Below are 67,652 nucleotides of genomic sequence, written 5' to 3'. Positions count from 1 at the left end.
TTTGAGCTCACATTTTTTGAAATAAAAGTATAGAAAAAAATGTTGTTACAGGATTTTTTTAAATTGTATTACCTTTACGTGAAATAAAATTTCACTATTTAGTATTAACGTATTTGGAATTAGTTAACTTTAATCGGAAGAGATAAGATACCTTTGCCTGAAACTATGGATTCCACAGAGGGATTTTGACAAGCAAAGACTTGAAATATTTTTTTTCGAGATTTTTTTTGTATTATTTGCTGCAAGTCCTAATGTCAATCGCTCACTACGTTTTTTTTTTTCAGAAAAATATCTTTGCACCAATGACTTTTTTTACAAAGATAGGGCAGTTAAGATGTTCCGGTGTTCAACTACAAACCGTGGCATTGGTTTATCATTTCCTTTCTGACTTGACATAAGAATATTGTCAATTTCCTTTGTAGCTAAAGTGTTTAAACGAGGAGCGATAGCTTGTTGCCGAATTATTGTAAAACAAACACTTTTAGTTAAATGCAGTTTATTAGTCACAAATGTTTTTTTTCTGCATCTATTATATAAACAGTTGCTTTGAATATTTTTCTTCCTCTTGTGTATTTGGTTGTCGTAATGAAGATCTTTTATGTTTTTTATTTAAATAATTGCAGCAATTAAGTCTATTAGCACGATTTAAAATTAAGCAATGATGACAAGGGATGTAAAGGGGGGAATGATGGGTAAGAAACAAGGAGAGAGAAGTAACAGATACTGTGTAAAGTTAGAGGATAATATATAAACAATGAGAAAAGTGTAAGTAACCGGACAGGGTAAGTAAACGAGAAATAATATAAATACGTAACGAGAACAAGTAAAATCGAAGTTCAGGTCAAGTTACAGGATTTATATGAAATTGCAAGTAACGAAGATAGTATTAGTGCGATTATTAGTGTAAGGAAGGGGATGTTATAAGTAGCTAGGACAAAGTAAGGAAGTAGGATAGTGTAAGTAAGTACATAGAATAAGGGGAAAATAATATTGTAAGTAATCGAGCACATGGTCGAATTATTAAGATAACATTAGTAACAATGAACAGGCTAAGTAACTAAGGACAGGGTAACATAAGAAGGATAGGGAGGATAGTGAAAATTAACAAGGAACAGGGTAACGTCTGAGGATAGTGTATGTAACAAGGAAAGGTAACATAAAGGATAGTGTAAGCAACACTGACAGTGTAACCTAAGAGGATAGTGTAAGTAACAAGGTCCAGGCTAACGTAAAAGGATTATGTAAGCAACGAGGATAGGGTAACGTTAGAGAATAGTTTTAAGTAACAAGGACAGGGTAACGTAAGAGGATAGTGGTAAGCAACAAGGACAGTATAACGTCTGAGAATAGAGTAAGTAACAAGGGTCCAGGGTAACGTGAGTGGATAGTGTAAGCAACAAGGACAGGGTAAGTGTAATAGGATAACTTAAGTAAGGAGATAGGGTAAACGTTGAAGTATAATGTAAGCAACAAGGGCAGGGTAACGTAAGAGGATAATTTAAAGTAAGGAGGATAGGGGTAACGTTAAAGTATAGTGTAAGCATCAGGAACAGGGTAATGTAAGAGGATTTGTGAAAGTAAAAAGGACAGGCCTAGCGTCTGAGGATAGTGTAAGTAAAAGGAAGGCTAACGTAAGAGGATATTGTAAAGTAAGGAGGACATGGTCGTTTTAGAAAGATAGTGTAAATAACAAGGACAGGTAATTAAGAGGATAGTGTAAGAAAGAAAGGGTTAGTGATGATTTGTAAGTAAAGAAAATGGTAAGATAGATGATATGTATAAAAGGCAGGGTTAGGAATAGTTAAGTATTAGGAATATTAGGAAGTGTAAGGAAAGAATATAAATACAAACTGACTATCCACTGCAATGAAACGAGGAAAGTGTATGAACTTGGAAATGATCATGTAATAGTTAAGCGTGAGCAACGACGACATAATAGTTTATACCGAGTACAAGGTAAAGTATGAATATTGTATAAGTGACGAGGACAGAATAATGTAACGGAATAGTTAGTACCGAGTACATGAAAAATTATGGTATTGTATAAGTTACTAGGAAAGGGTAAGAAACGAGAAAAAATGATACCAAATAAAGGGTAAAGTATGAATGTTGTATAAGTAACGAGGACAGAATAAGGTACAACAATAGTGTTAAAAGCGAGGCCAGGGTATGGAACGAGAATAGTTATTACCGAGTACAAGGCTATACATGTATATGAATATTACAAGAGTAACAAGGACACGGTAAAAAACGAGAATAGTTTTTACAGACTACAAGGTAAAGTATGAAAAGTGTATAAGTAAGGAGAACAAGGAAAGGTATAAGAATAGTGTTAGTAACGAGGACAGGGAAAGGTATAAGAATAGTGTTAGTAACGAGGACAGGGAAAGGTATAAGAATAGTGTTAGTAACGAGGACAGGGAAAGGTATAAGAATAGAACTAGTAACGAGGACAGGGTATAGTATACGGATAGTGTTAGTAACGTGGACAGGGTAAAGTATACTTGATAGCGTAAGTAAGAAGGACAGGGTAAAGAATACTGATAGTGGAAGTAACGAGGACAGGGTAAAGTATACTGATAGTGTAAGTAACGAGGACAGGATAAAGTGAATGAGATGCCCAGCATTAATTGCTTAGGCCTAATGTTATTGGTTGATTATAATGTTACGTTAAATTGGCAACATGTACTTGAAAGATTCATTTTATTCCGACTATTGCTCAACCTTAGCTATTTTGTAAGACAAAAACTGCTGTACTCCGAATGTTGTACACTTATTGAGAAAATTGCTTTTTTTGGGGGCTTTTTGGGGCCTTATAAACAGATTGTTTTCTAATGATTAAAGAATATCATTTTAATGCTAACATGTTTAAATTATTCATTTTGAAATATACCATGTATATGATTTTTCCCTAAATTCCCTTGGGTTAAAATCTTTAAAACCCCTCATAAAAAAATCAGCGAAACTGTGGGCTTGTTAATTGTTCAAGCTCAACTTTTGACATTGTGCGAAAAAAAAGAAAACCAGTGTTGCGAGGTCGGGGCTTTTTAAAACGCTACCCAAGATTGAAACAACCCGGGGCGCCAGTATCTGATGTTTGTAACGGAGGACGGGGTAAGGTTTACGGATAGTGTTAGTTACAAAGAGGGTAAAAATATTGATTGTTAAGTAAGAGGACAGATAGGTATACGGGCAGTTTAGTAAGTGGCAGGATAAGGGTTCGGTTCGTTAAAAAGAGGAAGGGGGAAGGTATAAATAGTGTTTAGTAATGAGACAGGAAAAAGGTCGGATATTGTTAGGAACGAGGGAAAAGATAAGGAAAACGGATCAGGGTAAAAATTACGGATAGCGTTCTTATAAGGGTATGGGAAGGTATGCAATGTGTTTTAAAGGAAAGGGTAATTTTAAAAGTGTTAGTAAAGAGGACAAGAAAAGGAAGGGTAGTGTAAAAAAGAAAGGAAAAGGGTAAAAGAACGTTTAACAAGGTTTGGTAAATTACAGATAGTGTTAGAACGAGGACAGGATAATTTACGGAATAGTTATACCGAGTAAGGGAAAATTATTGATTTGGGTAAAGTAAAAATGGAAAAAAACGAAAAAAGGATAAAATCGGAAAAGAATAAATTTTGTATAATAAAAGGACAGGAAAAGGGTCCAATAGGTTGTAAAGAGGCAAGGTAAAACCCAAAAATTTTTTATTACTGTTTTAAAAGGGTAATATATAATTAAAAAAAGTAAGAGGAAAACATTTAAAAAAACGAAAAAAATAATACAGAATACAAGGTAAAGTATGAAAAGTGTATGAGTAACGAGGACAGGGAAATGTATAAGAAAAGTGTTAGTAACGATGACTGGGAAAAGTATAAGAATAGTGTTAGTAACGAGGACAGGATAAAGTATATGGATAGTGCTAGTAACATGGACAAGATAAGGTATATGGGTAGTGTAAGTAACGAGGACAGGATAAGGTAAACGGATAGCGTTACTAACGAGGATAGGGTAATGTATACGGGAAGTGTTAATAACGTGGACAGGGTAAATAATACTGATAGTGTAAGTTACGAGGGCAGGGTTAAGTATACTGATAGTATTAGTAACGAGAACAGGAAAAGCTTTAAGGATAGTAACGTGGCCAGGAAAACGTATACGGAAAGTGTAAGTAACGTCGCCAGTGTAAAGTATACGGATAATGTTAGTAACGTGGACAGGGTAAAGTATACTGATAATGTAAGTAACGAGGACAGGATAAGGTATACAGATAGTGTTAGTAGCGAGGCCAGTGTAAAGTATACGGATGATGTTAGTAACGAGGACAAGGTAAAGTATACGGATAGTATCAGTAACGTGGGTAGGATAAAGTTTACTGATAGTGTTAGTAACGTGGGCAGAGTAGGGGTAACGGATAGTGTTAAGAAAAGGGCAGGTGAAAGGTATAGGGCATAGTGTTTAGTAACGGAAATGATAAGGTATAAGATAGTGTTAGTAACGTGGACAGGGTAAGTATACAGATATAGTTAGTAACAAGGACAGGGTAAAGTATACTGATAGTGTTACTAATGAGGTAAGGGTTAAAGTATACTGAAAGTTTTTGAGTAACGTGGACAAGATAAAGTATATGGATAGTCTTAGTAACGAGGACAGGATTTGGTATAGGATAGTGTTAAGTTACGTGGACAGGGTAAAAGCATACTGATCGTGTTAGTAACGAGGACACGATAAGATATATGGATAGTGTTAGTAAAAGTGGACAGGGTAGGGGTATACGTATAGTGTTAGAACGAAGACATGACAGGATGTAACGGATAGTGTTAGTTAAGAGGACAGGATAAGGTATACGGAACTGTTAATAACGAGGACAGGGTAAGGGTACTAAGAATAGTGTTTTAAGTAACGAGGACAGGATAAGGGTAAAACGGTATTGTTAGTAAAAAGGAAAGGATAAAGTTAGGAAAGTGTTAGAACGAGGACAGGTAATGTTATACGGATGGTGTTAGTCAGAGGACAGGATAAGGTATAACGGATAGTGTTAGTAAGAGGACAGGTAAAGTATACTAATAAGTGTTAGTAAGTTAGGGACAGGGTTAAGTATACTGAGAGTTTTAGTAACGGTGGAAAAGGGTAAGGTTTACGGATAGTGTTAGTAACGAGGATAGGATTTGGTAATAGGATAGTGTTAGTTACGTGGAAAGGGTAAGGTATCTGATCGTAGTTAGTAACGAGGACATGATTAGGTATATGGATAGTGTTAGTAACGTGGACAGGATAAGGTAAAACGTAATAGTGTTTAGTAACGACAAGACATGATAAGTGTACGGATAGTGTTAGTTTAAAGGACAGGATAAGGTATACGGATACTGTTAAAATAACGAGGACAGGGTAAGGTACTAGAATAGTGTTTAAGTAACTGAGGACAGATAAGGTATACGGATATTGTTTGTTAACCAAGGAAAGGATAAAGTTTTAAGGATAGTGTTAGTAACGAGGACAGGGTAAATGTAATACGGAGGGTGTTAGTACGAGGACAGGATAAGGTATACGGATAATTTTAGTAACGAGGACATGATAAGGAATACGGGTAGTGTAAGAAATTGAGGATGGAATAAGGTAAACGGATAGTGTTACTAACTGAGGATAGGGTAAGGTATACGGATAGTGTTAGTACGAGGACAGGATAAGGAATACGGAGTGTTAGTAACGAGGACAGGATAAGGTTTTAAAATAGTGTTTTAGTACAAGGACAGGATGAGGTATACGGAGAGTGTTAGTAACGAGGCCAGTAAAAGGTGTACGGATAGCGTTAGTAAGAGGACAGGATAAGAAAATACGGATAGTGTTAGTAGCGAGGAACAGTAGCAGGTGTACGGATAGTGTTGTAACGAGGACAGGGTAAGGTATATGGATAGTGTTAGTAACGAGGTCGGGTAAGGTATGAAGTAGTGCGTCATTTATTGAAGAGGGTATGATATGAAGGTATTGTAAGTAGTGAGGACATGGTAATGGACAAGGACAGTGTATGTAATGAGGACAGAGTAAAATACGAGGATATGGAATAAAACAAGGACAGGGGAAGGTATTATTTTTTTGTAAAAAGTGTTGAGAACGTAGATATTTTAAGTAATGAAGACTGGGTAAGATATGAAAATTATGCAAGCTATAGGCCAGTGATGATTATTCTTTGTTTAGAACATGTTTTTGATTGTTTTTTTTTTTGTTTTTTTTTGTTGTTTTTTTTTTTTTTTTTTTTTTTTTTGTTCCGTTGCATAATTCTGACTAGAATTCATAGTTCTATCTACAACTCCTTTGCATAATGCGCATCAAAACTTTATTTTCTTTTTCAATTCCAGATTTAAAGTAACAGAATGGCAGGCATTGGTGATTTTAGTCGGACTGGTGATCACATCTCCCAGATATTAAAAGCGCGGACTTATGATGGACCCAGGTATATATATCAAAGGGCTGCAATCTAAATCGTACTGTATAATCTGTATGTATTTTCCTGTATAGTTTTTTTATTAATTTTTATTATCCAAGTTCGTACAAACAATACATTTCATACATTATACAAACTTACAAAATATTACAAATTTTTTTCATTTGCAAGAATAAACAATGGTTATATCAGAAAAAAAAACTTTAATAAAGACTAAGTAAATTTAAACTGATTTACATGATTGTAAAAAATGGAAAAGTAATCTAGAGCATGATATATGTAATTTTAATTACTTATCGTTATGTTTTCATTAATAAAAAAGAAGCGTTTCATAGTAAGCGTGTAAATATATTAGTAGATCAGTTCAATGCCTATCTAGACCCTCTCTAGTCTAACGTAATTGTTGTGCTATATGTTTTAGTGATGTCCGCAATATGCTGATGTAATACTCATTGTTGTTATGGACATCGACCTTATTTTTTCATTTCAACAATGAGTCTTTCTAAACTAAAGTTTATATATAGAGATAATTTAAAAAAATTCACTGAAGTTTGGTACGGTTTTTTCTGGTATTTTTTTTTAAAATTAAAAATATTTACCTATGAGTAAAATATAGTTAATGCAATTTGATTTCATATTATTTTGAATATTCACATTACACAAACTGACAGTTTCGTATGAATACAAATTTTGGGGTCTGTAGAATATTTTGTTTTTAAAAAAATCCTGATTTAACGACAAAACTGGTTGATTTTTTGAGCATTCCAATATAAATGTACATTAGATTCTGGTGCAGGAGTTTGCAAAAATCGCATAACATTGACTCACCATATTATATTTAAAGAGTTTTTCAATTGATGTGGCAAATAATGCATAAGATATTTATACTGAAAACTTCGAAAGTCTGGTATCAATCGTTATGTTTATTATTTTGATGGAATATATTTTTTCAATTCAAAGATTACCTGAGAGTTCAGCTTCCCTTTGTTTTCTTGATGATTGTTTTTGTTTTGTTGTTATTTCTTTTGAATAATGCTAGTATAAATAAATCGGAAGGTTTTAATTTGCGGTTTTAATTTATCAATTAAGTAGTTTATTAGCTTTGTATTGTATCTTCAGATTTTAGTTTTTTTTTTTTTCATTCTGTTGGTATGCATTTTTGAGTTGATGATAGTTTAAAAAGTTGATTTGGCTATGAACATAAAGGTTTTGGATTTTCGTTAAAGCTATAATAATTGTTTTTTCTATAATCGTGTATTATATGTTCGATAAACATTACGCCCTTTCCATCCATTCACAGAAAACAAATGGTTTGTTACTTAGTTTTATATTCGTATAGGTTTTTTTTATATACTAATAAGTCATCTTACAGGGCACGAGATGAAGTGATGCGTTTTAGATTTTTTAGCTATAAAGTTTGAGTGTGATATATAACGGAGTTTGCATGACTGGAGATGCATCAAAAATCATTTATGTTCATTTTTTTATAGAATAGCTCACTTATCCTTGCATATCGTGGCTACTTTCTTTTAAAAGACACTTAAAAATAGATAGTCCTCGACTGGGATTTGAAACGCCAGCCTCTCACACCCCTAAACGAGCATTACCGCTGCACCACGGGTAAGTTATATTGAAGAAAGCTGAATAAATCAAATAATTCCTAATTTGAATTTCCATTTCGGGTTTTGTAATCTTTATTATTTTCACGATAAACCTGTTTGTTTAACACTGAATTTAAATAATATTAGCAAAAATCTTTCTCGCCAAAACAGTCCGACATGTATATATTTCCACTACTCGACAGTCAGATTTATTTGTTTATTACGCTCTAAAGTATTCGGTAATTGACATTGGCTAAAGGGCATTTTTATATGATTAAAACCCGCGTAATTTGTGATTGTGCATTTATTGACAATTCTATAAGCAACGTACTTTTAAATTTTGGGAATGCAATGTAAATTGTTGGATATTGTAGAAAAATAAAAACATTTTCCTTTCTTTTACATCGCTAGTTTTAAGCTGCTTGAGAACTACTTGTTGTTAGGACTTGTTGTGAAATTTTATGAAGATTGAATTATTTTTTATTCACTGCAGTGGTTTTTAATCAATACTTAATATAATATAAAATTACTATATTTAATTTCTGTTGATATCATGTGCAAAGTCAAATATCTTTATGAATTAATATATGATCTTGTTTCTCATTTAAGGCAGTGGGCCACTATACTTGATGAACTATGACTGGTGGTCAAATGTCACGGGTCCACCTATGAAAAACTTCACTACTCGAGCAGAAACTGGGAACAGTGGCGGAGTCACCTTCCCTAGAGAAGGGGAGGGGGATTTACATTTGAAAACCGTAGTAACAGGAATGATTACAGATCCAGTTGTTTTTGGCCGTCGTGACCGCAATGATACAGGTATATAATATCTCTGCGATATGTCTTTTTACAGCATATTTTTAATTATGTTTTCCTCATTTTTGAGGAGAACATATTGGCTTTGCCTTCGCCATCTGTCGTCTGTCTGTCTGTCTGTCCGTCCGTCCGTCGGTCGTCCCGCATTCAGCGTGTTCGGCTTTCACAGGTCAGAGTGCTGGCCGGATTCCAATGGAACTTCACAGGAGTGATCAGTACCATCCCTATTTTGTGCATATCGCCAAGCATGTTTGGGTGCACAAGATGGTCACCAGAGCTATGAATAGAAAAATCTTGTCCGGATTTCACAGGTCTAACAGTTACTGCTGGCGGGATTTCAATGAAACTTCATAGGAGTGATCATGACCATTTCGCTTTGCTGCAAAAAATGGCTACCAGAGCTTTAATTATAAAAATCTTGTCCGGCTTTCACAGGTCAAACTGCTTGCTGGATTTCAATGACACTTCACAGGAGTGATCAGTGCCATCCCTATTTATGCATATCGCCGTCATGTTCCGCTTTGCTGCACAAATTGGCCACCAGAGCTTTAAATATAAAAATATTGTCCGGCTTTCACAGGTCAAACTGCTGTCCGGATTTCAATGAAATTTTACAGAGTTATATACCATCCTTGTGTGCATGTTGCGGGTCAGTTTCCGTTGGCTGCCATTGCACAGAGCAAATAGAAAAAATTGTATGGTTCGTGGGGTCACTGCTGTGGGATTCTATGAAACTTCATAAAAGTGATTGTTACCATCCTTAGTTGGGCACATCGCTCAAACGTTCCGTTCCGCTGCACAAAAGGCCACCAGAGCTATAAATAGAAAAGTCGTGTCCGGCTTTCACAGGTCAAACTGCTGGTGGCATTTCAATGAAACTTCACAGGAGTGATCAGTTGATGTTGTTGTTTTAGTTTTATTTATACTGGGCGCCGGTTTCCTATATGTCTCAGATTATCGGCCTCTGTTACGATTGCTGATCGTAGAGCCTGCAACGGAGGACTTAATTCGCTTGCAACGTCGTCGATCGTAGAGCCGCGACGGAGGTCTTCTCATGCTGTCGTTCGTCGTAGACCCTTCGCCGTTGGTAATGTCACACCAGCTAAGTGACCTAACTAGGTCACCCATCTGGTGTGACCTATGCCTTCCGAGCGACGTGCACGCCGCGAACGGAAGTCGGAAGGGAGTGATCAGTATCATCCCTAAGTTGTGTATATAGACGGCATGTTCCACTTCGCTTCACAAAATGGCCGTAAGAGCTATACATAGGCTGTCAAATGTCAAACTGTTGGCGGGATTTTGACCAAAATTCACAGAGTGATCAGTGCAGTACCATTCCTTTTTTATGAGATGTAAGTTTTTGTGACCAAAAAAAAAACCTTCAAGTTTCTCTTGATTCCATGTGCAAAGTGAAATTATCTACATGAATGATCTTGAAAATGCCTATCATTTCCTTCTTTATTATGCTCCCCGAAAAATTTCGGGGGAGCATATAGTCGTCGGGTTGTCCGTCCGTCCGTCAGTCCGTCCGTACGTACGTCCCGAATTCGTGTCCGGCCCATAACTTTGTTATTTGAAGTCGGATTTTAAAACTATTTCACAGAAATGATAACCATATTGAGACGACGTGTCGCGTGCAACATTTGGCTCGCTACCTTGACCGGTCTATAACTTCATTATTTGAAGTCGGATTTTAAAAATATTTCACAGAAATGATCACCATATTAAGACGACGTATCGCGCGCAACATTTGGGTCGCTACCTTGAAGGTCAAGGTCACAGCATGACCTTGCAGCGAAATCGTGTCCGGCCCATAACTTTGTTATTTGAAGTCGGATTTTAAAACTTTTTCACAGAAATGATCACCTTATTGATACGACGTGTCGTGCGCAACATTTGCCTCGCTACCTTGAAGGTCAAGGTCACAGCATGACCTTGCATCAAAATTGTGTCCGGTCCATAATTTCATTATTTGAAGTCGGATTTTAAAAATATTTCACAGAAATGATCACCATATTAAGACGACATGTCGCGCGTAGCATTTGGGTTGCTACCTTGAAGGTCAAGGTCACAGCATGACCTTGCAGCAAAAGTGTGTCCGGCCCATAACTTTGTTATTTGAAGTCGGATTATAAAACTTTTTCACAGAAATGATCACCATATTGAGACGAAGTGTCGAGCGCACCATTTGGGTTGCTACCTTGAAGGTCAAGGTCACAGCATGACCTTGCAGCAAAATCATGTCCGGCCCTTAACTTTGTTATTTGAAGTTGGATTTTACAACAATTTCACAAAAACGATCACCATATTGAGACAATGTGTCGTGCACAACATTTGGGTTATTTTTACACTTTGAACTTTGTCTGTGACATAACTCTGACAACACTACAAGAGGTATACCTTCCTGTGTCCAAAACCTGTTCGGGGAGCATCACCCGGTTCAACCGGCTCTTGTTTGTCCAAAATATGTTCATCTACGTCTCAATCTACTAAACACTCTTTCCATTTTTTGCACTCCAACATTGCATGTTATTCTTTATGAAGACCATACTTTACCTGCGGATTCCAACACTTCTATTCTCGCCGCTAAAAGATACTATAAGATTCTAAATGTAAGATACTAGTTACAACATAGTGTTCACAGATACAATGTATGAAACTTCCATTTTTCTTACATGAAGTTCTTACAAAAACAATTGTAAATGAATTAATTTATTTTATATAGATACATCCACAAATTCCTTTCTACATTGTATTTATAATTTTCTATCAGTTGCATACATACTTGTATTTTTTTTCTCTCTCTTTATAGGGTATAATTCATAATAAGCTATGCATTATTTGTACGTATTGCTTTTGTTAAAGGAGAGGACTACCATGAGTTATTGTAGCTCTCGGTCCAATTCCTTTCTGCTTAAATTGTAAATTATTAACATGTATATATTACCTTGAATTAAAATATGTTTAAACCAATATATGATCTTTGATCTGATTTTAGGCAGTATACTTGATGCAATAATGACTGGTGGGTCAAATGTCACGAGTCCACCTTCTATGACAAACTTCACTTTTCAAGCAATGACAAACTTCACTACTCAAGCAATGACAAACTTCACTACTCAAGCAATGACAAACTTCACTACTCGAGCAGAAACTGGAAGAGTGACCGGAGACACCTTCCCTAAAAAATGGGACAGGGGATTTAGATTTGAAGACCGTGGTACCGGAATGGTTGACCGTGGAACAGGAAAAATTGACCGCGGTACAGGAATGGTTGACCGTGGTACAGGAATGGTTGACCGTGGTACAGGAAAAATTGACCGCGGTACAGGAATGGTTGACCGTGGTACAGGAAAAATTGACCGCGGTACAGGAATTGTTGACCGTGGTACAGGAAAAATTGACCGCGGTACGGGAATGGTTGACCGTGCTATGGGGACAGGTCCAGTTGGTTTCGGCCGACGTGACCGCAATGGTACAGGTACATTATCCCTACAATACATGTATTTACTGAATAGTTCGATTTCGACATTATCCAAGTATCAAAGATTTTACGTAAAAAAACGTTCATTTTTTAAACATTTTGGATCAATTAAAATCATTTTAAATTCGTAAATGCCACTCCTTGCATTTTAATTGTCTTATTGTTGATATATTAAAAATCGTATAGCAGACGATAACATTTTGATAGATATGACTATTTATATATCTCTGTAATTACCAACAATTATGATATATTTTATATTATATTTTGTTAATAGGATAAAGTTAAAACAAGTTTTAATGTTTACTCTTTTACAGTTCTGTCTCCAGGCCTAGCGTCTATAGAGCAAAGACGTTTGAATCGACGTAAGTGTCACAACAATAAAACTTTATTTTTGGTTATGGTTAGAATATTCATTAAACATAAATACTTATATACTGTGCAACCTCCCCTTACGGTCACCTCTCGACAACAGCCAACTCCTTACAACAGCCAGTTTTAATTCCCCATCATAACTTTCATCAACGGCCAACTCTCAACTCCCACCAATAACGACTTATTTTTCCTGACAAAATATATAAATACCATTCGAACGACCTCCAAACTTTTTGACTGGTTTAACCGTATCGGATTCTCCCCCACATGTATGTTATGTAATAGAAAGAGCATCGTAACACGAGGTTATCTGATTTGTACGAGGGGGCGTAGCCCCCTAGTATTAATCAGATTGCCGAGTGTTTTGATATTCTTTCTCTTTTGTATCATAGTCAAACATAAAACACGTTCCCTGTTGTCATAATATGAAACCCCAGAAAAAAGTAACCAATGAAATAACATCTGAATATGATATTTCTGTCGCTTTCCCTTTCTCTGCCGTCACAATAAGTAAACGCCAGCAAAAATGAGCCAATCAATGGGCATGCTCTGGAGTGCGGGTGCCTATATATGCATTCCGGTAAACGCACTGTGCATGTATATGTATTCGATTTAACTCTTACACATTTTCAACAGAAAGTTCCCCAAACTATGATACAACTTTGTATTTAATAGATACTGAACAAGAAATTTCATTCCAGTCCGCATGAATATAAAATCATGAAGGTTTAAAAGATCAAACTTTTTTTCGACAGCATCAACAATTTTTTAGGTTATGAATACATATACTATTCAACCTTTGCTAAGCACCATATATGTTTGAGTGTGAATATTGTTCGGGATAGTTTTATTAACGCCGAACGAAAGGTTTTAAATGTTGATTTACTGTTTAAAGGACGACTTTATCCCTATAAATGATTTATACACCAATTTTGTGCTAGAGAAGAGGATTACCCCTTTTTATTGAAATTTCAAAACATGCAGCGTGTTTTCCAAATTTGTTAAATTGTTTGCTTTTTTGTTTACAGTTTAAGACTTAATACCGTGTATGTGACCCGTTACTATCAATGAAAGCTTGGCAGCGCCTTTTTATACTCCCTTTTTAGCTCGACTTTTCTATGAAAAGGGGAGCTATCCTACTCGCCCCGGCGTCGGCGTCGGCGTCGGCGTTAGCGTTGGCGTCACACCTTGGTTAAGTTTTTCGTACCACCCCACTTTATTTCAGAAGTATTACAAGTATGGCTTTGAAACTTACCATACTTGTTCACCATCATAACCTCCATCTACAGACAAGAGTACATAACTCTGTCAAGGTTTTTGACAGAATTATGGCCCTTTTTTGACTTAGAAAGTGTATTGAGCTTGGTTAAGTTTTTTGTACCACCTCACTTTATTTCAAAACCATTGGAGGTATTGCTTTGAAACTGACCATACTTGTTTACCATCACGACCTTCATCAACAGACAAGAGGACATAACTCTGTCAAGGTTTTTGACAGAATTATGCCCCTTTTTGACTTAGAAAATACATTGAATATGGGTAAAATCCACTTATTGCCTTAACCCTTTGAGATATTGCTTTGAAACTTTTAATGCTATTTCACATCATTACCCCCATCTGTACGCAAGAGAAGGTAACTCTGTCAAGGATTTGTTTTAAAAATTAAGGCCTTTTATCGACTTAGAATCTTGGTTAAGTTTTTAGTACCAGTCCACTTTTTGACTGAACTGTTTGAGATATTAATTTGAAAGTTGGAATACTTGTTTACCATCATGGTCCCAAAACATGGGCAGGAGAAGGTAATTCTGTTAAGGATTTTATTTGAATTATGGCCCTTTTTGACTTAGAAACTCAGTTAAGATTTTCATTCTTGTCCACTTGTTGACTTAACCATTTGAGATATTACTTTGGAAGTTGGAGTTCTTATGTGCCATCATGAGACCTATCTGTAAGCAAGAGAAGATAACTCTGTGAAAATGTTTCTTGATTTGTACTTAGAAATTCCTTGTTAAAGTCTTGTGTGCCCTTAACTGTCAAAGTTTTGTTTTATAGGCAAGCACTAAAAAAGTCGAGCGCGCTGTCCTTCTGACAGCTCTTGTTTGGTTTCTGGTCGTTCTAACGGGTATGGCTACCCATTCTTGAACCAACATGGCTCCAAGCTCCTGGGTGGTTCTGGATTGCAGCTGACGAGCTGAAATTATAACCTGCAACTCATTCCACATGTCTTCTATTGGATTTATATCAGGTGAGCGAGCTGACAAGTCCATGCGCTCAATAGACTCCCTTTCTAGGTAGTCCTGGACCACCCTGACCCTATTGGGGCGAGCATTATCGACCATTAGAATGAACTGATCGCCTACTGCTCCAGCATACAGCCTGACCTGGTTGTCTAAGATGTCGACTATATATCGCTGCAAGGTCTTCTCGTCTGCATTTTACCTTCATGCAGCGTTCTACGTACCGTCTGCGTGGAAACACAGACCCCGGACATTTCGAAGGGAAGTTGCTGTCGAAAACCTTGCACGACATGTCTGAACGACCAAAAACCGGTCCTGAGCTGGTGTTCTGACCCTTTGCTGACCTCAAGCATGCCCCTGGCGGGTGTACCGCTATCTCATCCAGGCTCTGGTAAAGACGGTGTGGTGTACACCAAGCGCCGCACAAACCTGGCGGAAGGTGCCCTCCCGCTGCACAATCCCTACAGCCCTCCATAACTCTGTATCTCTCAAATGCCGCCTAATGTTAGCATCTGCCATATCAAAGTGATAGATGTAAGAAATGTATGCCGCTGAATGCCAATAAGCTGGTAATGTCGTCGTTTAACAAAAGACATGTGATTGTACACCGCATTAAAAACATAAATATTAGGGTGCATGCTTTCCATGCTACCAAGACGAGTTGAAACGGATTAGTCAACACGGATTCATGTCAGTGAATATCTCAAAACATTTCTGAATCAGAATTGTCAAAAATTGGAAAGAAATCTATAATAAAATATAAAAATTACCATATGGTGCTAAGCTAAAGTTAAGTAGTTTATATACAGATGATAACCACTTGAAAAGGTCCTGTTTTCCCAATTTGTTATGTCTTTACAACCCTGCATACTTCAATGACATAATTAATGTTTCTTCCGTGACAAAAACGTTCCAGGCCAGTTTTGGACTGTCCGACTGTTGGCTGTTGAAGGGAGGTTGCACTGCAGTTAATTAAAATAAATTAGATATAATAATAAGGTGATATAACATGTTTTGTACAGTTTGTAAAGTTTATTTTATAATGTTACGTACGATCAATTTATAAATTATAATTATGATTAATATTTTTGTGTTTAAACTCGAACATTATCTTGTATCTTGATTTTAGTTTGCGCGGAGAAATGTAAAACTGAGCATTGTTACCTGGCCGACGAATTAGACTGTCGTAATTTTATAAATTGTCAGCAGGACACGAGAAGTAGTTATCATGCTACACTACAGCCATGCGCATTCGGGACATATTGGGCTGGACTTCAGTTACAACAGAAAATTACGTGTGATGTTCCAACAGAAGTAGTGTGCAATAGAGGTAGTTTATCAATTCAATACTTGTTTGTTTTTTCAGGTTTTGTTTAGAATTTCAATTGTGTACATAAAACAAATTGGTTATATCTGAAGTAATGAGCAAAAAACATTGAAAGTTTGTTGGACAAGTTAGTACAAACCGTTTCTTTACAAACCAATGTAAAACTGGAAATGTCTATGTGATGTTTACTGTCATCAACGGTCAAGCTGCAGTCACACTTACATTTCGACAGAGCCCCGGAAGACGTCCGGGGTGATCCGGGAATGACCGGGGTACGGGTTACATCCGTGACTCTGCCGGCAACGTCTGTGATGACCAGGGAACATCCGGCATTCGACCCCGAATGGAATAATATTTAATATCAAGGGGTGATCCGGGAAGTATAGTTTTACCGGCATCATCCTTAGCTCTGCCGGGAACGACCGGGGTTACACCGGGGAAGCACTGTAGCTCTGCCGGCACAAACTGGGGATGATCCGGGGTATTATATAGCCGGTAGAGCTACGGTAGAGCCCCGGTGAATGCCGGCAGCGACATGGTAAATCATGCCAGAGCCCCGGAGGATGCCGGCAGAGCCCCGGAGAATGACGATGAAGCTACGGTTGACCCTGTTAGATCCTCGGCAAAACCCTTTCTCATTTCCCTTCTTTCCAATCTTTTAAAAATCATCATGAATCTTGGTTGTGCGGGTTATTTTCTTAACAATAAAACAATCATGAACGGTATGATATTAACTATCGAGTGTACAAAATAATTTAATACATATTTATATTAATATCGGCACTTTTACCAATAATATACAGTATACCGGTATTACATTCATTTCTTTTTTGAAACACTATTGAATTTAGTATACAACTATTTTAGATTACTGTGGCGGTCTAGCCAGCGGTGCAAAGTACGACAACCCTGACGGGAACTGTAAAACATACTGGGATTGTGGAATAGACGGTACTTGTTTCATTCTATTTAATTAAAATAAATACATTGCCTATGTTTTTATGAAGAAACAGCTTCAATCAAATGGAACTTTAAACCGTGGTAAGGGTTGATAGAGGGACAGTTAACTGAGGTACAGTTTTGATAGAGGGACATTTTATCGAGGTACGGTTGATAGAGGGACATTTAACCGAGGTACAGGTTTAATAGAGGGACAGTTAACTGAGGTACAGTTTTTATAAAGGGACATTTTATCGAGGTACGGTTTGATAGAAGGACATTTATCTGAGGTACAGGTTTGATAGAGGGACATTTAACTGAGGTACAGGTTTGATAGAGGGACATTTAACTGAGGTACAGGTTTTATAGAGGGACATTTAACTGAGGTACGGGTTTGATAGAAGGACATTTAACTGAGATACAGGTTTGATAGAGGGACATTTAACCGAGGTACAGGTTTGATAGAGGAACATTTAACCGAGGTACAGGTTTGATAGAGGGACATTTTATCGAGGTACGGGTTTGATAGAAAGACATTTAACTGAGGTACAGGTTTGATAGAGGGACATTTAACTGAGGTACAGGTTTGATAGAGGGACATTTAACTGAGGTACAGGTTTTATAGAGGGACATTTAACTGAGGTACGGGTTTGAAAGAAGGACATTTAACTGAGATACAGTTTTGATAGAGGGACACTTAACTGATGTACAGGTTTGATAGAGGGACATTTAACTGAGGTACAGGTATTATAGAGAGACATTTAACTGAGGTACGGATTTGAAAGAAAGACATTTAACTGAGATACAGGTTTGATAGAGGGACATTTAACCGAGGTACAGGATTGATAGAGGGACATTTTATCGAGGTACGGTTTGATAGAAGGACATTTAACTGAGGTACAGGTTTGATAGAGGGACATTTAACTGAGGTACAGGTTTGATAGAGGAACACTTAACTGAGGTACAGGGTTAATAGACGGACATTTAACTGAGGTACGGTTTGATAGAAGGACATTTAACCGAGGTACAGGTTTTATAGAGGGACATTTAACTGAGGTACAGGTTTTATAGAGGGACATATAACTGAGGTACAGGTTTGATAGAGGGACATTTAACTGAGGTACGGGTTTGATAGAAGGACATGTAACTGAGATACAGGTTTAATAGGGGGACATTTACCCGATGTACAGGTTTGAAAGAGGGACATTCAACCGAGGTACAGGTTTGATAGGACATTTAACTGTGGTACAGGTTTGATAGAGGGACATTTAACTGAGGTACATGTTCGATAGAGGGACATTTAACCGATGTACAGGTTTGAAAGAGGGACATTTAACCGAGGTACAGATTTGATAGAGGGACATTTAACTGAGGTACAGGTTTGATAGAGGGGCATTTAACTGAGGTACAGGTTTGATAGAGGGACATTTAACTGAGGTACAGTTTTGACAGAGGGACATTTAAACGAGGTACAGGTTTGATAGAGGGGTATTTAATTGAGGTACAGTTTGTAGAGGGACATTTAACCGAGGTACAGGTTTGATAGAGGAACATTTAACTGAGGTACAGTTTGATAGAGGGACTGTTAACCGGGGTACAGGTTTGATAGAGCGACATTTAACTGAGGTACAGGATTGATAGACGGACATTTAACTGAGGTACAGGTTTGATAGAGGGACATTTAACCGAGATACGGGGTTGTGATACTGGGACTTTTACTGAAGAACGGGTTGATTGGGGAACATTCACCGCGGTACAGGTTGATAGATTGAGATATTACAGAGGGACGGGTTGATAGGGGGACTTTTATCGTGGTATGGGTAAATAGAAGGACTTTTAACCGTGGTGCGTGTAGATAGGTGACGTTAAACAACGGTACAAGTTGATAGGGTGACTTTTACCGTGCTACGGGTTGAAAAGGGAACTTTTACTGTGGTACAGGTGGATAGGGGGACTTTAAACTGGGGTACGGATTGAAAGAGGGACTTTTACCGAGGTACGGGTTGATTGGGGGACTTCTGCCGTAGTACGGGTTGATTGGGGACATTTAATCGAGGTACGGTTCGATAAGGGTTTTTTTCATGGTTACGGGTTGATAGGGTGACATTTAACCGAGATACGGGTTGATAGGGGCACTTTCACCGTGGTACGGGTTGATATATGGAGATATTACAGAGGAATGAATTGATAGTGGGACTTTTAACCAAGGTACGGGTTGATAGGGGGACTTTTACCGTGGTTAAGGTTGATAGTGGGACTTTTAACTGTGGTACGGGCTGGTGATAGAGGGAATTCTACCGTGGTACAGGTTGATGAAGGGACTCGTACCGAGGTACGTGTTGATAGGGGAACTTTAACCGAGATACGGGTTGAAAGGGGAACCTTTAACCAAGGTACGGTTTGAAAGGGTGACTTGTACCGAGGTACGGGTTGATAAGGGAACTTTCATCGAGGTTCGGGTTGATAGGGGGGGTTTATCGTGGCATTGGTTGATAGAGGGATGATTAAGTTATCCGAGGTACGGGATGAAACTGAAACCAAGTTATATATAGTTGATAGTGAAAACTTTTAACAGAACTGGGGGATACTAAGGGACTTTCACCGGGGAACGGATTATAGGGGACTTTAAACCAAGGTACGGGTTGATAGGGGACCTTTACCGAGGTACAGGCTAATAGGGGGACTGTTACCGTCGTACGGGTTGACAAGGGGATTTTAACCGAGATATGGGTTGACATGGGGACATTTTAACGTGGTACAGGTTGATAGAGGGACATTTACTGAGGTACAGGTTGAAAGGGAGCCTTTAAGCAAAAGTACGGGTTGGTACGGGCTGATTGAGAAACTTAAAACCGAGTTACGGGTTGATAGGGGGTCTGGAAGAATGATCTCAAATTTTGCAAAAAAAGTTATTCATCCAGACCTACATTAAATGGAACATTAATCTCAAAACATTATTACCATTTGCATCATATCAAAAAAAACTTTGTGGAGTTCCTTTAAAATAACCGGTTGTTACTGTTATTATGTAACTCCCGATAAACACACTTGCTACAAAATAGTTTGACCGGATGAATATAACTTTAATTCATGGCTTCAAAAAATTTTCAGAGCATGATGATGTCTCTTATAAAATATATAATACCTCAAATAGCGGACGAATCTTCACTAACTATAGATTGACCTTAAGTTAAAAAGATGTAATTGTAAGGCTACAATGATTTGTTACTTTTTAATTACAGGTAAACCAAAACCTAGATGTTGTAAAGATGGCTTCAGATTTGATAACAAAAGGAACGAGTGTGTCCAAGATCTACTTGGCAGGTGTCATGATAAATGCCCAATTAAAAAAGGTATTTCCAAAATATCTTAAATGAATAGTTCTTCTATATCAAAACCATATATTATTTTTAGGCAAAATGTGAAAATACGTAGTAACTGCATAGCGATCATGAGTTTGATCGGCACTGGTGGTATTAGAAGAATCGGTTGCCGTCGGCAGGTTAAAGGTTGAATACACATATAATAACATATAAGTTAAAAATCTGTCAGTGCCTCACCAAATTGAGGAAAATTATACATATGTGAAAAAAGAACTAACAGTTTAACATTACACTTCTCTAGCTATTATATGAATCGTAAACAAATGTACGATAAATTTACATGTAAATAGCTATATTTATATTATAAGTAATTTCTATCTATAAGCGGAAGACAATGTTAGCCATTTTACCCAATCGTATGAATTCTTCACATTAATATCAAGTTTTATAAAGTTACTAAATGTTTGATCAGAGATAAAAGAGTTTGAATCTCTTTTAAACGCTTATTCACTAATGGCATTTCGTAGTGATCTTTCCAGAACACAATTCTTTAAATATAACAAATACATGTGCAAACATATATTTTATTATCCCTATACAGACGCATGCGTTGGTAAAGGCAACCAGACAGAATTTTTTGATGATGGAAATTGCGTTACATTTTGGGATTGCGAAGACTTTACCCCACATCCGGTTTGCTGCCCTGAAGGTCAAGGCTATGATGCTGTTAGAGGCTGTATCAATAATCCTTTATGCAAGGACATATGCCCTGACCAGTACAAACCCGGTTTGTTGTGTTTGTTCTTACATATGTTTTTACATTTGTATTCAAAACAATTATAACCTTTTTACGAGCCGCTTAAAGATTTTCTTCCTTTACATTGCAAAACTTAATATAAGGTTATTATACATTGATGTATACGTTGTTATTGGACGTGTACACAGCTGTCAAACCTTTATTGGACGAGGCAAAAGTCGAGTCGTACAGATGTTCAAATATTTCATTTCTTTTGTGCTTCCATTATACAGATATCTGTCTTCGACCAAACGTGGAGAAGTATTCACTGTTAGATGGATCTTGTAGAACATACATGAGATGTAACGCTGTCGAAGGTGATGAACGCTGGTGTTGCCCATCAAATTTCGTGTTTGATGGAAATACACAATCATGTATTGAGAAAACCCCAGATATGAATCTAAAATGCTCAGACTTGTGCCCTCCTGGTTTCAAAGAAGGTTTGTTCAACTTATTTTATAATTGTGTATACATAGCTGAAATTGGTGGCGATAAAGACGATGTATTTTTTATTCTGCGTTCAGATTCTTATACACGTGATACAGAACGAGTTCTTTACAGAAATAGCAATTAACATGCACACCTTCCTCTCCGGGGAGATAGAAATATCAGCAACCATTCACAATACATATATATTACAATAAAAACATTATTAAGGCAAATATTGAACGAAAACTTGGTGTTTTTAAGTAGACATTATAGCTAGAATATCTCCTTATTTTCAGCAAGTTGTACATACTTGCAACATTTCTTGTTGTTTTTTACATTTAAGGTGGGGAAATATTATCTTAATTGGTAATGCACAATTTGATTAAGGTCTGGACAATTAGTTATTTGCCTACACCGTTTTTCAGAATTACAAACTGTGTGAAATGACCCAAAATGAGAACATAGAAATTGCACGCACAAAAAAAAATCAATTTTCATTTTATTTCTGTGTAAATTCATTATCGCTGTGTATTTTAACATTTCAAGTGCGCCAGGTGATTTATGTAAGAATTTGAAATGATATATTTTATAATATTTCGGAGCACAGTGGATCTTCCTTTACTTACTGTGTTGTATATTTTTAGTGTGTCCACTTAGACCAGCTTTTAACGAATCAGATCATTTTCTGACGATTTCACATGGTATCGAAACAAAGATGCCATGTGCTCCGGGAACAGAATTTACCTTGCATGCATGTGGCTGCAGTTTACCAGTTGAAAACCCTCCAGATAACTGTATGTTATTTCGGTATTTATTGAATTGTTTTTAAACATGAATTTGTAAGTTGATTGGTTATATTGTACAATTAACTTTACTAAATAAAATATCATATTGTCATACATATACATTTGTACTGCCAGTAATAATAATAATAATAATAATAATGATACATTCTAAAATTGTGCAAGAAGAAATGGATATGCGATTGAAGCAAAACATTGCACGTAACATACACGAAATCAGTTTCGATGTTGAATAGTTTATTTTATGATACCCAAGATTAACTACAACAGATATAAAGAACTTGTTTGAAAAATGTCATTGATATAGGGTATAATTATATTACATATAGACCTGTATATATTATTATTTCAGCATGTGCCCTTGAACTTGATATATTGTTTGACGCCCCAACTTGGCACAGACTCGGCAGCCAGAGTGCTGTAAAGATAGAAAGTATTGGAACAATAGGGGAAGGTATGTTAAACTTTTGCACCAGACTTTCATCACATTTTACCACACAAACATGATAAGAGATGAATGTAAAACTTTGATATCCTGATCGCAATTTATTATAATATTTAACAGAATTTTAGAAGCCCTGACACATTCAGTGGTACCGTTATGACGCACAATTCCGAAGTAAATTCATTATTAATCCCCTTCCGCAAAGCGGAAAGGAGATTATAGGAATGGCCTCCGTCTGTCAGTCCGTCCGTCTATTCTTCTGCCAGTTCGTCCGTCCGTCCGTAACACTTTTGTGTCTGCTCCATAACTTTAAAAATCACTGATATTTTTTTAAAAAAACTTGGCACAAGTAATCACCAAAATGAGACGATGTGCGGAGCGCATTCATGGGGTTGCTACCCCCAAGGTCAAGGTCACACTTAAAGGTCAAATGTTAAAATGTCATCATTTCATAATAAAAGTCTACATTTCGTGTCCGCTCCATAACTTTTAAACCACTGAAATTACTTGTCACAACTGATCACCATTATAAGATGACGTGATAATTGGCTTACTACCCAAAGGGTCAAGGTCACACTTAAAGGAATTATGTGAAAAAATCTACATTTTGTATCAGCTTCATAACTTTTTAATTGCTGAAGTTTTTTTAAAAGATAACTTGGCACAATTGATCACCATTATAAGGAACATGTGCAGAACGCAATAATTGGGTTGCCACCCCCAATGTCAAGGTCACACTTAAAGGTCAAATGTATAAAAGTCTTAATTCCGTGTCCTCTCCATTATTTTAAAACCTTTGGGTTTTTTTAAATAGCTTGGCACAAATGATCACTATTATGAGAGAATGTGCTATCCCCAAGTGTTTAAAGGTGTACAATTAGTGTCCGCTCCATAACTTTAAAACCGCTGAAAGTTTTTTTAAAAATAACTTGGCATGAATGATCACCATTATGAGATGAAGTGGAGAGCACAATAATTGAATTGCTACACCCAAGGTCAAGGTCACACAGGTAAAATGTAAGAAAGTCTACTCCATAACATTTAAACCTCTGCAATGTTGTTAAGCTAACTTGGCAGAAATTTCACTGCGGAAGGGGATTTAGCAGTCCTTCAGACTGCCTTGTTTTACATTTTTAACAGTTCTTAGGTTCTTTATATATGAAGTTCTATATCTTTGTTTATACGTTTGTATAAAATTGATAAAATAATGAAGTGTGTTTGTTCTCAACATAGTGTGCATATTTTCACCGCTAGTTTTTACATGACTTCAAATGAACGACACAAATCTAAAGCGTTAAATTAAAAGGAGATATATCTGAAATGATGTAGATTTTATTCATTTTTACAGGGCCAAAACTGAATGGAAGAACTTCTTACAAATTCAATGGAGATTTATACTTCCGAACACCATTTTTCCAGTCTTCATATGAAAATCTTTTCATTAAGGTAAGGTATTATGTAAATAATCTTATAAGGAGCCGCAGGTTGAAGTTATTAAAGATGTCTATTTCTGTGACATCCTTTTTGAAAAGAGCGCCACAATGTGGCGCCAATTCTGCTTATCAAAGAACCATTTTTCGACAGGGCAGAACTTTTGTAGAACATAATATATAAATTAAAAAGTATGACACTCAAATTCAGCTCAACAGATGTGATCCAAATCTGACGGCTAATTATCCCCAGGAATACGCTCAAGTATCTTTTAAATTAAATTGTTTTTAAGTCTTTTTTTCTATTTGACAAATATTTTTTCTATAAATGATACCTTTAATAATCATGTCTTCCTTCTTTTGTCATGTTTGTCTATGCAGATTTTATTAAATTGTAATGATGAAGTCAGCGGTTCGACAAAACGAGTCGTTTTTAAATATTGTCGAAACCTCAAAAATTTAGATGACAATAGTTGCTAAGTAGATTTAACAAAGCTCACAATTTCCGTGCCTGTCAAACAGCTGGCTCCTGTTTTTTCTAATGCCCCTTTCTCCCTCCCCCCACGCATATAGTAATTGAACCGTTTGTCCGTCCGTCCTTACGAGGTTAACCTAAAACGACAGGTTGTATGTACCGATAGCTTCATAATTTACACAAAGTACAAAATACAAAGTTCATGATCTTGACAAGTTTCATAACTATGGCTTCTATTTTTTTCCAAGTATTGCCCTTTGCAGCAGTTTGAAAATGGGTATGGTTAATCTAAACCGGCAAGTTGGATTTATTTTATGTTCTATCTATACTAATAGCTTCATAATTTCAACACTTACTTATCAATACAAAGTATGAAATAGCCAAGTGAAATAACTGTGCCATCCATTTTTCCCCTGTTATTTTCCCCTTTTTCACTTTGAAAATAGGCCTTATATGGTCAACTTATTCCGCCAAATTGGTTTTATCTTAAATTTCTCCTAATAACTTCATATATTGATATTATATTGATAACTGCAATATTTGGTAGGTGGATACCTTCAAAAGGCCTTTTAATAATATTTTGTGGTTTAATGGGGCCAGGTTCAACTCATTAGTGTAAAAAATTAATTTATCCATTTTTGTTCATACAGTTCTTATTTTTAAATTGATGTAGTTCGTGTTTAATAGGAACACGCCTAGGGAGGTCGTCTTTCTTTTGGCTCAGTTAGGGGTCATTTGAGTTGAGGTCAAGGTCACCAATGTCAAAAAAAGATTTTGAAACTTTTACAGGTGTAATCTTATTGACTGATATATTTTATATTTGGTAGGAACATAAAATTTAGAAATCTTCTTTCTTTGAATGGGGTTAAAGGTCAGTTGGGTCAAGGTCACAAGTGCTAAAAATAGGTTTTTACACTTTTGCCCATACAGCCTTTATTTATTGGCAGATGTCTTTCATATTTGGCTGGAAGATAACTTGCATATAACTCTCTCTATTGATTGAGTAAGTGGTCAGCAAGTGAAGGTCAATGGTTCCAATAATAGATTTCTACAGATTTGCTTATACAGTCTTTATTTTTTGCCTGATGTTTTTCATATTTGATAGGATGATAACTTGCATAGATTTCTTCCTTTGGAATGAGTTATGGGTCATTTGGATAAAGGTCACCTGTGCTAAAAATAGAGTTTTACACCTTTGCTCATACAGCCTTTACTTATGGACAATATCTTTTGTATTGTTTGATATTTAAACTTGTTAGTTCTTTTATTATGATACTTTGTACGCGAACATGCCTATGAACTGGCGGATATTTCCTCTTCTATAGAATTTGTTGCATGCATTTACCATACAGTGGACTTGTTATTTTCAGCTTGTATATCTACCTGAAGCAGATGGCACCATTGGAAACTACAAGCAAATTCTCTTGTCAAACTGTATGAGAGTTGATCTTGGAGCCCCGTCTCTAGAACTGTATTTACAGAATAATGAGTTGATCCTTGAGCTGGCCACTGACGGAACACATCAAAACGCCCCTGGTTTAGCTGTTGGAAAAGTTCAATATACAGTAATACGATGATAATATATCTTACATTATGTCCTTTTTTCGTTTATTCACATTTATATATATTTTGAAAAGAAGCTAGGAAGCTTTTTAAATAAAATCCTATATGACATTTGTACTAAAGATGTATTAAGATACATTGTTGAGTACAATACTGAATTCTATTGCACAAGTATACAGCTGTCAAATCTATATTGGACGATGCGCTAGTTTTGCAGCTGTGTACGAATACGATAGAATCAGTATTGTTCTCAACCATGTTTAATGGCACCACTATTTTATGAGATTTTGAAGAACTTTGTTAATTTAAATACAATAAGACTTTGATATAGATTTTGAACTCTTGAATATAAAAACGATGCTAGATGGGTGTGCGATATGGATTTGATATGGACCTTTTGGACTCTTGAAAAGAAAATGAGACTCTAAGGATTGTAAAATGGATTTGATATAGAAATTTTTAACTATAGAAATGAAAACGAGGCATAATTGATAAGAATGGGTCCAATAATGAGTGGAACATCACGTGGTGCAAATGTTGAATGTCTATTGATTATATTTTATAAGGTCTGAAATAAAGTTTATTATAATTATCTAGCTCATATAGTGTACAATTGAATATAGCATATTGTATACATGTAGTTTATTCAACTCAAATATTGTACAGGGTAACTTAACACAAATATTGTATGGTTTAATCAAACATACATAATGTGCAGCTTAAACTAGCCCAATGACTGTACAGATTAATGTAACTTGCATATTGAACATGTTATAGTAGATTTACCTTGCTCATATTTTGTACAGTTCAACTAATTTATTTGATATTTGAGTACATTATAACTCCAATCACATACTGTACTGTCATTTTTTCATGTGATACATTTGACTGTTTTTCATATATAATATTGAATAATTGTAATACAGTGCATAAATTAACTATTATTATCAAAATACAGTTCAGTTTACAGTTGATCTTTTCACATAATTACATTGATACAAAGTTATAACCAAAAGTCAATAATGGAAAATGATATTATTATAAAAATTAATTCCATGAAAAGATAAATAGAAATAAGTGCTAGTGGAATTAAAATAGTATTCTTAGTAAAATTGATATTTAACACATCAATTTTAAGCATTTTAAAACTAAACAGCTGTTTTATCATAACCCTTTTAAGCTCACCTAAGCACAGTGGTCAGGTGTGAGCTTTTGTAATGGCAAAGCGTCCGTCGTTCCTCGTCTGTCGTCCATCGTTTTCCACAATTTCTTAAAACATCATCTCTTATACTGTTCAACAGATTTTGATCAAACTTTACAGAAATGATCCTCTACAGAAGTTATATAAAAATGGACCCGCCCTAAATGTCACCTAGTTTACATAGAATTGTATAGTAAAAATGTCTTACAGATTTTCTTTTCTGATAGTAAAATGACCAAGAGCTTTAATAATTAACAGGTAGCATCGCCTTGATGTCCTCTACAAAAAAAATAAATCATTCCCCTGAGGTCGAATTTGAATCTTGTCCCTGGGTTCCTTATATAGACTTACAGTATTTATAATTACAATATCAGGAGCTTAGATATTTGTCTTGAGGCATTCTATAGCGGAGATCTACAAATATTTAAAAGAATTATGGAGCTTGGGTAAAAAATGACCTCAAAATGAACATTAAAAACAAATAATGACCTTTACCAGCAATATATCTCAGGTGAGCGATCAAGGGTTTGTTGTGTAGTTAAGTCAAAGTATGTTATAATACGTCAGTCTCTTACATTTTAAATGTCCTGTTTTTATGTTTATGTTTATACAAGAGTATCCTTGATTTTGTATTCTCATTTAAGCCTGGAATGTGGAATACACTAACTGTCATTTACAATGGTCATGACGTGTACATGCTGAATGAAGGAACAGGATTACCTACCTTTGATAGAAAACCACTCACAGGTAATAACATCTAAAAATAGAATCTCCAACTGGTAAATATGTCAAAACTCGTGTGATATTTGTCTTTGGATCTAAATATTATTTTGTCAATAACAAAAAAGTCTCGCCACCATTTTTTTTATATTTTACATATACGTTTTTTTAACTTATGTTGTTCTTAATTAAAACAGGAGCTATCTCCGTGGCTGCTGAAGGGCTAGACTTTGGAGGATGTTACACACATAGAAACCGTGCCGAGGGATATATGGGTTCCTTAGCTGAGGTAAATTATACGCCCCTGTAAAATCATATTTAAAGAAGTTAAAAAAAATAAAATAAAAAAAGATTAGTTCGCTCTAGAACCGTTTATTTGTGTCTACGTTTCTTTATTTAGCTGAGGTAAATTATACGCCCGTTTAGAATTACATTTAAAATATTTTCAAAAAATGTCCTTTAGTTCACTCTAGAATATCAACGTTTCTTTATTAATTTGTTTAGCACATTGGAATACTTTTACTTAACTAAGATATGTGTATTTTACTTTGAGATTTCATTAGCGATATATTTAATGTATTTTTTCTTACATATATACGTACACACACGTCACAGAGTATGTGCTATTATCATTGTATATGTCATATCTTTATTTAACAGCTCCAGTTCTCCAAATGCTTGCACCAGAAGTGGATCGACACTTTCAACGCGAATCTCCCGGATCAGCCTTGATCCCCGTTCATAGTTTTTTTATTAGAAAACATATATAATTTCGTCATGCTACATACTTTTGAGCAATATATAGATCCATGTTCATGTAAAATTTTATGTTGAAACAGTTTTATTAACCGACATAACATCGGTGTAATGTATCATTAGCATCATTTGATACAGCATTTACATATAACAAGGTTTAATTGTTTTATATATTCACGAATTTTATTATATATTTTTTTGAATATAACAAGTTACAAGTATTTTATATACATGTATTTAGAAACTGTTAATTCTATAATTTGACAATTTTTCACATGAATCTAATCTTTAGTTACACATATTAGTAAGTTTGCCATACCAGTCCTACGATTCCATTCAAATGCTTCAAAGATTGAAAGTATTTTATGTAAAGATGGTGAAAGGACGTCAGTTTTTATTAAATTATAATTAGTATTTATTAGCATTTGAGAAAATCTGCTAACTGTTATTTGACGAAAATGAAAACTGAAAGTATTTTTATCATATCTAACTGTTAGTTTTACATCACTCGCATTCTATTGAATACTTAAATAATAAAGAATAGCGATTAGAACTTTCAATAATCCTTCCTGAAATATCTAAAATTAGCATATCATATTGTATACAGTGTAATATCAACTCATATTGTTTATTTAGAGAGAGGTTACAACATTATGACACAATATGTATCACTATAATTATTATAACATATTCACAAACTAATGCATAATAAACTGCTGTACTAAAATGTCACGTGTTTGTTTTATCTTCCAATAATATATAGTATGAGGTTATTATACATTATTGAGTACAATACTGAATATAAAAAAAAAGGTAAAGGTCTTGTTTATTATAGTGTCACCCCTACTGAAAGGGCCAGCCATTTTGACTTATGAGACACCTTTTGCTTGCATACCATGTACCTCCCGATTCCTACCACTATATATATTAGCCACAGAGTACACAGCTGTCCAAGCGCTTAATCGAGTCTGATATAAATTTTGCAGCTGTGCACGAGTCCAATAGAATCAATCGTGTTAAATGACCTCTTTATTTTACACCATTATGTTTGGCATTTTGACAGAACTTAGTTACTTCAATTACAATAAGTATTTGATATGGATTTCGGGCCCTCAAAAAATGAAAACAAGCATAATTATATGGGGTGTGATATGGATTTTTTATGTACCTTTCCGAACTCTGGAAATGAAAACGAGGCTATATGGGGTGTGATATAGATTTGATATGGACATTTTGGACACTGGAAATTAAAACGACGTTGAATTAATAAGATTGGATCCTAAACATAACGTGTTGCGAAGATATTAATAAACATTACTGGAATCGGGCTAATATGTTTATTGAAAGAATGAGCGTCTAAAGGGAGACAACATGCTTTCATATACTGACATAAAGTTATACATACTGGCCTCCCCGGAATATTACAGAGGTGCGTATCATTTGAAAATAGCATAGTGTAATATAATTTACATTGGTATATAGTCTCTGAATTATATTTTAGAATTGGGAAGATTTGACCACACTCGAACATCCCTGTGGGTCTGTGGCACTGTATCAGATATTTTTACATGGCAGTTCAATTCTTCTCCTATACTTTCTATCACATTTAGGTTTTGGAGACTGTAATGTCCATCACATTTACGTTGTTTCTAAAATGTTTAGATTTAGTGTCACTTTTGTTGTATACTAGTAAGACATCGTGTATTTTAAGTTTAATGAGGGTACACCCGACCTTTCAGGCACTGAGAGTACGGACCCCGCTAGTATTAAGACATCTTATAGAATTCGTAATCCTGTGTTTGTTCTTTTGACACGGGCAAGCTCCTAGTGTTGGTATTCAGCGTTATTTAAGAAATAATATATCCCAAACTGTGATTTTATTGCTCAATAACATCACTGTTTGGAGTTCGGATGCGGGGAATTATATCACGAGGGCGTAGCCCGAGTGATATAATGATGCGCATCCGAACGACACACAGTGATGCTATCAAGCAATAAAATCACCGATTTGGATATATTATTTCGATTCTAACACATCAACAAATAAATGCTGCCCGTACATGATAATTAGCTAAATTGCGCCTGATTTGTGTCCGTACTTATTGTCAGCGCGTCACATTTTAAGTAGTTACGTCACGTGTATAATGATTACGTCACATGTCTAAATATAGAACGTCAAACAGTGATTTTATAGCATAATATTAAACACACACTTTCTGTTCTTCTATGTACAATAGGGAAAAATGCGGGTCGTGTTAGAATTTCCGTTAATGAACACAACGTTACTGTCAACAGTCTCGAGTAACGTACGAAGGATGTTCAAGGACGGACAAGTCTACCCCTTAAATTTTATGTACGATTCATGTTATGCTGTAAAAGAATAATTATCACAGCTATCGTCATTTTGCAACATTAATTTGAATTTTCACGCACGTTCACAATTTAGGGCAGCTGTGTTAAATTTGTGTTTGTTTTGACATATAATCCCATATCTCTAAGCTGTTTCATTGACAAATTTTGCATGATGGGACCAATAATGATGCACATATATGCACACTTACAAAAATGTGATATGTGTATTAAATAAAGATTAAATATTTACTGAATGTTAGTTTGTGATATTTTGTTACTCGTTCTCGTCTAAACGGTAGCTAAATCAGATTCAAACTAAAAATTGAAAATTATTGGAACAAATTATAGATGAAAAACGTATATTCTGTTAAAATTAATTGCATGTACTTTTTAAGTACAGAAGTATCATAAGTTCCCTGACTAATATATCAACGATAGAATTTATTTGTGAAAAAAATCTTCATGCAAACTAAGTTTAGTTCTTTCATTGGAAATAACAAAGGGTACTCAAAGTTAAGCTCAAAATATCGTTGGGTTTATCTTTTTTGTTTGCTGTGTATGCGTCCGTGCGCGTATGCGTGCGTGCGTTCATGTGTGTGTGTGTGTGTGTGCTTGTCCGCATGTGCGAGCATGCGTGTATATATGTGTGTATGTTGTTTTACTTTCATCAAACCTAACAATATATCTAATAATTCAAAAATTCATTCATTTTGTAACAATCTTTTGAAATAATAACAAAGATAATTTCTGTTTTATCATTTTAATTGTTCAGTAAATCCATGTCACCATACAAATAAAATCCCAATACACATTAAAATAATGATAAGTAAGTAACAATCAACACTTGTATTATAATAACAATACTCTTGTTCCAGTAGCAGACGATAAAGTTAAAACGGTCAATATTTTCAACATTTAGGACACAACATGATACAATATTTCCAGTATTTCAGAATTGACTATGTGTTTATATATGTGATAGAATAACTTTTCACTGACTTTATATATTTTATAAGAAACTTGAAATAATAACACACCAAAAAAGAATTAAGAATATTTAGAAAATAATGTAAGCTAATCACAAAATAAAACCCTGTACCTTTTACAATCAGCATTTTGTATATAACCTCTAAAAAGGTTAGTCAATATTTAAATTTTTTACATACATTAAAAATCCAATCTCACATAATTAAAAGAAAACATCTACAATAATTTTGTATGTCTAATATATTTAGTAATCCTGGATACCCTAAATATCTTAAATAGACTTGCCCATATTTCAATCGGAACAAAGCCATTCGTCATTTTAGGGGAAAACCCGGGATAACTTCTGACTGAATATCGAATAGCGCAGACGACACAGGTCTTATGGGTAAAATGTGTTTCCGCCTGCAGGTTAATTATTTATAAATATCGATGTTAATTAGAAAAGCTATTACTGTGATCAAATAAGTTAACGATGAATTATAGACATCACGAGATCGTGTGTTAACCATTTTTTAAGTTCTAGATAATTACAGACGCTGACTTATTTCTGCTGGTCCGACATAAAACATATCGACGTAACTAACGTGAGAAAGTACAGAGCTCTGCAGGAAATGATATAAATGTATGGCGCCAAACAACTCACAACAAAATGCCGATATAATGAGACTGGAATCTAAAGGATCAGGTAGTTGAAATGTCATAACAGATGTTACAAGATGATAGCGTGTACCATGATTCTGGCGTTGGTTGTGGCGACACTTGTATATATCATGTCTGCCGCTAGTACAACACATGACTTTCAATAATATAGAATTATTCCAAATTAGCAACAATGGACATGTAGGTACCTACGTATTGTAGAAAACTCTCATCTCATGAGTTTGGTTTTTGAAACAGAAACATATTTATGAACCCCTTAAACGAAAACAACAAAAAAAACACAAAAGCAAAAAAAAAAAAACTAAAAAAAACTTCTTTTTTTTCTGTTTTTTTTTAAACAAATAAGAAAAACAGTAAACAAATACTGATGAAAAATCTGAATTTCATTTAAGATTTTGATGAAAAAGTCAGCGGTTTTAAATATACAGTATAAAGTAGAGGCATTTATTGTATTTATTATTCATATGTACATGTTAAATACTTCTACAAAAGCTCCGTACCCTGTTCCACATAAATTAAGCTTGGCAAAATCTTACATTGTGCTACAGACAGACAGTGGCTGTGAAATTTTATTGAGCTGATTATTAAGAACATGTGCATGGAAATGGAGGTCACTTCCGATAAATTAAATAACGAAAATCACCAAGTAATTCCGAGTGAGTTTGAGACAAAATAATGTGGCTATTTACAAGACTAAACATCCCTGAGCATAAATACATTAATACGAAGGCCGAAATAAAAACCCTGATTTTAGTTCATATCTTACAAAGTTTTCAAAACAAATCAATTTACGAGCCAAACATGTACATTATCAATAATCTCATTTAAAAGCAGCATATCCTTTTGCTTTAAAAATAACACATTTGTAATATGTTTATATCTGTTTGTAATGAAAACTTGTAAACACATGTGGGATAATCAATACAGAATGTCCCCTACATTTCTCATAACATACACAAATGCATTAAAACGCTGAAGTAGAGCATTAAGAGGTGTCCTCAATGACTCCACAATGATCCTCGATGGCATTAGAGTATCTCCGAATGTCGGTGCTGGCTTACAGCATAAGCGTGTTGACGCTTTATTCCGGAAGTGCCTGATATAGTGGAGCGGTATCCTCGAGCGATACATGATTTAAGCAAACGTCAAATCATTTTGATCTCACTTTTTTGTTAATGATACTGCAGACATCATGCATTTAAGAATAATTTAGTTTCACTTCCTTGCGAAGACCGTTCACTGTCCGTGCATCTGTTTGTATCACAACCCTGAACTTTTGTTTCATTTTGTTTATTGGCTAACTTTGCCATCTGTTCATGATAATGATATGCGTCATACTGAGCATAGAAGTCCGTACGTCTTCTTAATAAATACATTGCAAATATAATGAGTGCTAAAAGAACGCAAACACCGGCTATCGGCACGGCAATGTATATAGGATTGAGTTTTGAGTGATCATTATTTTTTTGACACGGCACTCTATCTTCATACTCATATCTAACGTACGGGTTGTTTGTGTCCGAGTCATCATTGACGTCATACACTTCCGGTTCAACAACTGAAATAGAAATATCATTAAATATAAACAATATTTTAAAGGGGAAAATTCATATTAAAGTCAAACGATATATGTAGATGTTAGCCTAGTGATTATATTTGTATATTTGTGAAAAATGTTTGGTTTCGGACGGATTCTAGAAGATCCGGATAAGAGAATGTCCGGATTAGAGAAGGTCCGGTTATGTCGGAAACGGCGTGGGTTGAACTTTACTCATTTGTTAAGGTTCGGTGTAATCTTGGGTATCCCAGGTGTATGTAATATACAGGAAATGTTGCATTTTGAGTTAATGGTGTAAAAATATTTTAGCTGGCCATGAAAGAAGTGATTTTATGATATTTTACAATTACTGATTAATTTAGTGTATACAAATTGATTTCATTTCGATTGTGTTTGAAGCTATAAGCTTATTGAAACACTCTCGACCAACAAGTACTATGTAAGCAATGAGCTCACGGAAACAACGACTTGCCTCTGGCGGGGGTTGACAGCGTTTATACTGATTGATAACACAATTCTACGGTGGCATATAGGGGACATCAGAAATATTTTATCTATCACGTTATAGACTGAACGTGCGAAAGTAGTAGCTTTATCGTACGCACGTGGTAATTAAAATATTTCTGATGGCACCTTCATGGCACCGTACAATTCAGATTTAATCTGTATGAATGTTATTCAACGTAAGTATACATTATTAGTGATTTACTGATTTCGATGCTGTATGTTTACTCGCCGCCTGGTAAATGTTGGTAAGAATTGATTTACAAGGACATCGGCGACTTATTTCTTATCTCATCTCAATGCGAAATAACGTATATGAAACAATGTTGTTTATGGCTGATAATATGATATGTATCATTTTATATGATATAACAAGCAACAGTTCTAGTTCAGGTACGAAAGCCCGGTGGGGACATTTCAACTTCATGAATTTCTGATTTCATCTTCGTGATTTCACAATTTCATCTTCGTGAATAACTTGAAATCGCGAATTCGTGAAGTTGAAATCGTGAATTTTTTTATAAATTTTATGGACTTAAGTGGAAGTGTTTGGCAAGGGGATATCATATTATAGATAAAACATTCTCATATCTTAAAAGGCCAAGTTCATTGACGAGAATGGTAAATCGGGTATGTGCCTTAATCGAAGAAATAATTTATTTCAATGTAAGAATTTCAATGAAGAATATTTACCCGGCTCTCTTGTTGGTTTAATCGGAACAACTTCCTTGTTACAGAATTCATCCTTACAGCAGAACAAGAACGGCCATTCTGGGTAATCCCCAGATTTTAGTTTTGTTGGCTTCCGGTTTTCGCACAGTAACGGTGTCTTGTTATTTATACATCCCCGAGTCACCACTGAGTTCATGTTTTCAACGTAACAGAAAAACTCCGCTTCACATGTCCGTCTTCGTTCAGCCTGACAATCTAACGTCGTACATTCGCACGTGATTCCAGCTGGAGAATAGAGAAAGAAATGTTAATTTAACATCTGTACAACAAAACCTCTTAAACAATTCGTCTGCAATAAAGTAACTTAAAGAAACACAATTATTGAGAATTACGTTAGTCATTTCATTTATTAGGTTTATGGATTCCACTGAAGTTTTTTGACATGATGGAACTGAAAATATTTTTTCCAGATAAATATACCATTTGATGTAGGTTTAGACTTCTAATATTTGTACAAAATTTCAGATCATTCGCGCATTTCGTTTTTCCAGAATAACTATTCAAATTGTAAAAATGACCCAAAATGAAAAGCGTTTAAACGCTTTTCACTCAAATTGGGCTAAGAACAGCATAAAAATACAATTTTCTATTTATTTCAAAGTATATTTCTTAACTATATCTGCATATATTTTTGTTTAAAGTGCAGCAGCTCATTTATGTAAGAAAGTCAAATTTTATGGTTTTAGGCTTTTAAACCTCAGTGGAGTCCCTTTTAATAATTTATTATATGATTAGTATAGAAATATGTACATGATATTGAATCCATTTATTAAAAACTTTAAAACAACAAGACCGCAAAGCACATCGTAATTAAAGCGGGAGACAAATGTGTAATTATTTGTCATACTATTTCAACAGTAGTCTCCCTTTAAACAGTTTCATTATATTGAAGAATAAGCACATTTTTTTTCATTTATTAATTTTTGTAAAGTTGGCAGTTAAAATAAAATCACGATTATATCTGTTCACTAACTTAGATTATATCGTGGTTTCGTGTGCATTTGGGGAAAAAAAACATTTTGCACGACATGTTACTCTAAAGTGTTCAAAGGTGCATTTTTTCATCTAACATTTTTATAATGTTGAGATTTTACTACTTATAAACCACTTAGTTATGTTTGTAAATCAGCGACAGTTATTTTACAGAGGGTGATGAATGATGTATCGCTATACCATAATGTACATGTTATAATTTACCCCCCAAAAAATGATCAAATAAAGTCAATGTTCTTGTTTGAATCAATATTAATTTGAATGATATAAATTCTTGTTTTGTATATTCTTAATGTTAATTATGTTACCTTCTCTAAATAAAAATTATTATTATTATTAATTATTGTTATTATTATTATTGTTATTATTATTATTATTATTATTATTATTATTATTATTATTATTATTATTATTATATGGCATGTTATTATGTAATATTATTAATATTGTAGTACACATAATACGTTATATGTAACAACATTCAATATGTCTGTTTTCTCCACAAGCAGTTAACAACTGACCAACTTGTGTCACATTCCACAGTTTTTACAACAATATATATATGTTCTGCGCGAATAAGCACACATATTTTTTCCTAATTTACAGTTCAATTGTTTTGAACAATTTAATTCTAGCTTAGAAGTGAACGTGTGTCTTTTTACACGATAGATAAAACATGGGAACGACCATGAGTGCAAAGTCGCATTATAATTGCTATATACAATATCATTTACACTAAAATACCTTCTCCGTGATTAAAGGCTGCCCATGTAAATAGTTTTAACTATATGATTTTATTGTAATTGGTATTCATAAAGGATGTGCTTTACGGGGATTTTATTGTGGAACATACGTTTTCAATGAGCAGCTTGGCAGATTCATGACCCTTATTTACATTCAATTATCCACTTCCATTAACTCTAACCACACTAAATATCTTAAATGGACTTGTCCAATTTTCAGTCAGGACAAAACCATTCATTATTTTTAGGGATATTTCCCCCATAAAATGTTTGTGCTGACTGAATAGAAGAGTGGAGTCTATGAGCAGACGACATGGTTGTGTCGGCTGATATTGCCTTGCACTGGTCATATGGGTGGAATATGCTGTCGCTAACAATTTCTGCTGCCACGTTAAATCTTCTACTTATAATTATGTTTTGTTATATCATGACCAATATTGAAAAACTGAAGTTTGTCAAGAACCTCTTTATAAATAGAAAATTACATGTATCAACTCGTTATTATCAGTGTACTGCAGTTCCGTTAGCGTTTTAATACTTTAACAGAAACAAAATTAAACAGACATGATGTTAAGGTTGGCATTAAGTGGTCAACATGCATTTATCAAGTCAACAAGAGGCATATGCAAATTTATTTATGTATAAGCATATAGTAATATTATCATATAGAATATACATGTATATAAAACTATTCAACTTGAACTTAATTATCACTGTTTAATTATATATATAAATGTACATTTGTCATAATCATGTAACATATGTTAATCGTTTGTATATATTTCATGTTGTATGTGTTGTATTTGCTGAAAAGCGGAAATAAAGACTATATATAAACAGCATTTCAAATGACAACCATTTATAAGTTATTTTTACCAGAAATAATGAATACATAAAACAATAGATAAACCATGATTTATGATTCGTTATTTTGAAAGAAGAATAAGTTACTAACGATTGTTACTATCAATTTGAAGGTATGTGAAGTACAAAATGAATACTTTGACCTTGTTAATGTTAACATTTCACACACGGGCTATAAACAGGGTACTTCCTCAAAATAATTACAAAAATCTGACCACCGGTCACATCGCATTAAAATCCTGACTTTACCGTCCATCACTGCTGTATTTACTGTCATTTGAACTTTATAAATAAGCAGTTGATGGGTGATAATCTAAGATGACCATCACAAACTGTCAGACAAATCTCGTGAGATCTCGTGTGACCATACACTAATAATAGGTAAACTCTATCACTTATTACATTACAAATTCCGGTGGTTTTTAACTACAGTGTTTTATTGAAATACTGTTGAAACTGTTGAAAAGTTTGTACAGATTATGAACTCAGATAAACACGGGTTACCCCCTGTACAATGTACATGTAACAGGGTTAATGAGGCCCTACAGTGACTCTATACATGTGCGCTAGTGATCTTCTGTATTAAATACATTCGTGAACTTGTCAAATGTCTTTAGCTTTTCTCTGCTCATCTACACATGTATATCAACATTGGATATGTCAAAATTTTACTATTTTACAAAAAATTCATGTATAAACGACATTTTAGATCTTATTTGCCTAAAAAGTAAAAAAAACACCTTTCTATAACATGAACCAAGGGAATGATCTACTGTAAAAGTTGCCTGTTATCTTTTTTTTTCTTTTAGAAATATGAAAATGTTAGAATAAAAACAATATAAATTGCCAATTTATCTCAAAGACAGATATGAATAAAACTGTAAATTTCAACTACAATACTTGTCTTTCATGAGAGAATTTCTTTTTTCCCTTTTTTTTTGTTTGGTTTGTTTCTTTCTTTTTTACAAGTGTTTTATGTAGTCACAAAGAGGCTTGCGGTAATCGAATAATGCACTGGTGAAGTAAAAAAGTCATAAATTCTAAGTACATACTCACAAAAAATATGAGGTAGTTACAGATTTGTTTTAAACTTTGTATGTTATATTAGAAAAGGACGGTGCCGTGGCAGCTGGAATGTTTGTATGATAAAACATGTCATGAAAGTTAACTTTTCTAATTTTAATGCTTTATTACGATGTTCCGTTAATTAGTTTAGTGAATGTTTACGGCCGCTTGTTCCAGCCCGAATTAAATCTATTAAATAAAGTTCCTAGATATTAGGAAACTTTTAAGACATTTTCTTCTGAAGTAAATTATGTATAACAAGTGTAATTTTGACGTGGCGCCATACCATAATATTTCTAATCGTCTAGGATTTATGCTGCGGTAAGAGCAAACCTGAGTAAAACTTTTTCTTTGGTTATATGTATAATCTTATTCAAGCTTTTGTAAGACACTTATTTACGTTTGATGTCAACTAAGTACAAGCTTTCCTTTGTCGCTTATTTACATCTTATGTAAACAAAGTACAAGCTTTTCTATGACGCTTATTTTACGTCTTATATAAACAAAGTACAAGCTTTTCTATGACGCTTATTTTACGTCTTATTTAAACAACGTACAAGCTTTTCTATGACGCTTATTTTACGTCTTATATAAACAAAGTACAAGCTTTTCTATGACGCTTATTTTACGTTTTATATAAACAAAGTACAAGCTTTTCTATGACGCTTATTCTATGTTTTATATAAACAATTTTATATAAACAAAGTACAAGCTTTTCTATGACGCTTATTTAACGTTTTATATAAACAAAGTACAAGCTTTTCTATGACGCTTATTTATGTTTTATATAAACAAAGTACAAGCTTTTTATGACGCTTATTCTATGTTTTATATAAACAAAGTACAAGCTTTTCTATGACGCTTATTCTATGTTTTATATAAACAAAGTACAAGCTTTTCTATGACGCTTATTTAACGTTTTATATAAACAAAGTACAAGCTTTTCTATGACGCTTATTCTATGTTTTATATAAACAAAGTACAAGCTTTTCTATGACGCTTATTCTATGTTTTATATAAACAAAGTACAAGCTTTTCTATGACGCTTATTTAACGTTTTATATAAACAAAGTACAAGCTTTTCTATGACGCTTATTCTACGTCTTATATAAACAACGTACAAGCTTTTCTATGACGCTTATTTAACGTTTTATATAAAACAAAGTACAAGCTTTTCTATGACGCTTATTTAACGTTTTATATAAACAAAGTACAAGCTTTTCTATGACGCTTATTTAACGTTTTATATAAACAAAGTACAAGCTTTTCTATGACGCTTATTTAACGTTTTATATAAACAAAGTACAAGCTTTTCTATGACGCTTATTCTATGTTTTATATAAACAAAGTACAAGCTTTTCTATGACGCTTATTCTATGTTTTATATAAACAAAGTACAAGCTTTTCTATGACGCTTATTCTATGTTTTATATAAACAAAGTACAAGCTTTTCTATGACGCTTATTTATGTTTTATATAAACAAAGTACAAGCTTTTCTATGACGCTTATTTAACGTTTTATATAAACAAAGTACAAGCTTTTCTATGACGCTTATTCTATGTTTTATATAAACAAAGTACAAGCTTTTCTATGACGCTTATTCTATGTTTTATATAAACAAAGTACAAGCTTTTCTATGACGCTTATTTAACGTTTTATATAAACAAAGTACAAGCTTTTCTATGACGCTTATTCTATGTTTTATATAAACAAAGTACAAGCTTTTCTATGACGCTTATTTAACGTTTTATATAAACAAAGTACAAGCTTTTCTATGACGCTTATTTAACGTTTTATATAAACAAAGTACAAGCTTTTCTATGACGCTTATTTAACGTTTTATATAAACAAGTACAAGTTTTTCTATGACGCTTATTTTACGTCTTATATAAACAAAGTACAAGCTTTTCTATGACGCTTATTTTACGTCTTATATAAACAAAGTACAAGCTTTTCTATGACGCTTATTTTACGTTTTATATAAACAACGTACAAGCTTTTCTATGACGCTTATTTAACGTTTTATATAAACAAAGTACAAGCTTTTCTATGACGCTTATTTAACGTCTTATGTTAACTAAGTACAAGCTTTTCTATGACGCTTATTTAACGTTTTATATAAACAAAGTACAAGCTTTCCTGTGACGCTTATTCTATGTTTTATATAAACAAAGTACAAGCTTTTCTATGACGCTTATTCTATGTTTTATATAAACAAAGTACAAGCTTTTCTATGGCGCTTATTCTATGTTTTATATAAACAAAGTACAAGCTTTTCTATGACGCTTATTCTATGTTTTATATAAACAAAGTACAAGCTTTTCTATGACGCTTATTTAACGTTTTATATAAACAAAGTACAAGCTTTTCTATGACGCTTATTCTATGTTTTATATAAACAAAGTACAAGCTTTTCTATGACGCTTATTCTATGTTTTATATAAACAAAGTACAAGCTCTTCTATGACGCTTATTTAACGTTTTATATAAAAAAAATACAAGCTCTTCTATGACGCTTATTTAACGTCTTATGTTAACTAAGTACAAGCTTTTCTATGACGCTTATTTAACGTTTTATATAAACAAAGTACAAGCTTTTCTATGACGCTTATTTAACGTCTTATGTTAACTAAGTACAAGCTCTTCTATGACGCTTATTTAACGTTTTATATAAACAAAGTACAAGCTTTTCTATGACGCTTATTCTATGTTTTATATAAACAAAGTACAAGCTTTTCTATGACGCTTATTTAACGTTTTATATAAACAAAGTACAAGCTTTTCTAAGCTTTTCTATGACGCTTATTTACAAGTTTTTCTATGACGCTTATTTAACGTTTTATATAAACAAAGTACAAGCTTTTCTATGACGCTTATTTAACGTTTTATATAAACAAAGTACAAGCTTTTCTATGACGCTTATTTAACGTCTTATGTTAACTAAGTACAAGCTCTTCTATGACGCTTATTTAACGTTTTTTTATAAACAAAGTACAAGCTTTTCTATGACGCTTATTTAACGTTTTATATAAACAAAGTACAAGCTTTTCTATGACGCTTATTCTATGTTTTATATAAACAAAGTACAAGCTTTTCTATGACGCTTATTCTATGTTTTATATAAACAAAGTACAAGCTTTTCTATGACGCTTATTCTATGTTTTATATAAACAAAGTACAAGCTTTCCTGTGAACTATAACTACAAGCTTTTCTATTATTCTTATATAGATCTATATATGTTATAAAACAGCCAAGCATTATTTCATTTAAAATAGAATCATCATCATAAAAATTTAAGTGTAACAAAAATTATTGTGTACATTTATAAGCATTATAAAAATTGTTTTTTTAAGATACTAAATGACTTTGGACATACTTCATTATTAATTCTTTACATTGATATGTGTATATTAAGGAATCAACAATTATTTCATTTTACATTTTTGTAACGGTGATCTTTGAAAAAATTCTTTATCTGTATAAACATTCATAAACGCGTGTTATCATTCTGTTATCATTCTGTTATCATTGTTATAACGGTGTGAATTATCACAGTTATGATACAAAATACTGTTATCATGATAATATCCGACAATTGTGCTTCCATCACATATGATAACAATATTTATATGTCTGTGTTTATCATACTTTATCTTGAAATAACATTCTGTACAAATGGATGCAGAACACAACGATATATATAATAAGACAAACTCTATTTTTCAATCTGTTTGATGATTAATAGGTAATATAAAACAAAAGCACCAAGATCACCGTGCATCTAACTGTGTATATCTTACAAAGATTTAGATCAAAAGATGAGAACGGTGATACACAAATTTGAAGATGTTTCTTGCTTTCTTAATTCCAGCACAAACTAATTCAGTTTGTAAGTTTGAAAGTAGACCATCAAATGAGCCGCGTCATGACAAAACCAACATAATGGGTTTGCGACCAGCATGGATCCAGACCAGCCTGCGCATCCGCGCAGTCTGATCAGGATCCATGCTGTTCGCTATCAGTTTCTCTACTTGTTATAGGGTTTGTAAGCGAACAGCATGGATCCTGATCAGACTGCGCGGATGCGCAGGCTGGTCTGGATCCATGCTGGTCGCAAACGCACTATGTTGGTTTTGTCGTGACACGGCTCAAATGATGTTTAAAACCAATTTCGATGATGGTCCGTACTTAAATTCTAAAGGGACTTTTTCAGATCTATTTCAATGAGAATATTTTATATATAGAGTACAATAAAAAATGCTGAAAACCAAGTTTGGTGATGATTTATCCATTACTCTAAGGGATGAAGTTATTTAAAGATATATTTATAACAGCGCCAGATGGGACCAACAAATTCTTCTTTAGAAAACATGTTTTGTGAAGATTCGTAGATTGACTGACAAAGATTTTTTATTTATTTAGCTCGCCAGTAGCCCCTAAATTAAATGTTTATTTGTCAGATCTGTCTTATTTCTAAAATGTAAGTAAATGTAAAATGAGTATAAAAATGTTTTATGTAAAATATTACAATCATTTTATAGAATCCACAAAAATATTGTCATATAATGTTATAAAGATACTCATTTATACTGTTAACATTTTATACTCTTTATTCATGTTAAACATTAGAAATGCAACTGTTTTCGCCATAGAGTTACAGTTAAACCTGTCTTACAGGCCATCATCATCATTGTTTAAGCGTAAGTATAACATGAAACATAGAATATAGACAGATGGGACATCCTTACATTATACAGTTCCGCTTTGTCGGAAGCTTTATTCCTTACAATCGTAGAAAATTAATAACATGTCAACAAATCAAGCTCCCCGGAGAGCTTAATACGACTGAAGCTATACACAGCTTAATTCTTATTACCTCCACCAATGAAGACTTGCATGGATTATGCACAACATATTCACAAAACATGTACAATAAGTATATCATATGTACTTTTCTGATCATATGATGATATCAATAAAAATAAAAATGTAATACAAATGGTACACGAAATTACTGTGCTCCAACAGAAGGCTTACGAAAGTATCTGACTCATCTTCATATTTCATTAAAACACCAATATATCTCGAACCTTCAAATTATGAAACTAAATATAAACCGGAACATTTAATCCTGAAGAAAATATGACTATAAGCTGAAATTTATGGGGTGTGTAATGCACTCTTAAAAAGTTTATTATTTTGTTATCTCATAAAATATCTATACATTTAAAATTCGCTGGGACCTTAAATTGAATATTTGAAAAAGAAAGAGAATTTTATGAACCAAAATCGTTAATGTTAGAAATTATTACAATTATATTTGAGATACAGAATTTCAATAGATTATTCTTGATGATAAATTTTGATGACACCCGATCGGCGCTTTTATAATTAATGCGTGTACGAAAGTTAAGATAAATCTGTCAAAAATATCTTTGGCTTAATATCCTTCCGCCATTTCACGCTATATGAGAAATCCTAAAACAAACGCAACAAATGAAGTTGTTCGAAAAGAAATGCCTTCGTTGTTTATCATCTTTCTAAAAGAAGGGAAAACAACACAAAAACTAATTTTATCGGTTAACACGACATTTTGACATGGAAGCTAATTGTATCGGCTAACACGACATTTTGACATGGAAACTAATTTTATCGGCTAACACGTCATTTTGGTATGGAAACTAATTTTATCGGCTAACACTTGCAGTATATAACATGAAAAACAAATTTTATTGGCTAACACGTCAATTAACATGAAAACTAATTTTATCTCCTAACATATCTTGATATTTCAATTATTGATTGTAATAAGGATATAATATATCAGTATCTGTATGAAATAAAAGTTTGTGTTCATACATAATTTCCTTTTGTTAAATGATAACATTTTAACATAGGGCGTTTAACATTTGAGTATTGCAAAAAAATATATTTTTGTAGTAATGATAAATGAAATAAAAACTGTTCACTGAGCACACAGCTGCTCTTTGTCATCCGGGCGCTTCAATCCAATGATTAAAGCCCTGCTTAACACAGATCTCTCATCTCGCGAGATTATAATCTGACTGTAAGAGAACAAGTGTTTTATATTACATCATCTATAGAATTGTCATTTGTGTATCCCGGTATGGAACCAGTTCAGTCAAGTTGAAAGTAGGTTTGTCTAATGTTTTTAATGTAAAAGACAACTCTAAAACAAAAATCTTTAATTGTGAATTTATGGATTCACCTATAATTTAATAATTTGTATTGACTGTAAGGCATTGTAACTATAGTAACTATATGTCTCTCTATATACAACAAAATGTTGCAGAATGTTGCAGAAATAGACTGAAATTTCATCTTTCCCAAGTTTCCTCGCTCTGATACTAAATAATGAGATCTAAATGAGAACTGATATATCTAAAAAGCTTTCAAAGTGAATATTCTCGTGCGCTAATGCACTGGAATTTTTGTTTAGGATATCAAAAGATCTAATTGTACGTATGTTTCATTTCAACAACTATCAGATCCGTGGTTTACAAATGTACCCATGTTTTCCCTGTTTTATGATGGGAGAAATGTTTGTGTAGAGGAGACGTTTCGACCTGGTACATGTTCTTATTTATTTTACGAAGTCCATTAGTAAGTTTTAAAACTTTAACTTTACGCAATTAAAACGCAATACAAAAACTATGTTCTGGGTTGCTGGCATTTTATGATTTTAAAACCTATTTCCCATAGATTAACGATACAAGTTTACGAGACAACTATACTTTTGTATAAATAAATAAGAAGAATTCTATCTTTTAATGTAAAAGTTGCTTAAGTTGATGAATATGGGATTTTATCAGTGCCCATGATATCGTTGGTTATTACAACCCCCCTTATTGTAATGAGTTTTGGACTACATGTTCAGGGATAGATTTCAGTAAATAATTGAGTTTTTTTTTTTTACAAATCTATAACATACTGTCTTACTACAAGTAAATAAATACCACATGTCTCTTTTTTCGTAAACCTGATACAAAATAACTCATGAAAATAACTTTCGTCTTGGGGTGTCATACAGTTGACCAGATTTGAAACGTTTTACCGCCTGTTCTGAGCCAATCACAATTTAGCATTGGATACCACCGGACACTCATGGCTAACTAAATAGTAAATGGTGGGCTGGAGATAGATCAAGGAAGGACTGAGACTTGTATAAAATCATCATCATCATCACAAATTTTGTCACCTGACTGATGCCATATTCATTCTCTGTAGTCACATCATATATTTATACATAGCTATCGGCTACATCCAAGCAATTTTGGAAATGCTAATATTGTTATTCAACTCAATATCATTATTGACAAATTTAATAAAGAGATCCGATTGCCTGAAGCCGGTGAATATATACAATAAACATACATGAACGTTAGCAAACATCAACAAAAATGACAGAAACTGGTTATTTCGCAATGTATAAATCAATTGTTTTATGAACAACAATTCAAATATTAAACAATCTTGTTTAAAACAGCAAGAAAATGACGAACAGTTGTTTATAGAAAAACATCTTATCTGCCCTAGAAATTGTTTAAAATAAAGTGTAAGTGGTGACGAGGAACAAAGATGAAAGAATTAGGTCTTGCCGAAGATATCAAATTGAGCATAACCACAGAAACCGAAGCAGACGCCGTGTTAAGTCACCTATATTTGTTTGAATGGAACTACATGTTTTTCCTGGAATTTGATTACAACCGCGATCAATTTTAAGCATGTTTCTCGTTGAAAGAACTGGTATACTGTACACTGAAGTGTATGAAATAAACTGTCATTCTTTTCATCATGTAAACATGTCTAATACTCGTAAGCCAGTAGATTAATTCTAGATTTACAGAAGAATTTATGTAATTCTTCAAAGTACATTTTGTGTTTTAACTATGCCTATATTAATTTACACAAAACATACACAAATTTAATATAAGCAGGCTAAAAATTACATGAAATTAAAAAAAAAACACCAAAAAATAAAACAAACACCAGTCATATATTTTCTCAAACAAATAATTTGGTAGTAACAGAGTGCAGAGTAATTGTTACTCATTATTTAAGTCAAACAACAGTTACATCTACTAGCCAGATTTAAAATTGATCACTTTAAAGCACGTGAAATTAAAGCCGACTACAGGACACGACTTAAATAATGTTAAATACTTAAGACAATATTAACTACATCATGTTTACACATTGTTACAGTAGTGTTTTTTTCATTTGTGCTTGCATTTTGCATTACATATTATATTAATTATGCACATAAATAACATACACCGTGTCTTTTTACAGCCTCACATGGGCGGCTTTGTTAAAACGTCAACGGGATGATAAATTAATTTCTATATTTTAATATTTATAGCACGTGTGTTTCGAGGAAGGCTAGTCAGAATGACTGTCCGAAGAAATCTTAAAATAACCGGAAATACAGTAACATACAGATAACTGATTGGTCTATACAGTTTCTAACTTTTAAACTTGGTATAAAACTATTACAAACATGTATAGTTTGGCGTCACTGTCTAGTTGGTATACTAAAAGATGTTTAAATGATTAAAGAGCTATTTTGTTACAACTGACCCGGTTTGTTTCACATACGTCAACATACAATATGCCCATACACACTAATAATATCTACACGAACAATAAAGGTGACTACACAAACATTAAAGGTGACAACACAAATATCAAAGGTGTCTAATAAATATAAAAGGTGCCTACAGAAACATTAAAGGTACCTACTCAAATATTAAAGGTAACTACACAAACATTAAAAGGTATCAACACAAACATTACAAGTAACTACACAAACATTTAAAGGTATCAACACATACATTAAAGTTAACTACACAAACATTTAAAGGTATCAACACAAACATTAAAGGTAACTACACAAACATTTAAAGGTATCAACACAAACATTGAAGGTAACTACACAAACATTTAAAGGTATCAACACAAACATTGAAGGTAACTACACAAACATTTAAAGGTATCAACACATACATTAAAGGTAACTACAAAAACATTTAAAGCTATCAACACAAACATTAAAGGTAACTACACAAACATTTAAAGGTATCAACACAAATATTGAAGGTAACTACACAAACATTTAAAGGTATCAGCACAAACATTAAAGGTAACTACACAAACATTTTTAAAGGTATCAACAAAAACATTGAAGGTAACTACACAAACATTTAAAGGTATCAACACAAACATTAAAGGTAACTACACAAACATTGAAGGTAACTACACAAACATTTAAAGGTATCAACACAAACATTAAAGGTAACTACACAAACATTTAAAGGTATCAACACAAACATTGAAGGTGACTAACAAATATAAAAGGTGCCTACAGAAACATTAAAAGGTATCAACACAAACATTACAAGTAACTACACAAACATTTAAAGGTATCAACACAAACATTGAAGGTAACTACACAAACATTTAAAGGTATCAACACAAACATTGAAGGTAACTACACAAACATTTAAAGGTATCAACACAAACATTGAAGGTAACTACACAAACATTTAAAGGTATCAACACAAACATTAAAGGTAACTACACAAACATTTAAAGGTATCAACACAAACATTAAAGGTAACTACACAAACATTTTAAGGTATCAACACAAACATTGAAGGTGACTAACAAATATAAAAGGTGCCTACAGAAACATTAAAGGTAACTACACAAACATTGAAGGTAACTACACAAACATTTAAAGGTATCAACACAAACATTGAAGGTAACTACACAAACCTTTAAAGGTATCAACACAAACATTGAAGGTAACTACGCAAACATTTAAAGGTATCAACACAAACATTGAAGGTAACTACACAAACATTTAAAGGTATCAACACAAACATTAAAGGTAACTACACAAACATTTAAAGGTATCGACACAAACATTGAAGGTGACTAACAAATATTAAAGGTGCCTATTGAAACATTAGAGGTAACTACACAAATATTAAAAGGTATCAACACAAACATTAAAGGTGTCTACACAAACATTGAAGTTACCTACACTAACAATAAATGTGCTTAACAAACACTATAGGATTAACGGTACCAAACCAAACATAAAAGGTATTTTTCTTACACAAACATTAAATATGCACACACACAAACATTAAATCGGCTTACACAAACATAAAACATCAAGCAGTCAAACTGAAAGTATTTCCTGGTAAACATTTCATAAATCTATATCTAGTATAGAAAACATAGCTAATTCACTCCATTTATTGTTTTGATATATTTTATTACAGTGCCTGTCTTATTCAGAAAAAGCAATATTGTTTATGGGCAAAATACAAGTAGATTCAAAACGTTGTCGTACTGTATACAAGTTGTCAAAACACACAACCACCCTTATCTCTACCCCACTTCGATTACCACATATCTCTACCCCACTTCGATATACCATATAGCCCACTCCTATCCCAATCTACCCCCTCCAATCACCACCAATATTCCCAACCCACCTACTCCACTCCTATCACCACCAATATTCCCAACCCACCTACTCCACTCCCATCACCACCAATATTCCCAACCCACCTACTCCACTCCTATCACCACCAATATTCCCAACCCACCTACTCCACTCCTATCACCACCAATATTCCTAAACCACCTACCCACGCCCATCACCACCAATATTCCCAACACACCTACCCCACTCCCATCACCACCAATATTGCAAACCCACCTACCCACTCCCATCACCACCAATATTCCCAACCCACCTACTCCACTCCTATCACCACCAATATTCCCAACCCACCTACTCCACTCCCATCACCACCAATATTCCCAACCCACCTACTCCACTCCTATCACCACCAATATTCCCAACCCACCTACTCCACTCCTATCACCACCAATATTCCCAACCCACCTACCCCACTCCCATCACCACCAATATTGCAAACCCACCTACCCACTCCCATCACCACCAATATTCCCAACCCACCTACCCCACTCCCATCACCACCAATATTGCAAACCCACCTACCGATCTCCTATATTTATTTAACTATATATAAGGAATATTTAAGAAATAACATTTTTGTGTCGTTTTTTTTTTTCACCTATAAAAAACTAGCTCTCCGTAAATATCAAATAGTTTACGATGATCATTTTATGTTAAGAAAATATTTAGATTTTCCTTTCAAAGACGGCTTCCAGATTACATCTTAAATTGCAGATTTCGTTTGAAAGAAAAATAATTATGATATCAAATATGAAATGGTCTATTGACATCTTAGCGCACGATTTTGAATGGAGGTTTTTGAAAAAATATGTATCATATAATTTGTTAAGCAAACCATCACTATTTGAACGTCTTTATTAACAGTGATTTCGTCTTAAACCCCAAGATCGCGCTGGGCAAGTAAATACAATTTTGCTTCTTATTGAATAACATCAAAAAAGGTAAACTAAGCGATTAAAGATTTTAAACATCGTTTTTGTGAAATGGTTTTTCACGTGTAATTTGGCAGACTAATCGATTTGCCAAGCTTGCGTAAAGATTTTCACGGCCACAATTTGATAAATTTCTCGAGAGTTTATTTTGTTCGTCACGCGAATTATTTTATATTTCATAAGAGCGCCTTGTGTTTTATTGTCATGCCAAATAAAGCCGAAGTACTGACTGACTGTTCAATAGCCCCTCAATTTATTTTTACAATAAAATAAACGGAACTCCTTCGTTGGGGCACGGCTCTAATTATGTAATCAAATCCGTGGTTTGGGACAAGGCTCCAGGGATCCTACGGAAAAAATACAAAATCAGCTGACAAAAAATCAATGTTAAATATATAACTTTTTTTTTCTCTCGTCGAATTAAAGATCTTCGTATAGTATTCGTACAGTATATATACATAAAACAAGAAAATTTGCCGTGAAATTATTAATAAATGTTTGTAATAAACTGACACCAAGGTAAATTATAGCAAAATACATGCTACAATAATTAATATCTAAACCTTTATTCAATCAAAAAGCGTCTATAAAATATTAAGATTATTTACAAAATTATGATTAGTGCGTGTATAAAGTTTGTTTGCTTGTTCAGTTTAAGCCTTTGTATAAACCAACTAACATTAGATATATATTTGTCTCTAATATCAAAATCAGTGCGTGTTTTGTTTATAATCAATCTTTAAAAACCAGTCATTATTGTGCATGTATCATAGTGGAGATGATCGTGTCAGGTGATATTTACGCCTGAAATATTTTACATATAGACACTTAGTCTAGACCTCTTTGTTTTTCAACATAACCATATTATATGATATACTTTTGTAAAGATATTATAACGTTTGTATGTTACCTTTGGATATAATTACACCACAATATACCATAAAGTCACATCTATATAAAATATGCTTATAAAATTTGGTATGAAATCTGTATAGTTTTTGATGACTAAGAGAAAATTTGGTTTTCTTTATGTTTACATTTTTGTATGTACATGTGAGTTGTAATGCATATATCTTGTAAGGTAAGTATATTGTCCATTATATGATTTGTACAGTCTTATTACCAATACAAAAGTTTACAGAATCATACTTTATAATATTTCAATCCCAAGAAGAGTAATAACGATGCTATTAAGACTTTATAATGAACTGGCGAGATTGTAGTTCTTCGAGATCTGGTAAAACGTGCATTATAATATAATAAGGAATGGTTGTTTTTAAATTATTAACAGTTGACAGTTAAAACATGTTTATGAATAACAACATTTTTTGCTTCTTTATTTTCTAAAATCTCGAAAACTTCATATTAGTTGGTCGGAATGAAGCGGGTGATATTGGGGTATTGAGATGCATATATGACACGACTATTCCCTAGAGGTGATGGAGAAATAGCTGATTTTAATCAATTTATCAATGGATAAAATACTTCACATAGAGATTGCCTCTAGTTTATCTGTAAAACATAAAAGATATGACAAATTTCGTGATAACAAAGTGTGGGAAACGACAGATATACAAGTTACATGATACTTTTGAAGTGGACCAAAATCTTCTTCTGTACATTAGTCAATTTAGTCAATCACAGCTAGTTTATATTCCTGGCATATTTACAAAAATACTAATTAAATTAAAACTTAAAAGAAACAAAGCAAACATATCGGGCAAAATCTGTTTAATGTTTAACAAGAACAAAATTGGTCCAGTTCAAGAAAAAAAAAGTTTTAAAGGGAATTAGCCCATTATAGAAAGAATGCAAAACCATTAATAATTATCTTGAACGTATTTAGAAAATGTATATAGCAACAAACTACGAAATAATTATATGAGCTGCGCCATGACAAAACCAACATAATGGGTTTGCGACCAGCATGGATTCAGACCAGCCTGCGCATACGCGCATTCTGATCAGGGCTTACAAACCCTATAACAAGTAATAGCGAACAGCATGGATCCTGATCAGACTGCGCGGATGCGCAGGCTGGTCTGGATCCATACTGGTCGCAAACCCATCGCTATCTGTGGAGATACATGATGAGATATATCATATTTATAAATAACTGATTATAAAGTGTTCTAGAACAAAATATTATCATTATTATATATTATTATCATATAAAATATCATACTAAATCACATAAAACTTGATCAATATTTTTTGTTTTAGAAATATTTTGTAAGAATATCCAAATGATATATTTCTATTGCTTTTATCAATATTTGAAATATAGAAAAATGTGCTCATTGTAGACCAATCCACATCTGTTTTGTTTTTCATTCATAATGTTTATCTTATAGATGACATAACTTGTTCACTATCATATTTGGTTTTTATTCATGCTTAATAAATATATCTTTATTTATTTTATTAGGACTATATGGTAAACTTAAATGTCTTATTAATAATATATAGGACTATATGAAAACTGGAATTCAAGTTTCAGATTATTTTTCCACGGTACACATTGACAAAATTTTAAAATGTGCTTTTACTATGGTTGTTATTACTGGAAAAATTTAGAAAAAAAAATAATTGAACATTTAAATAATTTATCCAGATATTAATTGAAGCTCCAACACTTATTCCTTCATTTGCTATTCAAATTTAATCATACAATATCGAATATTAAATTCTCCTACTTAATTCTCAGGAGAAACATGCAAGTACTTAGTATAATTAAGTGTCATAATGATAGTAGAGGAATTTTTTGTCTTTGCTTGTATAATGCAATGCATGCATTTATTTTTATCATAGTTAACATTAACCTAAAAGTGCATGATGAATTGGAAATACGTAAATTTATACACAAGATGATAGCAAGAGCTATTGATGATTGAGCTGAATGTTGACCATTTGCTGCCACAGAGTCTACCTATTATATTCATTATATAAAAACTGAACCTGAATGAATGTGTCACAGTGGTTTATTCTAGTACAATAATGTTTCGTGTCATGTGTACACAGAACTGACTTTAGATAATAACTGACGGGTACAAACAATTACAGTTTTGTTCAGTATATCACATATATATCACGTTACTGCTGTGTAGAGGGAACCCACTTCCTGTGGTAATTATTTACAACCACAGCAAGTGAACCCTTTCCAGCAGCTATCATCTACAACTGCAGCAAGTGAACCCGCTTACGGCGGTTAGAATCTGAAACCGTAGCGAATGGAACCACTTCCGGTGGCCATAGCAACTTTGCCACAGACTTTTGTCGGTTTTACATTTCCCTGACCAATCGACATGGACAAATATACCTTTATAATTGTAAAACTGGTGTTCATCAGCACTGATTGGTTACATCTAAAGGCACAAAGACTTGTTTTATAGAAGTGAACGAAATAGGCCAATATCTAGTTCTGTTGAATTATTGAATATTTAGTCCAAGCATTCACAATATACCGCTCGGTGTAATACATTTAGCGATTACAATAAAACTGTATCTTATTTTCATCCTAGACCTATCCATTACAAACAATATATATTTGAAAATATTTTGCATACTTCATCTTATGAATGAAGCATGTAACATTTTAGCAGACGTCATTTACTATACATTATTAGGTACGTACTTTCAGTGTATGTGTCCAGTATGACGTCTTGATTTTATTATTTTAGTGGAAGTACACATTTTAGCAAATGTGTGTACTTGTTTAGAGCATAAGCTGAAGATAACTTACAATTTTCAGAAATGATGTTTAACTAGAATATTTATAAAGGCCCTCATTTATTTGCTATTTGTCATGCATATTTATCATCATTTGCATGCTTCCATCACATCCAATTATCTTCTGATGAAAAGAGCAATGTTTCCTTAAGCAAAAACAGCTCCGGATCTTTCGTGTACTTAATATTTGTAAGTGTATTTATACTGTATTACACAATGAATATCTATGAAGAATTATTGATAATTCTGATTTTAGCTCTTATCTGTAAAAATCTGAAGTAAAACAGACTGATGGAAATGGACGTAATTCGAAAAGCAGAAAATAAAATAAATGCATGTGCATCAACTTTACTTTTATATCACAAGTTTTTTAGCTTTATTTTTTTTTCTTTTCAGCGTGTTGTTAGGAAGAAATTTACGACAATAATGTGATAAAATCCTACTTTATATTTCCCTTGTTTATCAGAGCCGATTGAATCGAACCGATATAGTAATGTCAGGCGAATCATAAACAGGTAAAATTATCATTAAGTGCCTCTAAAATCGGTTTGAGTGCACGTTAGCACTTTAATATCTCAAAATTGACACACCGAAGGCCAGTGTCGACAAACAATGGGTTTATTAAACTCTCAAATATTGAAAAACTTTAGCTATTTCATAAAGGAAAACTTGTAAATAGCGTCAGATTGGTAAAATATGAACTATTTCGGTTAAATGACACAATTTATCAATGGTTAAATGGAAATAAAATGAAATTTTTGGGTTGCTATATACAGTTAACAAATATGGAGACGAAATATTATCATCCACGCTTTACTTATACACAACGTAATAGTCAAAATTATATTATGAAAAGAATATGTTACTTTATTGTTACAATCAATCATTACAAATAATCAGTATTTCCGTAAAACTTAAAGACACATAATGCCTTAGAAATCCATTTTTTTTTAATTCGTAAGAAATGTCAAACATGTCTTTAATATTGTTTTAATAGTGCATTTAGAACAGTTTAGATGCTAACAACTGTACAAAGTACCACTGAATATGCAGTAATGTGTCGTAAAGGTAGAAAAATGTAAACAAAGAAGTGTTTTGAATTCCATACAAAAACACTACAGTTATACCAACTGCCTACAGAGCAAAAGAATAAAAACATATAAAGGTTTGTCTGTATAGTAAATAAGTATTTTTTTTGAAAATATAATAAGATACCAAGATAAGAAGTTTTAAATAAATAAAAATGATGAGCATTTTTGAGACATAATGGGCCTTTAAGACTAAATATATATATAATATATATACATTTGTATAAATCAACACATGATGATAAATGAACATATTGTAAAATAAATATCTCAGTTCATTCTATTGTATTTTGAACAAACAATAGATTGATAAATAAAAGTAAATAAATAAATAAATTAGTTAATTTATTGATTAGTTAATTAAAGTTAATTAAAATTAATTAGTTAAAATAAGGAATAAAGAAAAAAATAAGTTAAGAAGGAAAGAAAGAATGAAAGAAAGAAAGAAAGAAAGAAGAAAGAAAGAAAAAAAGAAAAAAGAAAGAAAGAAAGAAAGAAAGAAAGAAAGAAGAGAAAGAAAGAAAGAAAGAAAGAAAGAAAGAAAGAAAGAAAGAAAGAAAGAAAAAGAAAGAAAGAAAGAAAGAAAGAAAGAAAAGATTTATGATAGGTGTATAGGAAGGAAGAAATGCTAGTGGTATTCAAACAGAAAATTCTACGTTGATTTCTGTAAATTGTCTAGTGGAAATATCCACTTAGCAAGCGAGTAGCTGGCAAACGTTACACTGTTTCTCTATAATTGTGTGTATATACATCGCAACGCTAAATTAAATTTATCGCTTAGAAACCGACTCAATGTTTGAGGTTAGCCCGTACCAGGGCGCAGTTAGCAACATAAGTATATTTGAAACGTTTGGTTAGGGTAAAATTATATTTTTATGTTTGTGTTGTTGTTAATGTTGTTGTTGATGATGATGATGATGATGTTGTTGTTGTTGTTGTGATAGATGTTGTTGAAGTTTAAACAACACCATTTCAACGGCAAATATTACTGTTTTAAATGCATGTTTGAAGAATAAATATGATTATGTTAAGGGTAAAAAACTCAAACCAATGTGCTTTTAACATTAATGGGTATAAAACCTCATCTAAACTTCTCTAACCGACATGAAATTTGAGATAATTCAAAACAATGCTTCTTATGTTAAGTATACGTGTTTTTTTTTTACTTCTTATCATCAGTACCAGCAAAAAACAACAACAGTCTTCAAAATTTTCGGAATCGAATTTTGCTAAAGTAATTTCTCGCTATGCGATGTAAATATTTTGTGTAGGACGTGAACTTAGTGAGTATATGAAGTGATATATCAGCACCACTGGATGTATTTGCGCTAACTATTTCTTATGTTTCTAGGAAAACGATAATTATCTAGTTAACGTACATTTAACCTACTATACCTATATAACGATAGCTATGTTATATCCAGTCTCTTTAATGTTGCTCCTAACTATTATCAAAAACATCATCCAGTGGAAGAAAATACGCCGAAAATCAAGGCTAATAATTTTGAAATACAGTAGATTTTGTTGATTATTTTCTTTTCATGTGAATTTCCAACATATTTCAGGAAACAAAATAAAAAAAAATGCACGCAAAATTCGGGCTCCATTGATATGTGCATTGAAGTTATAGTGTATTATAAGTGATTAAATCGTTTAGTTGTCGTTGTTTGATATTTGTAATAAATATGTTCACAGTGAATATTAAAAACGTACACAGTTTACCTCTAAATATAACAAAAACTTTGACTTATAAAATATGATTTTTTTTTCAGCCTGTATTTCTGTCTACTTCACTTTGTCATTACTAATAGTTACATTATTTTTTTGCAATTGCTTGTCTTGTCCATTTTTCTTGAGTTTAATGTTGAGTTTTATTGTTTAATTTTGTCAAGTTTAATTAATCAAGTTTCTCGAGCTTAAAGTCGAGTTTTATCAGTCAAGTTTCTCGTGCTTAATGTCGGGGGTTCCATTAATGAATTTCCTCGAGCATTTTATGGCACAAGTCTGTCTTTAAACAGTTAGCACAGGGTATATATAATTTGGAAGCTCTTCTTTCTAAAGCCACACACATAATTTATGTGAAAATTGACGATATAATACGCCTGTTACACTCATCAGAAAACAAGGAAAAAAACGTGGAAAATGTTCAGAATCAGAGCTCCATTAAGTTCATCTTTTTGTTGAGTAGCAAAATAGATATTATAAAGCAAGAAAAAGAAATCATTACACTGATGGGATTTCACATATTTTGATATCGTTTGGTATGGGAGTTATTGTGGTAGGATTTTTTTTCTCCAGTTGATAAGAGAAGAAAGTTACCTAGAATCTAGTACAGTATCATTTTGTCTTGTTGAAATTTCGGGGGACATATCTGATTGACAGGCTCTCTGTCTGTTGATAAATCTTAGTATCTACTCCAATCCTGTATTATTTCTACCATCATAATGTATAAATGGATTTATTTGCATTCTTGTGTTTACGTTTAACAAAGATTTCACCTTTAACATGCCCTAGATCATATTGTATTTCATGAAATTCCTACGTAAATGTTATAATATATAATTACAATAGTTATGAAAAAAGAAATCTCTTACCATCTATAATATGACACAGTACACTCCATACAGTCAGGGAAGTTAGGACATGCCACACGTCCATGATTCCTTATATATCGTCCAAAATGTATTAAAATAATATATTATTTTATCATTGACTTTCCATAAAACTTTTGATCAAAACAGTTGTTTATGTATTGCCAAACATACAAATCAACTTAAAAACAATGTGCTCCAATTAAAATTTTCGTGTCACTGATATTAAATATACGTTTTTCTTGTACACAAACCGTTTTTCTTGTACACAAACCGTATTTCTTGTACATCAACCGTATTTCTTGTACATCAACCGTATTTCTTGTACATAAACAAGATGTATATAGATTGAGACATGAAGATATAATAATTTATGACATTGTCTATAAATCCTGATATAAAATACAGGTATGAAACAACACTTTATCCATTTACTTTTTGTTACGCACGAAACTTACAAAACTATGTGTGCGTATATATATCTATCTATTTGTACACATAAACACTATCAAAAAGTCAGTGTTCGTTTAGTGTAGCAAATACCTTATTAACTTGTATATACTCCTTCTAAGTAAATAAATACTTTATAACTAAGTTCATCTCGCACGCGACGGATACTCCAGGTAAATCGGTGTAAAAACCTCGCTTTATCCTTGTTTTGATGTTCATTTATGAGCGTTTGAAATATTTTTTTGCTCTTAACTGAAAATATAATGTTTCACGAGAACAGTACTATTTCAATGTAATAAACAATCGAGCGCAGCCACTGTTTTAGTAGCGAATGAAATGCGATAGCTATGTTCGCTTGATTATCAAAAGGCCAAGATAAAAGATAAGTGAACAAGCGACTCTGATTGGGTACACGTTATAGTTATTTTGTATGCAGGCTTTAATAACAAAATGAGAGAGGTTATAAACTGCTTGTAACGGTTTGATTATATGAAGGCATATAAAGTCTAATATGGAAGGAATATTTTATCGATATACTGTGGTTAGGAATAAAATGTCATTTTAGCCACTATGATGGATTGGTTCTTACAAAAAGGGGCAATTTTGATTGTTTTGTCATTTTCCAAAGATATTCAACTATTTCACATGAGCGCTATTTAAGAATTTTTCTTGATTTAAAGATTATCTTCCATTCTCATGAAGTAGAGATCAATTTGTCCACAATGTCGCATGAAAAAATGCCAATTTTAGGTGCTCCTTTCTAGACCTTTACACGTCCAGCAGATATGTTAACATTTGGCTGCATGTGTCAGAATATTTCCCAAGCATAAGGATCCATTTAGGTCGCTATACTGTCAAATCTGTTTTTGACTGATGTACAATGAATAATTTGTGTTGACTGTGTCAATTATTTCTCGTGTAGAATCAAATTTACCCGCCTTCATGTCACGTCTAGTACCATGTGTATAGGGTCCATGTTGGCCGCATATCCATCTCCTCACGACCTATTTCCGTGTAGTAGGATCTCTTGAGCCGCTCTACTAGACGGACATTTTGGCTTCTATTTCTGATATATGCTCATTAAGCTGAGATCTATTTGGCTATTATGTCAAATCGATTTTAGTGAACTTTACTATGTAAGATCCCTTCTCGTATACTAGAGGTAATTTTGGTAGCTATGTTAGATCCTTTCTCGTATACTAGAGGTCTATTTGTTTCTATGTTAGATGCTTTCTCGTATAAAAGAGGTTATTTTGGTTGTTATGCTAGATCCTTTCTCGTATACTTGAGGTCATTTTGGTTGCTATGTTAGGTCTTTTCTCGTATACTAGAGGTCAATTTGGTTGCTGTGTTAGATCCTTTCTCGTATAATGGAGCTATGTTATATCCTTTTTCGTATACTAGAAGTCATTTTGGTTGTTTTTTTTATATCTTTTTTGTATACCAGAGGTCATTTTGGTTGCTATGCTAGATCCAGTCTCGAATACTTAAGGCCATTTTGGTTGCTATGTTATATCCTTTTTTCGTATACTGGAGGATTCATACATCTCACAGGAACTTCACTATCGTTTAAATAATCCTGTCCTATATTCTAAGAGGTACCTCTTGAGGCCTACCTTGATTTCACTCTGGCCTTGGGTAATTCTAAGAACGATCAATTTTAACAGGTTGTAACGCCTTGTAGGGACAGTGCGTATTTTAACATGCCATCCTATTTCGTCATCACACTGGGCAGAAACCCCCAAATACATTTGGATCCTAGTTGTTATTAAGCCCAAAAGAATATAGACATCATGCAAGAAAACCAATCACTGACGCTTTTCTGCATATCAGATAAAAAGTCATTTGGGTCTGCTAGTGATAGAGATAACCTTCCTCGTAGAGTACTATAGAATGTGTTGCATATCGTATAATAGCAACCTTTCTTTACGACATTGACTTTCACTGGTATTATCGGCTTCTCTCGAGTAAAGTTGACTAGAGATCTTTTGGATGCTAATATTATATTGCCTTATATCCCTTGTAAACTAGAGATCTATATTGCTGACAATGCCTTTGTAAGATTTGGAAGCTTGTACCGGGGCAGGATTCTAGAAAAGGATCGTACATACATCTTTCTCGTTTACTACAGGACAGTCAAATGTATTGGTATGATTACTGTCACGCTCAATACTCAGTTCTTGACCATACTAATAAGCGTGCATTTGGAATATGCTAATATAGGGATAAAGATTATTCCTACATCTACGTAACGAGCAACCAGATGTTAGCTAATTTGTTATATTCTCTAGTTCTCTGAGTTCAATACTGAGTCATAGTAATGTAAATGTGAGTAAATATGACGCTGTATGTAACACTGAAAAATTTACTTCCTCTAGAATTAATGTCACTTGTACATGGAACTATAAGTAACCAGATTATTGCTATTACCTTTGAGTTGTAAATGTTGTAACCTTCCTCTTTTCTTCGTCAAGTATCACTAAGCCGAGATAAACAGAGCTTATAAAATATCGGATATGCGTACATGTTATATCCTTATCCCTCGAAGAAACTGGGACCACTATTGCAAGAGTTCAAATTCTTTGGTTGCTACGAGACTTAGGTAATAATACAATAGAAACCACCGCCACGCAAGCCCACACATGACCATCTCTGACCGCACGTAGTCATAAAGAAAGATCCATAGGTTATAAGAAATATACATGAATATTGACTTCTCTATGTATAGTAATACCTGAACAATAATAGGCATATCGGGTATATGCTACATTAGCTTACTCAAATTATATCGACTTGTATAAGCAGTCTACTACAGTAGGCCAGTCAATATGTCTCAACTATGTGATAGACCCTCATTATTCAGGTACTACTGGGTCACCCGAGAAAGAAACTCTACTAGCTACTGATCTATAGCAACGCTATTTTCTAAGACTAACGGTACAACAGAGGTCATTTTGGTCTGCTATCGCTTAATCCTTCTCTCACGTCTCCACAGAGATATTCCTACCCTTGCTCAGGTATATACCTTGTCTAAAATATATAGTGGTCACATTTTGAGGTTGCTATGTTAATAACCTTATTCTAGTTATTACCTAGAGATTATTCACATATAGTTGCCTTGTTTATTCCTATTTAATATACAAGATTTTACACTTGCTAATGTAATATGCCATTCATCGATCACTAAAGGTCATTCTTTGAAGTTGCCTATGAATTATATCACTTATCTCGTAGTAACTATGAGGTGCGTTTATTGGTTCCATATTATTTCTCCGTACCAACGACTGTCATTCTCTGATCTATACGTTATTACCTTATCTAGTATACTAAGAGCATTAATATTGAGTTTCTATGTTTACCTTTCTACGTATAATAGGGTCCTATAAGAAGTTACTATTTTTATAAACACACATTCTCATCTACACTAGAGTCATCTTTGGTATGCTATGTTCCATTCTCTCCGTACACTAGTGTACCACTTTTGTTTGCTGTTGTTATCCTTTATAGATATACCTAAAAGGTCCATTTATGGTTGCTATGTGATGTCCTTCTACTCAGTATGACTAGACAATTATTATTGTTTCGACTGTAGTTATATCCTTCCACGTCATACTAGTTGGTACATTTTCGTTGCTATGTTCATAACCTCTTTTCTCGGTACACTAGAGGACTCTTTTAGGCTTGACTATCCTTTTTTCTTTCTAGTATACTAGACCACCTATTTTGGGTTGCCTATGTTCAAATATTCTTTCTCGTATACTTGTCATCTTTGCGTTGCTATGTACTATATCCTTTCCCGGAGTACACTAGATGTTCATATATTGAGTTCTATGTTATACCATTCCCGTACACTAAGGTCATTTCTATGTTCCTATGTACTATCCTCTCTCTTATACCACAGGTCATTTTGGGTTCTCCATCACACTTCACCTTCCTTTCTGTACTACAGATCCCTATTTTGGTTCGCTTATGTTATATATACCACCTTGCTCGTACCACTATGGTCATTTTTGGTTGCTATTTTATATCACTTCTCTCCGTCACACTAAAGAAGGTCCTTTTGGTTGCTATGTATATCTTTCTAAGTATACTAGAGATTATTTTGAGTTGACTATTTATATCCTTTTCTCGTATCCTACGAGGTCATTTGCGTTGCTATGTTATACCTTATTCGTATACAAAGAGGTCTTTCTGGTTGCTATGTTAATCATCCTTCTCGTATACTAGTGGGTCCTTTTGCTTGCTATGGTTTATCCTTTCTCGTATACTAGAGGTCATTTTGGTTGCTATGTTATATCCTTTCTCGTATACTAGAGGTCATTTTGGTTGCTATGTTATATCCTTTCTCGTATACTAGAGGTCCTTTTGGTTGCTATGTTATATCCTTTCTCGTATACTAGAGGTCATTTTGGTTGCTATGTTATATCCTTTCTCGTATACTAGAGGTCATTTTGGTTGCTATGTTATATCCTTTCTCGTATACTAGTGGTCCTTTTGGTTGCTATGTTATATCGCTTTCTCGTATATAGTGGTCTTTGGTATGCTATGTTATGATCATGTCTCGTTATTATTCTAGGAGGATTATTTGGTTGCTATGTTATGTCTTTCTTAGGTATAACTGAGGGTCCTTTTGGTTTCTATGTCTATATCATTTCTCGTTATACTAGTGTCCTATTGGTTGCATGTTATATCCTTTCTAGTATAACTAGAGGTTCTTCTTGTTTCTATGTTTATCAAATCATCACTCGTATACTAGGGTCCTTTGGTTGCTATGTTATATCCCTTTCTCGTGATCACTAGTGGTCTTTTGGTTGCATTATGTTTATATCCTTTCTAGTATAATCCAGAGGTCCTCTATGGTTTCTTTGTTATATCCACTTGTCGTATACTAGTGGGTCTTTGGTTCTATGTTATATCATTGTCTCGTATACTGAGAGAGTCCTTTTGGTTGCTATGTATATCCTTTCGTATACAAGCCTTTGCGTTGCTATTTATGATCCTTTCTCGTATACTACGGTGGTCTTTGGTTGACTATGTATATCCGTTCCTAGTAAACTAACGGTCCTTCTTGGTTCCTATGTTTTATCCTTTTTCGTAATACTCAAGAGGTCCTAAGTTCTATTTTATATCCATTTATCCCGCTATACTAAGAGGTCCTCTTATCAGGTTTGCTATGTCATCACAAATCAGACTATACACCAACCACACCACACAAAGAGGTCATTTTGACATACACACATATCATCACATCCTTTTTCGAATCAAAGTCCTTTGGTTGCTATTTAGTATCCTTCTCGTAATATAGAGTCTTTGGTTGCTAATGCTTATCATCATTTCCTCCGTATACTAGAGGTCCTTTGGGTTGCTATGTTCTATATCCTCTTTCGTATACAAGAAGGTCCTACCCACGGTTCGCTATTTCCCTTACCACCTTCCTCTCGCTATACTAGAATCCTTTTTGCGATTGCCTAGTTATATCATTTCTCGTCACCTACTAGAGCGTCACTTTGGCTTCGCCTACTGCTTCATCACGCCCTCTTCTCTCTCACCTCACACGAGCGTCTTTCTCGCTCTGCTATCTCTCCTATATCCTTCTCTCGTATACTAGTGGTCCTTTCTCGCCAGAGCTCGCTCCATCGTTCATATCCCTCCTACTAGTATAACCACACTACGACGTCCCACTTTCTGGTTTCCCCTTTTTAATGGTTACACACAATAACCTCCTCTATTTTCAGAGCTCACTAAGTCTCTCACCGGTACTCGCTCAGTTATATCCTTTCTCGGATACACAGTCCTTATTGGTTGCTCACCTGTTTCATCACTCCCTTCCTCTACGTACACTAACCACTCTCTCGCGTCTGCTATGTTTACCTTTTTCCACTACACCACAGTACTCTTCTGGTTGCCTCTTTGATCCCTTGCCTACACGTAGAGTCCGCTTCGTGGTTATGTGAATTGCCCATAAATCAGACGAAATGGGCGACGACCCGATGATCGACAGGCAATACCATTACGGACTCGCAAGATTACCGGAATAATGGTGGGAGCTATGATGCACAGGTAATAAGGCTCCTAATGGACGCCCTAATACGGCGCCGACACAATCACAATCCACATGATTACAGGCCAACACATGCACGACCACGATGCCATCATGACACAGGCATACTGGTAAGATGCCAATGCACCAGGCAATAATGGTGGGACAACACACAAATGAATGACATGGCCATCTGAAATGGGATGCCAATGAGTACAGGAAAATAATGGAAGGAAAACCAATGATACAGGAATAATGGGGGATGCAATGATGACAAAACCAATAAGGGGGGGGATGCCAATGTTTGACAGGAAAATAAGGGTTTGGGATCCCAAAATTGATGACAGGCAAAAAATGGAAGGAAACCCCAAAGATGACAGGAAATAATGGTGGGATGAAAATGATTACAGGCAAAAATTTGGTGGGGATGCCAATAAATAAACCAGGAAATATTGGTAGGATCCCAAAAATGATAAACAGGAAAATAAGGGTGGTTCCCAAATGATAAACAGACAATAATGAGGGGAAAGGGCCAAATGTTTTACAGGCAAAAATGGTGGGAGCCAATAAAATGACGGGCCCAAAAATGGTAGGAATGCCAATGATGAAAAGGCAATACCATTACTAGGATACCAATAAATGAACGGGCAATAAGGGTGGGATCCAATGATACAGGCAATAAGGGTGGGATCCCAAATAAATAAACAGGCAAAAGGGGTGGGATCCCAATGATGACAGGAAAATTATGGGGGGGATCCCAAATGATGACAGGCAATAATGGAAAGGGAGGGCCAAATAAAATGACGGGCAATACCATTACAAAAGGAGGGCCAAGATGAAAAGGCAATAAGGGAAGGATGCCAATGATGACCGGCAAAATGGTGGGATACAATGATAACAGGAAAATTAAATGGATCCCAAAATGATGACAGGCAATAAGGGTAGGGATCCCAATGATAAAGGGCAATATTGGTGGGAAATGCCAATGAGGGAAAAGGCAAATAACAAAGGGATCCCAAAATAGGGACAGGCAATATTGTGGGAATCCAATGATGACAGGCAAAAAACGATGGGATCCCCAATGATGCCCAGGCAAAATTGGTAGGTTTCCAATGATGACAGGCAATAATGTGGGAAAAACCATGATGACAGGAAAAATAATGGGGGATGCCAATGATGGCAGGCAAAAAATGGTGGGATACCATGATGACAGGCAAATTTGGTGGGATGCCAATAAAATGAAAAGGCAAAAATGGGGGGAAATGCCAATGATGACAGGAATAATGGTGGGATACCAATGGTGACAGGCAATAATGGTGGGATGCCAATAAATTACAGGCAAAAATTTGGGGGGAAATCCCAAATGATTAAAAGGCAATATTGGTGGGAGGGCCAATGATGACAGGAAATAATGGTGGGATACCAATGAGACGGGCCAATAAAAAAGGGATCCCAAAATAAATGACAGGAAATAATGTAGGGATGCCAATGATGACAGGAAATAATGGTGGGGACCAATGGACGGCAATAACGGGGATCCCCAATGAGACAGGCAAAAATTGGGTGGGATGCCAATGTTTGACAGGCAATAATGATGGGTTTCCCAAGGGATTAAAAGGAAAATATTGGAAAGGATGCCTGATGACAGGAAAATAATGAGGAAATGCCAATGTTTAAAAGGCAATAATGGTAGGATCCCAAAATGATGACAGGCAATAATGGTGGGATCCCAAATTATTACAGGCAAAAAATGGTGGGAGGGCCAAATGATACGGGGCAATAATGGGGGGATGCCAATGATGACAGGCAATAATGGTGGGATGCCAATGATGACAGGCAATAATGGTGGGATGCCAATGATGACAGGCAATAATGGTGGGATGCCAATGATGACAGGCAATAATGGTGGGATGCCAATGATGACAGGCAATAATGGTAGGATGCCAATGATGTCATACAATAATGGTGAGATGCAAATGATGTAAGACGATAATGATAGGATGCCACTAATTTCAAACAATCGGTGGGGGCGAAACGATGTCAGACAATAATGTTTGGATGCCAATGATTTCAAACAATTGGTTGGGGCTTAACTATGTCAGACAATAATGGTAGGGTGCCAATGATGTCAAACAATCGGTGGGGGCTAACAATGTCAGACAATAATGGTAGGATGCCAATGATGTCAAACAATCGGTGGGGGCTAACAATGTCAGACAATAATGGTAGGATACCAATGATGTCAAACAATTGGTGGGGGCTTAACTATGTCAGACAATAATGGTAGGGTGCCAATGATGTCAAACAATCGGTGGGGGCTTAACTATGTCAGACAATAATGGTAGGATGCCAATGATGTCGAACAATCGGTGGGGGCTAACAATGTCAATCAATAATGGTAGGGGTGCCAATGATGTCAAACAATCGGCGGGGGCTAACGATGTCAGACAATAATGGTAGGATGCCAATGATGTCAAACAATCGGTGGGGCTAACAATGTCCAGACAACAATGGAAGGGGATACCAATGAAATGTCAAAACAATCGGTGGGGGCTTAACTATGTCAGACAATAATGGTAGGGTGCCAATGATGTCAAACAATCGGTGGGGGTAACAATGTCTAATTGCGTATGTCAGACAAACAATGGTGGGGCTAAACAATGTCAGACAAT

The 67,652-nt window shown here is 34.0% G+C and overlaps 2 protein-coding genes across 3 annotated transcripts; one reads left to right on the top strand and one right to left on the bottom strand.

Moving 5' to 3' along the window:
* Positions 1-8,746: 8,746 nt before the first annotated feature.
* LOC132756707 (uncharacterized) lies at positions 8,747-29,879 on the top strand. Of its 2 annotated transcripts, none has more exons than XM_060747945.1 (15): positions 8,747-8,850; positions 11,846-12,322; positions 12,649-12,696; positions 16,073-16,273; positions 17,138-17,221; positions 20,452-20,562; positions 21,134-21,319; positions 21,562-21,768; positions 22,402-22,551; positions 22,913-23,014; positions 24,354-24,451; positions 26,281-26,475; positions 28,319-28,421; positions 28,592-28,683; positions 29,055-29,879. In XM_060747945.1, exons 1-15 carry the CDS (start codon positions 8,802-8,804, stop codon positions 29,124-29,126), a joined length of 2,175 nt encoding a protein of 724 aa, XP_060603928.1. In that variant the 5' UTR covers positions 8,747-8,801; the 3' UTR covers positions 29,127-29,879. The 2 variants fall into 2 exon arrangements, with proteins under 2 accessions (XP_060603928.1, XP_060603856.1); XM_060747873.1 differs by having other exon boundaries at positions 11,846-12,328.
* Positions 29,880-32,246: 2,367 nt separating this feature from the next.
* LOC132756612 (uncharacterized) lies at positions 32,247-59,283 on the bottom strand. Its single transcript, XM_060747764.1, has 3 exons — positions 58,494-59,283; positions 35,905-36,168; positions 32,247-34,707 (listed from the first exon to the last, which is right to left on the bottom strand). The coding sequence occupies exons 1-3, from the start codon at positions 58,555-58,557 to the stop codon at positions 34,340-34,342; spliced, it is 696 nt and encodes a 231-aa protein (XP_060603747.1). The 5' UTR covers positions 58,558-59,283; the 3' UTR covers positions 32,247-34,339.
* Positions 59,284-67,652: the final 8,369 nt, after the last annotated feature.

Source organism: Ruditapes philippinarum, unplaced genomic scaffold, assembly GCF_026571515.1.
Source record: "Ruditapes philippinarum isolate M1 unplaced genomic scaffold, ASM2657151v2 ctg4972_1_1_1_1, whole genome shotgun sequence".
Taxonomy (NCBI): domain Eukaryota; kingdom Metazoa; phylum Mollusca; class Bivalvia; order Venerida; family Veneridae; genus Ruditapes; species Ruditapes philippinarum.
Note: the sequence above shows the minus strand (reverse complement) of the source record. Positions and strands in the feature narration are given on the sequence as shown.

Excerpts from the sequence above, each read along its gene's own strand:
- LOC132756707 (XM_060747873.1), top strand. The coding sequence starts at position 8,802 with ATGATTACAGATCCAGTTGTTTTTGGCCGTCGTGACCGCAATGATACA. Across the intron at positions 16,274-17,137 it reads AGAAGTAGTGTGCAATAGAG|ATTACTGTGGCGGTCTAGCC; the intron begins GTAGTTTATCAA and ends CAACTATTTTAG. Across the intron at positions 23,015-24,353 it reads TATTGGAACAATAGGGGAAG|GGCCAAAACTGAATGGAAGA; the intron begins GTATGTTAAACT and ends TCATTTTTACAG.
- LOC132756612 (XM_060747764.1), bottom strand. The coding sequence starts at position 58,557 with ATGGACGTGTGGCATGTCCTAACTTCCCTGACTGTATGGAGTGTACTG. Across the intron at positions 36,169-58,493 it reads ACTGTGTCATATTATAGATG|CTGGAATCACGTGCGAATGT; the intron begins GTAAGAGATTTC and ends TCTATTCTCCAG. Across the intron at positions 34,708-35,904 it reads TAAACCAACAAGAGAGCCGG|TTGTTGAACCGGAAGTGTAT; the intron begins GTAAATATTCTT and ends TTTCTATTTCAG.